General features: G+C 37.6%; 1 protein-coding gene across 22 annotated transcripts; it reads left to right on the top strand.

Moving 5' to 3' along the window:
- The first annotated feature begins 27,154 nt into the window (after positions 1–27,154).
- Positions 27,155–67,203, top strand: CAPRIN2 (caprin family member 2). Of its 22 annotated transcripts, none has more exons than XM_074325848.2 (19): positions 27,155–27,297; positions 28,674–28,939; positions 31,022–31,084; positions 37,597–37,683; positions 41,731–41,969; positions 43,319–43,401; positions 45,651–45,818; positions 46,923–46,966; positions 47,918–48,595; positions 50,883–51,005; positions 52,266–52,347; positions 53,421–53,476; positions 56,886–56,990; positions 58,284–58,430; positions 61,128–61,296; positions 62,697–62,876; positions 63,627–63,727; positions 64,982–65,045; positions 66,284–67,203. In XM_074325848.2, exons 2-19 carry the CDS (start codon positions 28,688–28,690, stop codon positions 66,850–66,852), a joined length of 3,210 nt encoding a protein of 1,069 aa, XP_074181949.2. In that variant the 5' UTR covers positions 27,155–27,297; positions 28,674–28,687; the 3' UTR covers positions 66,853–67,203. The 22 variants fall into 22 exon arrangements, with proteins under 22 accessions (XP_074181949.2, XP_019592566.3, XP_074181956.2 ...); XM_019737007.3 differs by having other exon boundaries at positions 27,160–27,297; positions 62,694–62,876; positions 66,284–66,988; XM_074325855.2 differs by having other exon boundaries at positions 27,294–27,550; positions 63,643–63,727.
- The last annotated feature ends 454 nt before the right edge of the window (positions 67,204–67,657 follow it).

Raw genomic sequence — 67,657 nt, 5'->3', positions numbered from 1 at the left:
CCAGAGCTCTGAAGGCCAGGGTTGCTGATAGGAGATGCTGTTACCGACTGGGCTCACAGAGAACAATGGGGAGGACAGGGTCTTGAAATAACAGAGGCCAGGTGGTGGAGCTCAATTGCCATAGGCAAGGTGGGTGCAATTATCGTAAAGAGCAGCTGAGAGCCCATTGGCTGTAAACAGAATGGCAGGATACCAGAGTCAGGAACGGCTTTCCCCCTCACTCCAGAATCAACCACGTTGGCTCAGCGAGGCCTGAAATTCCACCAGGTGAGATCTCCGTTTTTGTTTTACATGTTAGGCTCTAATTCTTTTTTTCTGTTATTGTCGCTGTGTTTCTTTCAAACACGTCTTTGCCTGCTGCTGGCCTTTCTCAACCGGGATTCCAAGAGCAGTTAAGGCCCAGGGCCCTATGGCATCCACTGCATGGAACTCATTAACTGTCCCCCATGCAGCCAGCACAGAGCCACCCACCCTGGATTCTAGGTTTACTATGCTCGTGAGAATCTTGGCACAGTCACTCAGGTCCTATTCTGTTCTGAGGTTCAGATGAGGAATTCCAGTTGAGAAAGCTGTAGTCTACCTACATCCTTAATTTTTTCTTAACCTTTTCAAACAATGATTAATTCACCTTCTTTCCTCTGAAGACCCAATTTCCCTCTAAATCTCCTCAGGGAGGTTTTGGCCCTTCTCACAAACCTGCTTCTCAAGCTTTGAATTGGGCTCTTAAGCCTTTTAGTAGCTTTCATTTCTCTGTTCTCTCACCCTGAAGCAAGACGTTTTTCCTTCATTTAGGATCACTACTGTGTTTCCCCGAAAATAAGACCTAACCGGAAAATAAACCCTAGCATGATTTTTAATAAGACATCCCCTGAACATAAGCCCCAATGCATCTTTTGGAGCAAAACTTAATATTTAAGACTTGGTCTTATTTTCGGGGAAACACCTTAGAACTCACTCTTTTGAATTGTCTTCTCTTTGTGAAGGCTTCTCAGAGAGGCGTTCCCTATAGTCAACCGCCTTCTCATTCTCTTTCCTAGTCTTTTCTTTGCCTTCAGAGCACAAATTATTTTGTAATATTTATATAAACACATATAAATAACATAGTTAATTATGTAAATATATAACTGTAATTATTTTATCGCTTGGGAGTATGACTCTTACTTACCAAACTCAGGTATACAAGAAGTATAATTAAACATTTTTTTCTATGACAGGAAAATTCCTGACTCCAAGCCCTCATTTGGCCCAGGTATGAAACTTAATCCAGTCATCTCTAGGGCTCTCCACTGCCCTCACCCCATCACCCCATGGGGATCTATTCAAGTTCAGTTCCTTGGGTGGGTGTTATTCATCTGACTTCTCAGCTTCCTTTCCTGGCCCCTCCCCTTCTGCTAGACCCCTACATTTTGGGGTAGCCCAGAGCTCAGGGAAACCAGAATGTGCCACCCCAAAAGATGCCTCGTTGACATAAGAATTATTTTGAACTAAAGGCAATTAAGAATTGGCAAATGCAGGAAAAACTCTCTATCCCCCTCCTTGCAGCCTAAAGGTAGGATATAAATTTTCCTTTACTGGAGATGATTCTAGACTTAGTTCAGAGACAGCATCTGAGGAATCTGCAAACAAACCTTACTCCGTTAGTTTCCTCCCATATGTTCACTTTTCCATAGTTTGACACTCTTGGAAACCTAAAACTGCTTTTCTTTGTCCTGTCATTTCTCTACAGATGTTTTGTTCTTTGTTGAAGAGGCCCAATAAGTCAGAGTTCTAGCTGCGTCTTTGAGTTACTCTTGCCATTTGTCTCTCTCATGTATACATGAGATATACGTGTTAATATGTTAATAAACTCCTGTTAATCTGCATTTTGTCACAAAGCACCCAGCTGAGAATTTAGAAGGGAAGAATGAAAAGGATTGTTTCCTCTCCTACAATACTAAGTATCATCTTTATACAACTGATTTATATCATTTTCCCCCCAACCTCCAGAGAAAACATCTCCCCAGAACTCCAGATGGGTATATCCATCTGCCCACTTGACATTTCTACCTACATGTCTAATTTCATCTCAGGCTTACCTGTTCAAAAGAGAAATCTTGATTTCTAACCTTAGACATCCCCCCCCCCCCAATCTTTCCCAGTGGCTTAAGCTAACCCCCTCAGTACCTCTGTTTTCGTCACCCAATTATTCAGTAGATTCTATTGGCCTACCTGCAAAATATATCCTTGTCCATACACTTCTCTTCATCATCAGTGCTTTCATAACCGTCTACAGTGTTACATCCCTCACCTAGAACACTAGATTATTTCCTTAATTTGGCTTTCGGCTTCACTCCTGTCTTCTCATAACCGTTATTCCACACAGCTGCCAAAGGGTTCTTCTAGGACCAGGACTGAAATGGTGAGACCATGTCATTGCTCTGTCTAAACCCTCTACCCAAGCCCCTGACGGCCTTCGGTTCCCTAAGTGATCTGGCCACTTGCTTGCCTCTCTAATTCTGTATTATATCATTCTCCCCGTTGCTGGTAGTTCTGGCCACATAGGTTTTCTCATCTCCCTGCTCCCTTGTTTTAAAACAATACAAGTTTATTTTTGTCTTAAGACCCTTTAACTTTCTATTCGTGAAATGCTCTTATTCAGCTAGTCATAAAACTAGAGTATTTAGAGGAGGAGGAGTTGAGAAAAAGAGAAGAATTAAGGATGATTTTTTTGGGTAGGTTTTTGGTTTGATCAGCTTGCATGGACCATCGTCCCATTTACTGAGATGTGAGTCCTGGGGAAGGAGAGATGAAATTTGAGATGTCTATTATTAGCTTACCTTTATAGAGTGCTTGAGTTTTGCATTAGTTATCTATTGCTGCATAACACTTTATTCCCAAACACAGTGACTTAAGATAATGTTTATTTTCTCACAGCATCTGTAGCTCCGGAACCTGGTTGTGGTTTCGCTGGGTTCTCTAGCTCTGGGGTTCTCACGTGGCTATGGGGGTCTCAGGGCTCACCTGTGAAGCATCCTTCTCTCCAGCTCACTCTGGTGGTTGTTGGCAAAATTCATTTTCTTGCAGGTTACTGGACTGAGGCTTTATTTCCTTATGAACCCTTAGCCAGCGGCTTCCCTCAGTTCCTTGCCACATGGGTTTCTCCACGGTGCATCTCACAACACGAGAGCTGACTTCATCCGAGAGAGTGCCAGCAGAGAGTGCTGGCAAGACAGAAGTTAATCTTTTGTAACCTAATCACAGAAGGAATATTGCATCACTTTGGCCATATTTTACTTTTTTCTAGAAGCAAGTCCTTAAGCCCAGCCTACACTCAAGGGGGGAGGAATTACCACCAGAGCTGATAGCAAGAGTGGGGAATCATGGACCTCTCTCAGAAGCTGTGTACTACACACATGTAGACACTATTCTGAATGCTGTACACATTTTAATTAATTTAGTCCTTACAACACACCTGGAGATAGATATGCTATTCTCTCCATTTCACAGATGAGGGTCAAGAAGTAAGATAACTTGCCTGAGGTCACACAGCTAAAATCAGTGGGGTATAGAGATTTGAATCTAGACTCTCTGATTTCAGCATCTGTATTAACTACGGAGTTGGCTGCACTGCCAGAAGTAGAGGTATCAAGTAAGAGCTGGAGTCCAGACTTTTTGGGAGAGGATTTGGGCTGGCAAAAGAGACTGGAAGATGAATTAACTAATCCTAAAATAACTACCACATCTGATTTCCAGTTTGTTTCTCTCAAGCACCCAGAGTCCCAGTGCCAAGGAAATAAGAAGAAATTGCTTTAAAGCTTTTCTACTGGTATTCATTTCTTCCTCCATCCTACCCTCCCTTCAACAAATACAGACTGACAACAATGTGCTGGGGAAACTACTAGATCCTGGGGAATGTATTTTTAGCTCTTTGAATACAAAAGATGTCTCATTTTGAGACATTTTAAACAAGTGTAATTTTCCCTGAAATCATCCACTTAACTGTCATCTATTTCAACTTGACCTGTCTTTCTATTAAATGTACCACTATTATAATAAATGTTGTGACAGTACTAGAAAATAAGCAATTTGTAAAGCACTTTCACAAATGCTAACTGGGCTTACCACTTTGGCTTTCTCTATTAACTACTTAGCAGTCAAAGCAACTCCTTAATTTAACATGATGTTGAAAATAATTTTACAATATTTCCAATTAAGTTAATTTTCGCATTGCTGTTTTGTTCTTTGTCATCACATGTAGAATGGTAAAATTCTGTTTTGTGTATTATTAATGACTATGGGGTGTGTTTTTCCATTTGGGTCATTAATAGCTCACTATTTTCTAATTTCAGAAGGAAGCTCAATACTCAATCTACAAATTATAACGTAACCAACTTCTCCAAATGAACCATAATTCAGAGGTACACTCACTAGAGAATTTTTCTACATTTGTGTCAATCTGTAACAAGCCAAATCTTGATGATCTACTTCAGCTAAATAGGTTGGACAGAATTTAGAAGTTCACTAGTAAGAAGTTTGACCCAGAACTTAAGACAGGCCATCACAGAAATAACGAAAATATTAAATTACACGGCTGAGACCAACATTATGCAATCTCTAATTTATGGTTGGGGAAGATCATTGATATGACAACCCTGCTTCTTTTTTAATAAAAGACTTAAAAACAATGGGAATAACAATTGTACTGCTTTCAAGTTCTGCTGAATATTTGGACTATTATCGAATATATATATACATACATATATATATATATATATATATATATATATATATATATATATATATAGTGAAAACCAGTCTATGGCAAATATCAAGAAAGAATAGTGCTGTCCAGGAAAAGCTAACCCACTACAATTTTGATGAGCATATGAGCTGCCAATTTGATCATACTGCTAAGCTCTTCTGATAAAAAAGAACTATTTCTAAGGGATAAATCTGAGAGAATTTCACAATAGCTCCATTTGGCCATTAAAAAAGTGTGTTGTCATGTTGTTGCCGTGGAAATATTCTCCTGATTTACATGGCAGTGCCAGAGCTTTTTTATTATTTGGTTATTCGAATTGTGAGAACTTCCTTTATAGAAGTGCTCATTTCTATGTGGTTGAGAGGCCAATACAGATTATTTTTCAAAGAATATCTTTCTCACCAGTCAAATAAAATTAGCACACGAAAAGATTCACTTTTAGCTGATGAAATTGCTCTCTGGGTCTAAACCAGTCTATCAGTTAAGGCTTTATTAAACACTGACGACGGGTTTCTGGGTGTCACCGGGCTGTGGACTGGCCACATGTGCTCATCACCAAGATCTTGTGGGGAGCTTTATGGCATAAACAGGTTCCTGTGGTCCCTCTTGTGAAGATTCTCACTGGTCGGTTCTGGCATGAGACTCCCAGGAATCTGTGTCTTTGTGTTTTATGTGTTTGATTTTGTTTATTTGTTTGCTTACCTTCCCAGGTGATTCTGATGATTAGTTGGGACCGGGAACCATTTGTGCAGTGGTTGTTCTAGTCTGGTCCCCGGCCTCGGCCTGCGTCATCAGCATAACCTGGGAACTTGTTAGACATGCAAATTCTCAGGCCCCACCTAGCCCCACTACATCAGAGACTCTGGTGATAACAATCTGTCTTTTAACAAGCTCTCCAGATGATTGTGATGCTTGATATATTTAGAGAATGCCAAGTTCTTCTTTCTTCACTGCAGAGCTAAGGGATAGGACTGACTTTTTCTCCTTCGGTAAGTAGCCAGCCACTCTACCCTTCTCTTCACCCTTAGAATGCCTGCAGAAGGCTGGAGAGGAAATAAGTTGCCTTAACTTCCCACTTTCTTGCTGCCTGGGAAGACGAAATATAGAGAGAGGCCCTTTGTTTTCCAGGAAAACAGGAAAGGGATAACAAATAATAACTGATCTAGGAAATGGCACAAGTTCTAGAATTCAAAATAGCCCTCCTGTCCTGGTCCCTGGTCCTTTATCCTCCGTTTTTATTCCTCAGTGTGGAGGTCACTTTCTCCCCATTTTCTCTCACTCCACCTTCAGCAAGGCCATATGACTCTTCACAGAAACCCAAGGCCTAAAAATAAAATATAGCCAAGCAATAGATGTCTCCTTTCAGCATAAAACTTTTCTTTTTACTTTTTGATGGAAATCACCCAAACACACATTTTGTATAGTACATTCTGGATTTTTCTTGATCGTCTAGTGTTATTATAATAAACATTAACTGTTATATCTTACAACAAATAATGATACATGGACTACTAAAGATTGAATACATTAAATAATCCCGGATGTCTAGGATAATTTTTTTTTCCTGTATTTTTCTCTTTTTTCTCACCCTCAAGCTACTAGCAAACATGTCCAAGTATCTTTTTCAATATCTTCACCTTGCTTCTAACTTTTTGCTTTTGATTTGAAAGGGCTGGGAAACCATAAAACAAGTTTGTTAGAACTATGTTTAGAATGAGTACAATACATTTGCAAATTTTATTTTTTTACTGATAATCTCAATGCTAGTGAGGTTGTATTGAAGTTAATACTTCCTGATATTGCTCATGCAAGTGTTAATGTAATTCTTTGGGGAAGCCATTTGGTAATACATGCCAAGATCCTTGCCGTATTCATACTCTTTAATATACATTTTTACTTCTAGAACTGATATAAGAAAATAATTTATTATAAAAAAATTTATCCACAATGAATTTTGTTGTTTTATCATTTATATTAGGGGAAAACTGAAAATGATCTAAATATTTAATAATAGAAGACTTTTAAGGTAAATTACAGAACCTTATCGATGAAATTATAGCCATTAAAACTGAAAGATACAAAGATTTTGAAATAATTTTATCATATGTGCATATAATATAGCACTAAATGAAGAAGGCAATCCCTCCATCCACTGCAGAGGTTAGAAATACATTATGTAATAACAAATATTTTATATAATAATTAAACTTTACAAAAAACCCTGTTAAGTAAGTACTATTATAATCTTCATCTAATAGATGAGGAAACTGTTACTAAGAGTTTAATGTAAATAGTCATCAGAGTTGGTATTCAAATCTAAGTAAGGTGGATCCAGGAGGCTGTGCTTTTAACCCCTGGGTTTTTAAATAAGGGCATCCCAGTTTATGCTTGCTGTACTAACATAGTGATTCCTGGTGCCCCATTTCATGCTCAGAAGTCCCAAATTAGATGAGAAATGTGGTTACACTAGCTCTAGGTGAACACGACCATGCTCATAAATAAAGACATTCTCAGTGGATCAGAAGCTGGGAGGATTTTCTGGGACTGAATGCATGTTGAATCAGACGGGAGAGGGAACTAGTAACCCACAACATGACTGATGTAAGGACGTGTATGATCACAAAGGATCAGTAACCAAGTGGGCCGCATGCCTGGAGGCTGGCAAAGCCAGGAGGGGGCCCAGGGACAACCAGTATGGGGGTGCTAGGTGACTAGAGCAGGAATAGTGACTTCAGTTGTAATAGATAGCAAAAATGGTCACAATACATCTCATACCAAGATGTGGTATCTATTTCCCACCTTTTGAATCTGGGCTGGTCTTATGACCCTCTTTGATGAAAAAGATGGGATGAAAGTGATGCTATATGAGTTCTGAACACTGCTACCATGTGAACAAGCCTGGTGGAAGATGAGAAACCATTTGGAGAGGGACCCAGGTGCCCTAGCTGACAGCCAGCTGCCTAGCAGACATGCAAGTGAGGCCACTTAGGACAAGCCAAACCCCAGCAGACCAGCTAACTGGCTGCATTTCCAGCAGCTGACTACAAATGCATGAATAGGGCCATAGAAGAACTGCCCACTGAGTCCAAATTGCTGACTCACAGAATTGTGAGCTGAATAACTGGGTATTAATTTAAGCCACTGAGTTTTGGGGTGGTTTGGGATACAGCAAAAGCTAACTAAAACACCTTGCAAATATTTCCAACTTCCACTCCTCAAAGGTCTAGGCAGTGTTTCTTTGGGGGTGTCTGTACCAGAAAAGAGCAATGCTGGGGACAGAAGGGAAGTCACTGTGTCTAAAGTCAACTGGGAAAAAAGGAAGATTACTGAACCCGGAAAAATCAGTAAGATGTGTGTGGTTCATTCTTCCAGAAGATAAAGCATGCACACTACAAAATGCGATCACAGCAAAGTACATGTTGCCAAATATTTAAGAGAAATCTTTTTCCAGAAATTGTTCTTTTTTGTTATTTATTGTTGCTGTTAAAGAAGAGCCTCTGTGAACTCAAGTACTAGAATTACAACTGAATGTTACCACAGCCCATAATGTTTGCCCCAAGAGAGGTTATAAAGAGTTAGAACACTTTCCCTCTTTGAAGCAGACACTTGATCATGCCACAACTTTGGTTGTAAATTGCAGACAAACCCCCATTTCATTGCTAGGATAAATAAATGAGCTCAGAACTGCTTACCAGTTGGCAAAAAGTAATTGATTTCACAAGCAGAAGGCAATATATAGCATTGTTTTATGTATTTATTTTTTTATTGAGGAATTTCACCTCAATGATTGAGGTGAAATAATAATTTCACATTATAATGATTCACAGAATTAATCATAAAGTATAAAATTCAGTGGCATTTAGTGTATTCACAATGTCCTATAACTACCACCTCTCTCTAGTTTCAATACTTTTTCATCACCTCAGAAAAACACTCCTGATTAAGTAATCACTGCCCCCTCCCCTCATCTCCCAGCAACCATGAGTGTGCTTTCTGTCTCTGTGGATTTGTCTAATCTGGACATATCATATAAAAGGATTCAGTCATTCAGTATGTGACATTTGGTGTCTGTTTCTTTCTCAGTATGTTGTCAATTTTCACCCAAGTTGTAGCATGTATCAGTATTCCCTCACTTTTTATGACTAAATTATATTCCATTAAATGTATATACCACAATTTGTTTCTGCATGTATTCATTGATGGTCATTTGGGTTGCTTCTGCCTTTTGGCTGTTATAAATAATGCTGCCATAAACATTTGTATGCAAATTACTATGTAGACATAGGTTTTCATTTCTCTTGTGTAGGAATTAAATTGCCAGGTCATATGGTAATCCTTTCTATAACTTTTTGAGGAATCTCGTTTAAGATAGAGAATAAAGGAAAAAACAGAAATACCTGTGATTGGTTTCTGTCTCTTGGTGCCCTGAAATTTCGGTGCCCTAAAACTTTTCTTACTGCCTATTATAAATACTTGAAAATAAGCCTAAGAATAAAAAGATTAGTGCTATTTTCAAATGATCCACAAAGGTTAGAAAAAGAGATATTTAAAAATGTATCAGGCAAATAAAATAGTATTACAGGTGAAAAACATTAAGAGATAAAGAAAAACATTTCATAACAAGGAATGTTTACCCAAGAAGATATAATAGTTATGATATTATATGGAACCAATCACAGGTCTTCAATATATGTGGATTAAAAGAATCCAATATACAGGTCTTCAATATACGTGGATTATAGCTATAAGGAGAAATAGACAAATTTATAATTATAGAATGAGAATTTGAACATACTCTTAGAGACTGACAGATCATATTTGCTAAAAATACATAATTTTTTGAGAATTCAATGAACACTATTACCAGGCTTTATCTAGTAGATATATATAAGAAGCTGAGCCAAACACTTTGCTTTCTAACAGGTAGTTTCTGAGCAGTTGTTTGGCACACTCATGCCGCTGAAGTCAGGTTGCTCAGCTAGTGTTGCAGGAGTGCTGGCTGCTGGGGCCAAAGTATTGGGCTTTATTTCTGACTCAGTCAACTTGCTGAATGACTTTCACCACTCAGGCCCTTGACCTCAGATTCCTCATCAACACAAAATTCATAGTTTCACTGGATTCAATTAATGAGGCAGAATATATTGAGTGTCTAGGATGAGTCAGGCACTGAGCCAACACTGGGGAATAAATGTTGACCCAGACACGGTCTTTACTTTCAACGAGCTCAGTTTGGAGAGGCAGACAGACAGGGAAAAGGGACATTTTCATGCAGTAGGTTGAGATAAGAGCAGGGTGAAGTCAGGGTGCTTTGGAACCCTTCTGGGAAGCCACAGAGCCATTATGGAGTGAGTGAGTGATGCCTCAGCTGACACTTAAGCTTGAATGTGAGTGAATCAGATAAAAAGGGAGTAGGAGAAGGCCTTCAGACCAGGGGTCCAATGTGTGCAAAGGTGCCCAGATGAGGCAGAGCTTGGCCAGCCCAGGGAATGTTGTTCAGCATGGCTGGAAGGCTTCCTTCTAGAGGGAGAAATGGAGCAGCAAGGCTGCAGAGGGCTGCCCTCTGAAGAGCGTATGCATTTTCTCATGAATTTGGGCCTTATGGTAAAAGCAGTGGGGAGTCTTTGTAAGATTGTAAATGAGGGACAGGGCAAGAATGAGGTATGAAAACCAGTTCAAGAGTGTTGCCATAAACTAGGTGAGAGGTGATGAATTGAATTATATGAAAGAGACAGGTTTTGGGGATGTACCGTGTGTGTGCCAGAGGGGGCAGCTGATCAAGAGAAAGTCAAGAATGACTGTCAGGCTTCTTCTCTTTGAGATAGAAAATGAGAAAAACAGTGTTGAGTGTCTGCAGAAGTCAAGTTCGAGTGTTGAGTTTTGGGGGTCCTGTGGTAGCTGTTTAATAGGCATTTGGATTTATGGTTCTGAAGTCAGGTGAGAGATCTGTTCCTTGTAGGTTTTGGGAATCATCCCCATATAGACGCTTATTGACCCCACCGGTTTGGATAGTGGCTTAGGTCCTTCCCTTCCTCTTCTGAAAACCTGTCAAAATGACAGGAAGAGGGGATCCCTTTTTTCTACAATTACCCTGTATTCTCTCCTCCATACTTCCTCTACGGCTGCCTCAGGTGACAGGAGCATCTTCTGAGAAGCATAGCATGTTTACCTTTGTGGGCAAACCAACACCCACGATCTGGGGCCCAAGAGGTCTCAGGAGGGATACAATAGTGGGCACAGCTCCTCCCAACAGAAGCGTGCCAGACTTCCTCTCCTGGAGGTCATCTCAGCAGTCCCTAGAATGACCAAGTCTTCCGCCACCTGTGACTGTTACAAGAGTGAGCAGTGAGGTGTAGGCTACTCTCCCGGAGCAGAAGGGACGGCCTGTGCGGAGGTTGCGCGTGAGGCCAGGAGCGTGGAGTGGGGCGCATGGCTTTCAGGGTGGGGAGGCATGGGAGCATCGGGCCCAGGTTCCTGGTGCTTCCCTGGGGAAGGGCCGCCACCCCGGAGGAGCAAGGACCTGTGGCTCCAACAAAGGGAGAGCAGGAAGGAAGGTCTAGAAAATCCAGGAAGAGCAGGTCCGAAGGGCTGCGCTACAGAATCTGTGGCTGGAGCGCTGTCTTAGCCTCCCCACTCTCGGCGGCAACACGGAGAATGGGGCTGGTCCCCTGAGCTTTTCAGGTTTCTTTTGCAGATGGGACAACATGTTGCCTCTTCTCTTCTACCTCTAAGCCTGCAGTCCTGTTTTTCATCCCTGGAAGAAACTTCTGCTGCACCTTGTCAGGGATCCTAGATGCAAGGAAATGCTGATGCTCAGAAAAGTGTGAAGTTTGGAAGATCACATATTCTCTCTGTTACTTGGACAACCTTTAACCCTGCAATAAATTCAGTTCCATATAGGGTATTTTTTTGTATATCTGTTACAATCAGTCCTGCTACTGTAAATGTGATCTCGGTTGAGGGAAGATTCCCCCTTCCTTTTTTAATCTAGGATAAAAAAACATAGTTGAAAATACAATACAGTAAAACAAAACAATACGAACAAAACCCACTTATTGGCACGTCCTCCTCCTTGTTTAGATTACATACAGTTAACCATATTGAATCAAAGGTGGCTTCTGGAGGTCGATGCTTCTATCCCTCATATCTTAGGTACCTATACATTCATAGACCTGCTTTGTGCCTTGCCACAGGGCTAATATTTCAGTCCCTTTTCTTTCAGACACAGTTGCCCTGCCACCTTTCCTTATCTGCCCGCTGAGTCACTCCCATGTCAGACAGGTGGTAGTTGCTGAGGTCTGTCAAAGGAAAAGACTACCACTCACTGTTGAAACAAAAAGCCGAATTTAATACTGAAGCACAGTCTCTTCCAGCAAACCAAGGAGGTGATTTTATATAGAGTTTGAGAAGTGTGGAGTTGAGGGAGTGGTGGTCTTTCCGAGGCAGTAGTGGGTTGATGCCAGCTGTGGAAACTTGGTTGTTTAGATGAGAATGGTGTGGGTTGGCTGGCTTTTGAAAGCCTGGGGCCATTTCTGGCTGACTTTCAGAAGTGTGTTCACTTAGGCAAGCTGCCATTGATTCATTAAACTGAGGCAAGCTGTCATTGATCCATTAAACCAGTTTAGAACTGGGTCTGGTGGTTACTTGTCATAACTACAGAATATTTCATCTTTTTCTAGGAGTGTGGGAACTTTTAAATTTCATTTTATTTTCTTAGGAGTGTGGGAATTTCAAGAAAATCATAATCTATGTGGAGGAGAGATGCTTAGCTTATACACAGAGGCAGCATAACAGAGGCCAAAAGCACAGGATTCTTGCTAAACCTGGAAGATTGGATACTTGCATTTAACTCTTCTCCTTCCAGAATGTTCACCCAGATGATAATTAAGGGATTAAAAAGAGGAAGAAGAGAACATGAGGGGAGACAACAGAAGGAAGCAGAAGAACAGTTGAGAGATGTCAATCAAACTTTGGAAGCCAAATAGCAGATGGGCAATTGCTAATTGACCTACCAGACTAGAGAAACCTGAAACCATACTGCCCACAGAGAGGGAAGCCAAGAAGTAACACCCTGCTTTAGAGCTCTGGAAAAATCTCAGGAATTGTGGTAATAGTGATCTCCGAAGGTAGGGGTGAAGGGTAGGGCTGACATCAATCAGAAAGGTGGGTTGAAATTCTGTAAATGAAGCAGTTAGGTCCTTCTATGTCTTTCCATACCACAGGCAACAAAGCAACCCACTCAAGAAAAAAAAAAAGGAAGGGTATTGAATTGAGGGACTCCCGAGTTTAAGCATAGTTCTGCCGAAAGCAGTGGGATTAAGTGGAAATCGATATCTTGCAAAGTAAGATCCTAAAGCCTCTTGACCACCAGAATGCTGGCAGTCAGGTTGCCACCTGTAAGGATGTAATATAAGGAACTGGACGCAGAATTTCTCCCTGGGGAAAATGACCACGCCAGGAAAAAAGACCTGGAGATGCTGACACATGTGGGGAGTGTTCCCTAGGAAATGCATGGCCCTGCCTAATCATTCTGCAATGGAGCCTGCCACTCAGTATGTCCCGTTTCCCCACTCGGAGTTTCCTACTATGTTTTAGTGCCTCGTTCTTAAATATAAATGGAGGGTAGGAATCCCCAGACATTTGAGGGAAGTCTCCAGCATGAAAAAGTAGAGATAAAAACAAACAGGAAAGCATTTGGAGGAAACTGAGATAATAGAGAAATCAGAAAAAAATAAGACCTACACGTTGTGGTCCGAGTGATAAAAGAAGCTATTGTATTCATAAAGAAAGAAAGAGATGTTTTTAAAAAGCTGTGTGGACAGGATAAAAAAGATCTCTTGAAAAGAAAAATCATGATATAAATAGAAAATCAATAGATAGAAATTTAAAAAATTAGTAGGTGTCATATAGTAGTTGTATGACTTTAAGGATGGTATTTAACCTCTCTGTCCTAATTTCTTTTTCTATAAAATGGGAATAACAACAGGAACTAACTCACAGGGTTGTCATGAGTATTAAATGATTTAATACATGAAATGAGCACATAGTTACTGCTCCATTCGTTTTTCACTTGCTATTTTACCATATTATAGCAGAGTAGATATCATTTTGTTGCTTAGTTTTAGCATGTCAATAACCTTATTTGAATCATTGCTACTTTTTAATTTATTGCCTTCTTAGAAAGGAAAAAATTAGTCCATGTAAACAACATGGAAAAGCATATAATTCAAAAATACTTTCATAACTAAACAAGTAGTAATTATTTCTAAGAAAAATAGGACAATGGAAAGGTCATGTAGCCTATTGTCTGCTGTTTTGTTTTTTATGAATTTAAACAATTGCAATACAGTTCAAATCAGCATGACTGATTCATTTCAGCTCCTTCCCTGCCAAATCTGGGGGCAGGGACTGCTTCAGTTCCTCTTCCTTCTCTTTGTCTGTGATGACCAAGGTATAAAAGTGCACAGAATTTCAAACTTCACATTTTATTATTTTTCTTGATCTTGACAGAGTTGGCGTCCTTTCACCTGGCTGTGAGCAGGAAGTCCTTGATTTCCTCAATTTTGCGAGAAATGGCTATGAGGGGTGCAGGTGAACTCTATGTTCACCACCCAGAGTCAGTTCTCCTTCCAACACCATATATTTGATATCAAAATTCTGAGACAAAAAAATATTATCAACCTGGGATTAGAGTAGGAACTCTATCATAATTACAGTTGGGGACAGAGGAAGTTTTAATCTCTAATAGTTCACCTTTCATTTTCCTTTTTCCAAAAAATTATAGACAAGAAACTCAAGAAAAGGGATCACATAAGATCCAGAAAATAGGAAACACACTCTTTTCACACACACATGAAAAGAGGCAAAGGAACTCCCCAGATGATGGTAATGGTAAACCTCAGGCAGCGTCACCAGTTCAGGTTGGGGCAGGTTAGAAAGCTCTGAGAGAAATATCTCTGGGAAAGTGAAATCTCGTAGGACTGATACGTACTGAGACAACAGAGTGATGCCATGATTGAAAATGAAATGAAGTCACCAAAGAAAAAGTAAAACTCATATATTTCTTTTGTTTGCCTAGAAAACTAGACAAACAAAAACATTAGGCATTCTTAAATGCCAGAGCAAACACACAGGTGCATAAGAAGAGAAATATAATAAAATTATAGTACGTTACATATAATTAGTCTACTCTGTGGCTCAGCTGTGCCTGGCACGTGGTAAGTACTTAATAAGTTGAAGCTATGAATAGTGTTAAGTGATGCAGAGGAATGTACCAAGTTGTATAAAAACATAATTGAAAGTAGAACTTAATTCTGTCAGGAGCACATAGGAAAGGCCTCATGGTGGTAGAACGCCACCACTGGGCCCAGATGGCTGAAGGGAGCTTGACAGGTGACAGGTGGGAAGCTCATTCCAGGTGGAGAAATGTATACGCTGAAACACAGAGCTCTGAAAGTTCATCTTGTATCAAGTGAAGAAAATGGGAGCCAAAAATTCACATTCTGTCAAGTTGACTGTAAGTACAAAAGAAACCATTATGAATACTTAAAACACAGAAAATATTGTCCTTATGAACTTTTCCTGAGGACAATACTAGAAAATTAGCCTCACATAATCAAAATGACTACAGAGACCTTGACATAAAGACTCTAGCATTGATCACTGCTAGCTCTAACATCACATGTAGAGAGGTAATGAGACCTTATGTACTTCCTAACGGAGGAACATGGCACCACCTGTGAAGCAGCAGTGTCAAGAAAATTGAACTTAAGTCTAATCATGATGAAGACCCAAGAGAAGTAGAGACTCATTTGAGAAAAAATTTGAGAGAAAACTCGGATGCGCTCAGATGCCTCGTTCCATAAGGAGAGAGAGAAAAAGGTAGGAGTCAAGAATGACAGTGAGATTTCTAGTGCAGGTCACCTTTTAGTATTTAATCCAACGCTTCTTTAGGCTTTAGGTTGGTGACACTGTGATGTTTCCTATGATCTGTGAACCACTCAGTTTTGTTTGGCCTTAATTTTGGCTCCCGGATGCAGACTGAATTAATCATACAGCCCAATTTCTAGCACATTATCATCATTAGTCTGTGCAAGTTCTTTCTCTTGTTTTATTTATGCCCTGTTAACCTCATTTCCCACTCATATTCCCTTCCTTAGGGAAGCATTCTAATTTATTTAATGTGGTTTTATCTGTTTGTATTGTCCGTGCAAAGTATGTATTTTTGTGTGTTCATGTATTTTTATCTACAAAAAATGAGCACCTTATATATCCTAGTCTTGGGTCCTGTGCTTTCAGTCCAGCCATGTTTCAATATGTACATCTCATAGGTTGCTTCTAATTGCTCCCCACATGTGCATCGACCACATTTGACTAATCTACTCTCCCAGTGATGGACACCCAGGTTACCTCCCACTCTTTGCACCACAACTATTGTCACAGTAAACACCTTTGCATATGTCCCTTTGTGGACCTGAGATAATTTTAGCACTCGGTGGAGCATAAATGTTACCTAATGCTCATTTAATGATAATTCACAAGTATTTACTGAGTGTTACTGTAGTAATGAGCACTGTTTTGGGTTCTAGGCATACAATGGGAAATAAGATAGACAAGGTCCTTGCTCTCAAACAGCTCACATTCTAGTGTAAGGAAACTGAACAAACACATTTTTACGGGTAGTAAAAAGCTCTGTGCAGAAACTTAAAACAGTAGAATGTACTCATGTGAGGGTGGCTACTTAGGTAGGTAAGAATGAACATTGGAGCTAAGAGCTGAATGATAAGAAAAAGTCAGCAAAGTGAAGAGTTGGGTTAAGAGCCTTTTAGGCAAAGGGCATGGCAAGTGTCAGGGCCCCGAGGAGGGAATAACCTTGACACATGAGGACAGCAGTAAGAACGACCAGTGTAGGTAGACCATAGAGGATGAGGAGTGTGGTGGAAGATAAGAATTAAGTATTGCTGTGTTAACAATATTACCACAAATTTAGCAGTTTGAAGTGACGCAGATGCTGTCGATCAGGAAGCCAGGCACAGCCTTGCTGGGTCCTTTACAAAGGTGCAATCGAGGCATTGGCCAGGGCTGGGTTCTCATCTGAGCCTCCTCTGAGGATCTACCTCCAAGCTCATGAAGTTGTTGGCGGAACTCAGTTCCTTTCTGTCTGTTGGATGGAGGGCCTCCATTTCTTGCTGGTTGTCAGCTGGAAGCTGCCTCAGTGCCTTGCTTACTTCCTCAAAGCCTGCAAGGAGACAGTCTCCCAGCAGGACGGGTAATAATCTTATATAATGTTATCAGGGAAGTGACAACCCATAACCTTAGCTCTATTCTTTTGGTTAAAAACATGTCCTGGTCCCACCCACTCAAGGGGAGAGGATGACACAAGGCATGAATACCAGGAGGTGGGGGCCATGGGGCCACCTTGGAGTCCGCTAGCCATAATAAGGTAAGAGGGGTTGGGCGGTGGTTTAATACCATGAGAGCCATCATAAGTAGGATGGATGTTTTTCTAAATGGGGTAGAGAACCATTAGGAGTTTTCAACAGATTTAAAATTCTTAAATATTCCTATTTCAGTGTCTAGGATAAATTATAATGGGGCCAGCACAGAAGCAAGACATCCAGAGAAGATTGTTGCTATATCCTAGACTGGAGATAATAGTGGCCTGGCTTAAGTGGTAGAATATATAGAAAGAAGTGGATAGAATTGAAATATACCTTGGATGTAGAGTTGACAGCACTTGCTGATGATTTATTACGTGGCTGTTCATAGACAAACTAGGTAGTTTGCCCAAGTTCACAAACTCTGTCATTGAAAGAGCCAGAATTAGAACTCTGCATGCCTGGTTCTTAGTCTAGTTCTCTATTTACTATATTATTATGCCATTATAGATACAACACTATATAAACTACATACTCTCTTTACTACAATTTCCTACCCTCTACCTCTCGCCCCCAAATAGCACAGCTGCTTTGAAGGAGAAGCAGTAGTGCTGCAACTCTAAAAGATATTTTTGGACTTGGTAACATTAGTGTTGCTAATGGTAGGCAGGGGTAGCAAAAGCAGCAGGCTCAGAGAGGAGAATATGCCTACTCCAGTATTGGCAAGAGGCCCTATCCATTCCTACTTGTAGCGTCTCACATTTATATCCCGTTCTATGCATTTATAATAGAAATCTGGACAGCCTGAGCAACGCAAAGTATGGGAAGGGAGACTGTGCTGTCTTCTTCATTTGCACTCTCCTGAGATAGCGGGTTTCTGTCTTCTGAACATTATATCTAATGCCCTGCTTCCTTTCCCCAGGCTGTCCTCATGGTCAAGAACTCTCAGGGGATGTGTTCTTCCGACTCCTTACGAGTCTTCTAGAGTAGATGATGGCATTAGAGTGGAGACTGTTTTCGTAGGAACGACTACTAATTATTGAGTCTTTACTATAGGCCGGACAATGAGCTAAGTACTTAATATCTATTAGCTCATTTAATCATCAAACAATCCTCTAAATTATTATCCATTTTAGAGGTAATAAAACTAAAGTTCTAAGAACCTGACTTACACTGAGCTAGTGCTCTTACCTACCTGTGTATGAAAGTAAATCTCTTTCCTAGGAAAATAAATTTCATATCCATGGAGAAACATTTAAGTGAAGTGTGTTTTGTCTCCCCTGCCATGTTGTTTAACTTGTTAGTTTTTAGGCACTTTGAAAAAACTATTAGGAAGGTTTTAAAAGTCTTCATCTTTTTATTTCCTATTAAAGGTAACGTTTTATTTCCCTTCCTTCTTCATGCCCCAAGAATCATTTCATTGTCAACCTACAGGAAGATAATATACTTCCTATCAGGATTTTTCTTGAGATTAAGGTAAATAGTCTTATTTAAAAAATAACTTTATTATTGCACAGACATCTGCTTTAAAACTTTAATTAAAGCAGCATGGCTTTAAAGAGATGAGTTTCCAATAGACTTAAAAATATCAACATTGTGTTGAGTGTAAAACAGATGCAGGAACATTCAGATCAAATAACAAGAAGTAGCTCAATTATCTTTGGGGAGGTACAACTTGCTCACCCCACTTTTGCCTGATTTGAATTCCAAGCAAACAAACAAAAAACTTGGGAAGCTGGGAGGGGACACTGGAAAGAGAAGTAGGGCAGCGACATAGAAAAGTAAGGCAGCCAATGAAAGGTACATTATTAAGCCAGCTACCTTGTGTAAAAACTGTGGGAGATAATTCAGTATACAAATCTTAGAATTATGCTACCTGTGGGATGAAGGAGCTGAAGAGTCATGGGTGAGGGCTGCCGTGTGTGTGTGTGTGTGTGTGTGTGTGTGTGTGTGTGTGTGTGTGTGTGTGTTTGGTGGTACTGGTGGTGCTGGTGGTGCTGGTGGTAGTGATAATTTTCTGTGCTTTTGACCTCCCCCACAATCTTACAGAATATTGTTTGCAATTGGGCATGGGGAAGGTTCGGTCTCAGGCACAAGGAGGCAGACACTAACAGTTGGAAGTCACAGGAACACACTGACAGGCCTGTGGAATGTGAGCTGGGCCCAGGTGGGAATGGCTACACATGTTGTTGAGGGTGAGGATAAACAGGCCTAATCATATGCTGCTGATGGGGTCTAAATGTTACTGCTTCTATCCAGGGTGATTTGGAAACATTTGTCAAAAATCACAGTGAATTCAGTACTTTTTCTAGGGATTTTCCCTCCAACTATAATTGCAAATGTGCAAAATGATAGCTAAATAAGACTGTCCATTGCAAAATTGTTCACAATGGCAAAAGATTGGAAATATCCTTAGTATTCTTCACTAGAGGATTGTTCAAATAAATTGATACTATGATACATTTAAACAATGCAATGCTATGCTGGATTGAAAGAATGAGGAAGCCCTTTGTATAATTATATAATTATATGGGGTGACTGCAGATATACTGTTAGGAGAAAAAAGCAAAGTGTAGCAGTGTTTGTATGTGAAATTTTGGCTAAAAAAGATGGTGGTGGTGGGAGAATATATATGTAGATTTGTTGTATGTGCATAAAAATCAGTGGAAAGACACACAAGAAACAGTTACCACTGGTTACCTTGGAGGAAAGGAACTGAGGAGAAGAGTGAAAGGAGATTTTTCCTTCTGTAGAGTGGCTGTATTGCATTAGCTATAGAAAAATAAAACTTAAATAATATATAGGATGTTTTATCTTGAGGGCTGTAGGGAACTACTAAAATTTTGTTTTGGTTTTTCATTGATAATAGAGGAGTGACATGATCAGACCTGTTAGGACAGACTGGCAGTTAGGAGGGATGCAGGGTTTCAGGGAGCCTAAAGGGAGAGGGGGTGACTGGATAAAGAAGGAACAATAATTTAGTTCCCAGGCTAAGGCTCCAAACAATCAGGGAGTATTATTTAGCCATTAACCTCCCAGCTAATGTACTTGAGTAGACAGAGGACTCAGTCTGAAGGTAAAAAAGAACAGGGTATCTGTTCTGTGTTTTCTTAGATTCTGTATATCTATTTGGCATTCGTTAATCACGTCCAAACATTTACCTGTGCCCTACGTGTCAGCTTGTCTGGAACTCACACATCTTCTTATCTAACTCACACACACCAAGCCAATATTGCCCCTCCCCTAAATCATCCCACAGCAACTAGAGACCACCCCCATAGCCCCAAGCCCACTGAAATTATTCAAACGAGCTGATGCTAAACTGTTGACTCCGTCCTGCCTTGCCTGTCCTGAAGACACCGCAGTTAAGGCTCTGGCCTAGCATGCCTTCCCTTAGATCCTGTGTCTGCCTCCTTACCTAATGCTGATGCTTCCCATGTGGCCCTGTGAGGTGTCAGGTTCCCTCTTCTCGGGAAACGGAAGTAATAAAAATATGCTTTCAATGGCATTGACCTCTCCTTGATGTCACTCAGTCACCTCCATAAATTAAAATACCATGGGTACAAATGAGACAGTGTCTAATTTTGGATAATAAACATTACTTGGGGGAAATTTGTGTGTGTAGGAGAATGCAAAGTCTCTTAGACTGTCTTCTAGTCCAGTCTATTCCCAGGAAATCTGAGAATCTGTAACGAGTGAGAATATAAGTGACGTAAGAAAATGGAGAGAACAAGATTGCTTTGTTTGTGACCCAGTTACAGAATTAAACACAGGTGGGAGAAGAAGGGTTCCTGAGATGATAAAGAATAAAAGACCCAGGAACCACTGAAGTATACTTGCCTGGCAGCTAAGACGGTTACCTATGCATAAAACATAAGTTCACATTCCCCAAGGAGAAATCTGCATAGGTAAGGCCTTCTTTTGTCTTCTAGACTTCTAATGTTCTCTGCCATGAGAGTATATGAATTTCTACTTATGACAAAATTAAACCCAGAGCCCTCAAAAAAACAAAAATAAAACACAAGCAAAATGGCTTTGTTAGAATATAATTCACATACCACATGTTTAGTTTCTCAGGACTGCCATAACAAATTACCACAAACTGGGTGGCTTAAAACAACAGAAATTTATTCTCTCACAGTTCCGGAGACTAGAAATCTGAAATCAAGGTGTCAGAAGGACCGTGGTCCCTCCAAAGGCTCTGAGGAAGAATCCTTCCTGGCCTCTTCCTAATTTCTAGTAACGGTCAATAATCCTTGGTGTTCTTTGGCTTGTAGCTCCATGGTTTCGATTTCCGTGTCTGTCTTCACATGGCTTTCTTTCCTGTTTCTCCGCTGTCTTCAGATGTCTCTCTTACAAGGACACCAGCCATTGGATTTAGGGCTCACTCTCCTTCAGCAACTTGATTATATCTGCAAAGGCCCTCTTTCCAAATATGGTTACAAATATGGTACTGGGGGTTAGGACTCCAGCATATCTTTTTGACGGACACAAATCAACCCACAACACCATACAATTTACTCATTTAAAGTGTACAATTCAGTGGTTTTTAGTATATTCACAGAATTGCGCAACCATCACCACTATCGACTTTAGAACATTTTCATTACCCAATAAAGAAACCCTGTGCACATTAGCAGTTATTCTCCCTTTCCCCTTTACACTTCCCCCCAGCCCTAGGTAACCACTAATCTACTTTCTGTCTCTCTAGATTTGCCTATTCTGGACATTTTACAGAAATGGAATAATACAGTGTGTGGCCTTCTGGGTCTGGCTTTTTTCATGTAGAATACTGTTTTCAAGGTTCATCCATGCATGTATCAGTATTTCATTCCTTTTTTATGGTTGAATCGTATTCATTCGTATGGGTATACAACATTTTATTTATCCACTCATCAGTTGATGGACATTTGGGTTGCTCCTACTTTTGGTTATTTGAATAATGCTTCTATCAAACATTGTGTTCAAATTTTTGAGTGGAGATATGCTTTAATCTATCTCAAGTGCATACCCAGGGGAATATACCATGTTTCCCCCAAAATAAGACCTAACTGGAAAAATAAGCCCTAGCATGATTATTCAGGATGACATCCCTTGAACATAAGCCCTAATGTGTCTTTTGGAGCAAACCTTAATATAAGACCCGGTCTTATTTTTGGGGAAACATGGTACTTGGAGTTGCTGGGTCATATGGAAACTGTGTATTTAACTGTTTGAGCAACTGCGAGACTATTTTCCAAAGTGGCTACAACATTTTACATTCTCACCAGCAGTGTATGCAAGTTCTAAACAATTTCTCTACATCTTCACCAATATTTATTATTATCTGATTTTTTTGGTTATAGTCATCCTAGTTAGGTGTGAAGTGGAATACCACTGTGTTTTGATTTGTGTTTCCCTAATGACTGGTGATGTTGAGTATTTTTTCATGCACTTACTGGCTATTTGTGTATCTTCTTTGGAGAAATGCCTAATTAGATTCTATATCCATTTTTAAATTGGTTTGTCTTTTATTATTTAGTTGTGAGAGTTCTTTATATATTCTTATAACATATAAAAATGTATAACATATTGTATATATTATACTATACTATTGTTATTGATGATACAAGTACCTTATTAGGTAGGTGACTTGCAAATATTTTCTCTAATTCTGCGGACTGTTTTAATTTTCTTGATGGTGTCCTTTGAAGCACAAAAAGTTTTTCATTTTGATGAAGTCCAATTTAACTATTTTTTCTTTTTTTTTGTTGTGCTCTTGTCACATCTAAGAAACAGAACTGTAAGATGCATTGCTTATTAAAAATGCGTGAATAGTTTATGTGAGAAATTCTGGGATAACAAGGTAATAGTGGATAAGAAGTATTTTCTCAAATGACAAAATAACATACTACTTAGGCTTTCCTTTAAGGTAGCTTTTTAATGTTTCATTTAGGATTCTTGTCCTTTTATGTGAGGAGGAATTATGCAGGTTACTATTTATTCAAATATTTACTATGATATATTATTGTTGTGGCTCCCATTTGGACGATTAACATTTCTGTCAAATAATGAGCTATTATTTAAGCATTATTTATTATTTTTCTAATTTCTGACTTGTTCATGGGAAAGTAAAAAGAAAGTAATTAAAATCAGATGAAATTCCACCTCCCAAATCTAACTTAAAGTTAATATTTCATCTTACTAGGAAGATCATTACATTTTAAATAAAAACAGCAGAATTACCAAATATGTTTAGTATATTCCCATTAAAAAAAAGGAATTATATCGATATTTGCTTGAAAATAAGTCTGGAAGGATGTAAGCAAAAAATTAATAGTGGTGATCTCAGGAGAGAGTAGTTTTCATATTTTGGGGTAAAGTTTTAGTCTCCTTTGATATCTAAAATAAACATGTACTAGAAAAAATAGAGGATATCTTCTAGTCTTTTCTGTGCATATTTAAAATTCAATATTTTACAAAAATTTCAACAGTATTAAATAATGTTTTATATCATGCTATTATCCTACCTTTTTTTTTCCATATGAAATATGCCATTCAATATTCTTAAAAAAGATTGCTTTTACTGGCTGAATTATAATGGGTTAGAGTCACCTTATTTAGTTATTTCTCTATGGCTGAATGCTTGGGGTTGTTGTTTACAATTTTTCATCACTTAAAAAAAATGCTGTGATTAGCATTTTTATAAATAAGTTATTATCTTCATCTCTGATTATTTGCATAGAGGAGATTCCTAAAATAAGCACTATTGGGTCAAAAGATATGACTAGTTTAAGATGTCTCAGTGAATGAGTTTCTTTGAAGATACAGTAACACTGAATTGCTATTCTTTTTGGTTTCAGTCCTGCCAGTGTCATTGTCTATTCCTACACTTTATTCTCTGTGGAAGCAGCAACAAAAAAAGAGTGGAAGCAACTTGGAATGCCCACTGCACTAGTGGGCAGGAGACCTAGATTCTTTAGATCCTAGGAAAACTCCTAAATGTCCAGAAGCTTTACTTACCTTAACTTTACAATTAGTTCTCAGGCTATGAGGAGACATGCTGGGCTCCACATTGTGGGAAACGAAGCAAATGAAGATACCTCAGTGGAGAGACGTTTTCATAGCCCATCATCCAGAGAGACGCTTTTTCATAAATGAAATGAAATCCTTAACACTGTTAAGCAGGTATTGTGATCTCTGGAGGAACTGAAGCCCAGAGTACTTAGGTAAATTGCCCAAGACCACGCAACGAGTAAAGGGCAGAAGAATCTAATACCAGGTATGTGTGGCTCCAAAGTCTGTGCTGTTGATACTTCACCATATTTCAAAGTTGGAGAGAAATCGTATTTTTATGGGCTTGAAATTATAAACACACACGCATCACAAGCTCTACATTGATCATTTCTCTCCTAAGAACTTTTATTTCAAAGACATTTGATGGAGAAACACTATTAATGCGTTAACTCCAATACCAGAAAAACAGTATAAACAAACTCATTAGGAATATGGTACCATAATTTTATGAAAAATCTAAGCTCACAAAAATATTAATCTTAGAAACTACAGTAATTCTCTCAAAAACTCTTCAAAACTGTTACGGCAACTTTTTGTTTTTTCGACCTGAACTCTATATTGGTCAGTCCTTTACTTCTAGAAATTTCTCTCCTCAAATATATGAAGAGACCCTATGAATCTAAAAGCATGTAAAAGTGCAGTGCAATATTTTAAAACAACTTTATTATGTTATCTGTTCCCTGGGAATCTCTATTGTTCACAGCCTTCTTGATAGTTTTCTTGGTCCCCTCTCGTTTTTGTGTGGCAACACTCCAAAAGCCTTGTAGAGCCACTGAGAAGCAGATTTCTATCACCTATAACAAAATATCTAAGATAATTTCTCATAGCTCCACTCATGCTGCCGGCTTCAACATCCTTTGGTGAATTAATCTTTCCAGTTTTAACAACATTGAAGTTGCATTATCTTTAAGTGATGACAGCATAACCATCCCTGCAGGAACCATAAGTTTGCCAGACAATACTATTTAAAACATTCACATTTTCAAGGGATGTAAAGTTTGGCTGTTTTTACAGAAATCAAACCATCTATTTTACGTCTCTAGTTTTTTTATTTTCCTATTTTATTGAATTGTTTGTTTTTGCTATTTATTCCTGCAGCTCTTACTGAATTCCCACTCAGCTCCATTGGGCAGGGCCTGTATTTGTCTCCCCATTACATCCCTATCACTCAACACATAGCAGGTACCCAATAAATATTTGTGTTTTTTTGCCCTCCGCTTTGTTGAGATATAAATGACATATAACAACAAATATATGTTGAATGAATGAATGTATTCTTACCACATTGATTTGAAACAACACTTTTTATCATATTTTAAATATAGTAATTTCTTGCTAAACTGGGAAGTGGCTTTCCCCAAATACTGCTTCACAGTTGACAAGATAAATCAAGGTGTTGTAGAAAATAGGGAGTGGGGAGAGGAAATAAACAAAACCTCTGACACATTTAAATTGGGGGGGGGGGGGGGGCATGTGTTTTCAAAATAAGCCAGATCATTGGCTTTAAAGATCTTCTCTAGTAGGAAGAGATTTTTTTTCTGAACCACCTTTTTTGTAAGATATCAGGGCAACATTATCTACTAAGGTACAATCTCCTGCAAATGTTTTGCTTATACAGACTGTACCTTACTGGACTTGAAATATAATTATTTTTGCTTTTGCATTTTTTTCTTGATTCATTTTCTGAATCCATGATGGGAAATAAATCTATAAATTTATTCAGAATTATTCCTTTTAGTGGAATAGTTAGCATTCATCTATGGCCAGATCTATAGAACCCAAGGGATAGTGTTTTTCCTTTGTCATTTAGAAGGCAAACATTTCATGGCTAATGTGACAAATACCATTCTTAGATTCATTATTAGCTCAGCTTACAACAGGCATAACCTGTGCCGCAACCTGTACTGTAACTTTGTGCCTACTCATTGATGTAAAAGTGTGTTCTTTACATTTTTTTAAACCTATGTCTGCCGTTTTTGTTCCATCAAGGGTGAAGGTATAGTCTTCCTCCCGTTATTCACCCACTTCTGTTCTTTCTCTAGTTATAAGCAATAAAACAAATGGACGATCTAATATTTATCTGACCCTCAAGAATACATGTGGGATTCAGAGAATCAAAGCAAAAGTGCAACATTAAGGTACATTATGCCACCAGGGAATGAAAAGAACACAGATAATAACTGAAAAATATGTATCAAGAGATGATAAAAATCATGGTAATTTTTGTGTGGGCTGGGCTAACACTTTTTAAACTGTACCTTTGTTTCCTTGATTATATTTGAGTTTATTCTTCTCTTGCTAGTCTAATTTTTTTACCAGTCTTAGGGACAGGACCTAAGAACAATTCTACCTGGTGTAATGGCTGGACACAGGGGCCCGGGGTATTGCTGTTTTTTTGTTTTTGTTTTGTTTTTTGAACTCGATTCATTTGGTCTGAGAATCCCCTTCTTCAGAAACATTTACGTATTTCTAGCCTTCTACGCAACCTTACCAAGATTTTTCTCAGCTTTTTTTCTCTGAGTGCCAACGGATCCGTCTGTTTCAAAGCTACAACAAATGAAACGGTCTAAATAAACACAAGCTTATCTAAGTTTGCGGAGTCACCCTTCCGTTTATATGGAAACTTTGGGGCAGTCTGCTCTCACAGGCTGAGTCCTTTCTGGGGAAACGTGGATTTTCCCCATCCTACTGTGAAGGATGGAATAACGGGGGGACGGGGAGTACAGGGTGTAGAGACAGACCCTACATTTCAAGGATGCCCACCTAAACCACCAGAGGCTCAAGCTCGGTTTAACTGGCAATTCCACAAAGGGCGCGCGGCCCTTTTCGAGTGATCGAAATCACCTGTTCAAGGTCGCACATGCAATTATTATTACAGTTTGCAATCAGCAACGTTCCACAGGGCCTCGGGGGTGGTCTACGAGGAATCGGCTCTCGGCGTCACACGGGCGCCACCTGGTGCCCAGCGGTCCGCGCAATCGCGGGGAGAACGCGCCCTCTCGTGACCGATTTCCCGCTGCAGCTGGGCCTGGAACAAACGCCCCCTGGGCCGAGCCCCGCTGCAGCCCGGCCGGGGGCACCGGAAGGAGGCGGTGTCCAGCGGCACAAAGCTGCGCGCGCGGACGGGTGAGGGGGACGGGATACGGGCGCGCCTATATAAGCCACGCGCGGCTGCCAGACCTGGCCTGGGCTGCAGCAGCTGAGTCGGCGGAGCGCGGGGCGCCGCAGACGCCGCCCGCGAGGATCGGAGGGGTGAGGGAGGAGGAGGAGCAGCGAGTGCAGGGTGGCGCCGGAACACCCTCGCAGCTCTCCTGGCTCCCGCCGGGTTTCGGAGGCGAGCCCGGGCTGCGGCAGCCGCAGCGCCTCGGCGGCCTCGGAGGTGACGCCGGGCTGCGGCGGCGTGGGGAGGCGGCTGGCTCGGCGAGGGTGGGAGAGGCTGGCGACCGACGCCGTGGTGAGGTGAAAGGGCGTCTCGGCATCCTCCGAGCAGTGCTCCCGAGGCAGTAGCTCGTGCGTTTTCCTCCAGGTCGGCCTCCCCAGAGGCACCTGCAGAAGTGGCCCCGGCAGGTGCCTTGGCGTGGGAGGGCTGTGGGCAGGGCGGGGGTCGGTGCCCTCGGGATGCTGAGTGACCGCTCCGTGGAGGCGCCTCTCGCGTGGGTCCCTGCGGGGATTTGGGATCCGCGCTGGCGTGCATGGGACCGGTTATGCCCTCGCTTTGGGGGTGCTGTTAAGGGGAGTGGGATGGATACCTCCGTCGCGCGGGGGTGAAGGAGGTGCGAGGGTCACTGACTTAGGGCTGTGCCTGGCTCGCCAGGATGATCCCTTAAACCGGCTGGGTGTGAGTGGTGATGGGTTAGTGTAAACAAAACATAACCAACTTGGGGCGCTCGCAGCTTGAGAGAGTACCTCGCTACAAATGTCCAGTAGTGATGGACTTCGTTTGTAGGCCCCAGAGCAATCCGAGGGAAGTTAACATTCTTGTTCAAGAAGCTACTCTTCAGTTAGTGAATGAGAACGCTGAAAAAATCGTGTTCGGGATTTTTTTTTTAAATGTTGTTAGTGATTGGGGTGCGGGCTGGCGGTGAGGGACAAGGTAAAGGGGATCCAGTGGCTGCCTTGAGGTCCCAATGGGGAGAGCTTTTTTATGTGTGTCATTTCTTGACCACAGAAATTATTCAGAATGCGGATTACTGTCCCGAGAAGAGAGGCGCTCAGAAGCCATTGCTTGATTAGCAGTTCTCCCTCCGTATGTGGAAAATTGAGTTTCTGGAAACATTCCCCATCTTGTAGATCTTGCCTGCGCAAAGGCGCTAGTGCTTGGCACTGATTGCCTTAAAAGTAGTGAGATGAAGCGCGGTATCTAAAGCACCATTAAGTTTTGAGCTCACTTCTGTGGAAGAGAATTTTGAGGGAATGGGTCTAGACTTTGCAGGGACGGTAAAGCCTGGCTGTCCCTCTAGTCCTAATTTACTTAACGTTTTATTTTTTCTTCCCTCCTTCAGCCTCATCTGTTTCAATGGTGCAACTCTCTTCATCTCCTTCTGGTTACCAGTCACCTTCAGGCCATTCAGAGGAGGGAAGAGAGGGCAGCATGAAGTCAGCCAAGCCCCAAGTGAACCACAGTCAGCATGGGGAAAGCCAGTGGGCTGTGAGCCCCTTACAGTCCACTCTCAGTTCCGCTGCTTCTCCTTCCCAAGCATATGAGACCTATATTGACAATGGACTCATATGCCTTAAACACAAAATTAGAAACATCGAGAAAAAGAAGGTAACTTTTTTGGTTTTAAATCCACCTGGGTATATATATGCACCGTCTTAAATAAGGGTTAAGGAACTGATATCTTGGCTTTCAATCAGGGCTCATAGGTATTACTTCTTAAAGATTTAACTAACCTTGGGATTTAGCTGGCTGAAAACATATAAGCAAGCTAAATATTGAGTATATTAAACTTTCTGTGTTTGATTTGTCAGCATAACTGAATAAAAATATTCTTCTTGGTAAAATTATGCATGTTACTATTGAAATACTTGAAGAGCTAGCCACTTTAAACCAGATTAATTCCTTGAGTGTAGTATTAATGTTTCTTTTCATAGATCGCCTGTTTTTTTTTTTTTTTTTAACTTATTTTGCTTGTGACTTTCTGCAGCAGTTGATTTTGCAGTATAGCTGCTGCAGTCATTGGAAGCGTTAACGATGGTAAAGCCAGAACATGTTTTAACACTGATTTTTGTATTGCTAGGTGATCATTTAAGATTAGTCGGTGAAAGCATTGTAGAGAGCCTTGCAAGAGACTCAGGGTATAATCAGCTTAACGTGACAGTAAATGCTGATGTAAAGATCCAAATCATTCCTCTCATTTCCTGAGTCATGTAGCCTGTGAAAGAGTACTGCACGTTGCTTTGTTGTGTCGTGATTCTCTTTGCTTGTGATAATAAGGCAGGTGATTAACTACTCTGCATCTAGGAACTCTTAAATACTTTTTTGACAAGACCTAGTTAAACCTTAGGAAAGTTGCTTTTAATGGAGGAGCGTAAAGAGACTTTAAGAGTTTGATTGACTGTTTCTTTTCCTTTTTTTAAAAAAATTTGAAAAATACACATAGGAAGGCAGTGAAGGTAGAAGAAGGGCCAGTAACTAGTAGCTTCTCTGTAGCCCTAGCTCTCACCAGTTGTTTTTTGAATGCATGTAGTTGATCACAAATGTGATAAGGGGAGCGTGCCTGGGTCAGCACAAATTCCCTGCCACTATGGGAAACTAGTCAAAGCAGGATCTATTGATGGTGAATCATTAATATCTTCCCCCAGCGGGAGGAACTACATATACACAGGGTGCCAAACAAATGTGTACAAATTTTAAGAAAGGAAAAAACTGTATTAAAATTGTAATACTTAATATATACTGATAACAAAAGATGAATGCAAGTCATGTGTATACATTTTTTTGGCACCACTGGTATATGTATACTTATACTCTCTAGCTTAATTTAATACTACCTCTTTGAATACCTGTCTGACAATACCAATGCTTTTGTTTCAAACTTCTGGGAATGCATTTTAAAGTTATAAAGCCAAATGGGAGGCACCTAAACATTGCTTTGAGAATACCATGGTGGGTCATGCCATTTTTATGGGGACAATAAATGCAATTTATTTGTCATGTATTAAATATCAAATTTAATATGAAAAATAGCTTCAAGTTGAGGCTACTACAATGCTAGAAAAGAAATTGTTTACGTTTCCGTACTTCCATTAGGAAGTTTCCTATAGGACAAATGCCACATAATTCAACAGGTAATTAATAGTTTGAGCATGGCATTAGAGCAGGATTTATCAGCCTCGGCACTATTGACATTTTGTGCCAGTTAATGCTTTGTTGTGTGGGCCTGGCCTGTGCATTGTGGGATGTTTAGCAACACCCTGGTCTCTACACACAAGATGCCAATAGCATTCTCATCTCCTTCCCATCCCCCAAGCTGTGATAACCCAAAGTATCTCCAAATGTTGACAGATATCCCTGGGGGACAAAATTGCCCCTGATTGAGCACCACTGGGTTAGGGGCTTATGATTGACTACTTAAGTCTTTATCATCTAAATATACATGGAGACTATTAAGAGAGAAGGGTTTTATTACTGCTTGACTTTTATAATTCCAGACTAATGTAATTGTATGTAATGTTTTTTCCCCTGAATGGAACTCACTTGCAATTACTTCCTGCCTTGTGGTAAAATGGTATTTTTGAAGACTGATAGCTTACTTCAAGAACTTTGTTTTCATAAGAAACAAAGTCTAGTATTTGTTTCGGAATTTTATATCAGGCTAGATAACAGATACACGTTTCTCTTTTGTAGCTCAAACTGGAAGATTACAAGGATCGCCTGAAAAATGGAGAACAACTTAATCCAGACCAGTTGGTAAGTGATTTATGATCCTTTGGTCAGACTTGCTGGTTTTCTTTTCTTAATAAAACTCTAGGTGGATTTGGTGAGATCAAAGATTTGATAAGCCAAAAAAGATAAGTGACAGCTGGCCTTTATTTCTTTCTAACTTAACTATAAATATTAGCCTTTAAAACTTTTAAAAACATTGTTTAACTTGTCCATGGTATACCTGGTAATTGCAAATTTTATCTGATTTGGTGGAGGAGCGTATTAGCAATATGGAAATTAAAAAAATAATGTTTCATTTATGTTTGCCATTTTTGACCTGATCACATCTCCTGGCTAAGAAGGGACAAAATTAATCTAAAAGTTATTTGATCTAGCTTGTACATCTATTGTCTTTTATCTTTTTCAACTAAGATTTTAGGTTGTGTATCATAGATACTGGCATTCAAGGATTTTTCCCTTGCCATATTGACTCTTCTTCACTGGCCCAGAATTTTTGTAATGTAGTAAATTACAATTTTGCTGAGGTGCAGATTTGAATTGTGTGAGCTCTGAGAATAATGTGCTTACATAGCTGGTGAGAGAACTTAGCTGAACTTTCAGCATTTCAACATGGCTTTGTTTTCAAGTAGTCATCGTATGTTCAATAACTTTTAAAGTGATAAAACTTTTCTTTGTGTAAATATCCTTGAAAGAAGTGTTCTGTTACAAGTAGTATTGTTGATTTTTGGAAAGTATGGTGTGGTGGGTGGATAGGTTGGTCGTAGCTCAGGTAGCTCTCTAAGAAATGCCAAGGATGTGCTATATTTCAGAGCTCCAGACTTTAATCTCAATATTTCATTACCATCTTCATAACCATAGTATTAACTTTGATTTCTCTTTTGAGAAATATGCTGATAACTGCCAAGTTTACATTATCAATAGATTAGTTCTCTGAACTCTAGATTCCTATGTCCAGTTGCCTATTTGATATCTGATGTCATCCTGTCCCTCCCGCCCCAAACCTGTACCCGCTTTAATTTTAGTTATGTCAGTTAATGGCTTGATGGGCTAGAAAATGGAGTTGCCAAAAACCCTGGAGAATTTCTCATCTTGCTCTTCGTACCTTCCATCTAGTCCATCAGCAAGTTTGATAAGTTCAACTTTCAAAATAAATCTAGAAACTGATTATTTTTCATAAATTTCACTTCTGCCATCCTGATCCCAGCCCATCATCTTTCATGTGCATTACTGTAATAGCTCCCATCCTGGCTGTGCTGTTCTTTCTCTCCAAGTCGATTCTCCATATAGTAGCCTCAGTAATCCTATTCAAATGCAAGTCAGATGGTCATTCCTCTGTTCGAAAGTCCCCACTGGTTCCCATCAGGGTGGCAGAATGTCCTTACTATGGCCTAGAAAGCCCTACCAGATATGTTCCCACTTCCTTTTAAATCTTTATTGCGTTTCCTATACTTCTCTCCCTTGTTAGCTTCAAGCCAGTTACACTGGCCTTCTTGTTGTTCTTCAGACGTCCCATGCACACACCTACTTCAGGGCTTGTGCACATGTTGTTTCTACTGCCTGGGATGCTTTTCCCCAGATGTCTAATAGCTCAATTCCCACCTTCCTTCAGCTTTTAATTTGAAGGTCATCTCAGTAAGGCTTGTCCTGACAACATGATACCTCCATTTCCCCATTTACACTCCTTAGTTCTTTTCCTTGCTTTAATTTTCTTTATAGAAGACTTCTCTGACAAACTGTAAAGTTTTACGCTGTCTCTCCTTCCCTTACAATGGAAGTTCTATTAGAACATTTGTTCAATGCTGTTTTCCTAGTGCCTAGAATAGTGTATAGCATATAGTAAACATATAGATTATTACATATAGATTTGCTAAATATAAAATGATGGAATATTAGGTTTTTAAATGTGATTAAGTGTCTAGTTTGTGGCACTGGTGAGAAATAACATTTCCTCATACAAGCAGGATATATTTAAGGTAGAAATTTAGAAAAGGCAGATAAATCAGAAGAAGAAAAATCTATAATCTGCCCTCTCAGGGAACTGCCATCAGTAGTGTAGTATTTAATTAAGGAACTCTAATTTTAGTTTTTAAAATTGATAATAATTTACATAGTTCAGAAATTAAGAAATATTACAAAAGATGCAGTATTTTTTCACCCTGTCCTTCCTCTGTTCAGTTCTTATCTTACAGAATAATTGATTGCCAATAGATTCTTATATATATCTGTCCAGTTTCTTTAAGCCTATGTAAACAAATATTCTTCTCCCTGCCTTCTCTTTCCATTTTCAATAAAATTTAGCTTAATATAGATACTATTGGGGCTTTTATTTTTGCTTCTTCCTTTTTTTTTAAAAAAAAAGCATAGACTTTAGTTTTGGGCAGTTATAGGTTCACAGCAAAACTGAGCAGAAAGTATAGAGAGTTCCCATATATCCCTTGACTCCATATACGCATGGCTGCCTCCACTACCAACATTCCTTACCACAGTGGTGCATTTATTATAATCAAACCTACATTATCACATCATCACCCAAAGTCCATAGCTTACATTAGGGTTCATTCTTGGTATTGAACATTTTATGGCTTTGGACAAATGTATGATGACATCTATCTGCCATTATAGTAACATACAAAGTATTTTCACTGCCCTAAAACTCCTCTGTGCTCTGCCTAGTCATCCACCCCCTCCTTTTTAAACATTGTGTCAGTGTTTCAGTGTTTCCATAATGCATGGTCTTTGCAGTTTGGTTGAATTGTACTGTGAAACTATCTGGGCCTGTTTGTTTTTTGGTGTGGGGGGGTGGGAGTTCTTTGAAAATATTCTCTTTTTTTTCCCCTTTGGATATTTATATATTTAGGTTTCTTTTTAATTTTTTTTGGAGTCAACTTTTCAAAACTTTTCCTTGAAATTCACTTATTTCATTCTGTTTTAAAAATGTATTTGCCCATAATGGGGCAAAGTAATTTTTTAAACGTCTGTCTCTGTGTTACTTTCTGTTTATTTCTAATTTTGTATGGTGTATTTCCTGAGTTTACTCTTAAGTTAGCTAATGGTTTGGTTTTTTTTTTTTCTTTAAATTTAAGCCAGCTTTTGGATTTATTTTATTTTTTCTGTTTTTCTGCTTTTCTTTGATCTATTTGCTTCATTTTCAAACTTTGAGCTGAGTGCTCAATTCATTTGTTTCCTTTTTCCCCCACTGATATGTATTTAAGGCTGTGAATTTTCCTTCAGGCATTGCTTTAAGTGTATTCTATAGGTTTGATATTGAATTTTCAATATTTTTGGCTAGAAATTTTGTAATTTCAGTTTGTAATTACTCTTTAACCCAATAGATATTCGTAATATTGTAAATAAAGCTTTCTATGATCTGCATGGTTATTGTAACCTCTTTTAGTAGCAACTGTTAAGTAATCTATCAAGGCAAAGCTATAGAGTAATAAGATTTCACTAAGACTGCAAACGTAAATCTAGATTTCTCCTTTTAAATAGTAAGGAGAATGTCTTAATGATGTTTTTTAGAGTTCCATTTGTAACTTTAATATCTATTTTGGTTCTTATCTGGATTTGAAATGGAGAACCGAGATTTCAAGTGAGTGCTTGAGCAAAAGGCAAGGGGCACTGATGCTTTCGGCTCCACTGAAGTTCTTATTGTTACAGAATGAGGATTTGGTGCCCATGTTGCTAAACTCTGACAGATTTGTAGTTTAAAAAAAAAAAATCACAGTTTTGTATGAAGACTGTTTGGAGATGGTAAGTGTGGATGTAAGGAGACTAGATAAGGGTTGTAGTCTAGGTCAGAGATGATGGGAGCTGGTACTTAGGGAGTGGTAGAGGGGTTTGAATAAAGTAGGGGGATTGGAGAGGTAAAATCAACGTAGCTTGGTAACTGGATGTAGGATTAGAGGGAAGAACCAAGAGAGGTTTCCAGGTTTCTGGCTTGAACAGTTGGATAGATGGCAAAACGCTTTATTGGGCTTGGAAACACTGGGGGTGAAGAAAGTTTTGTGAGGGTGGGATACAGAGCTCAATTTTGGATTTTAATGTGTCTGTGAAACATTAAGTGGTGATGTTGAGTAAGTATTTAAGATCCCCGTCTGGAGTATACAGAAGTGTGGTCTACAGAGAAGTTTTACATCCCTCCGAGAACGGGTCTTCGAATAACAGTGTTTCATTCAGTGTTGTTTCATTATAACGTTGGTGAGGAAAAAAAATTAATTCCTGGCCAGGGCCACTGCCTGGAGTTTGCATGTTCTCCCTGTGTCTGTGTGGGTTTTCTCTGGTATTCCAGTTTCCTCTCACATCCCAGAAATGTGCACGTGAGGTGAACTGGCATGTCTCCACTGTCCCAGTCTGAGTGTGGGTGTGGATGTGAGTCTGCCCTGCAGTGGAAGGGCATCTGGCCGGGGTTGCTTCCTGCCTGGCACCCTGAGCTTCCAGGATACGCTCCAGCTTCCTGGACCCTGAACTGGAATAAGCAGGTTGCAACATCATTCTCTTACTTGTTTTTATTGATCTTTCTTAAATGTATGTGTAGTTCACATTTACTTCAGTATTTAATGTTAAAGTAGTTATTTAGAAGTTTGGTTATGTTTTCGTGATCAGAAATATGCTGTAGGAACTTGTTTATGTCAATTAGTCTTTGGGAAAGTTCATTTTATTATATGTTGTTTCACTTAAAGTTGCAGTTTCCAAGGATCTATTGATGATGATAAGTGAAGACTTACTGTACTATGGCTGTGTTACCTGTGCATTCTTGGTTCTGTAGTTGGAAGACCTCTCTACCTTTTTATTGTGAAATATATATTCCAAACAAAATGTTGCATATAAGTTATAACGCATAATAAAGGCAGCATCAGAACCCACCACGGAAGTAGTACATTACCAACGCCGTTGAAGCTCCTTCCCACTACTTTCTCTTTCCTATAACTTGACGGTGAATTTTACCCCCCTCATTCCCTTGCTTTTATTTTAATAACACTTGTTTGTTGCTCTTAAATCTGTTAGAGTTGCTCTTTTGTACCTTAGAGTAAAGGTATCGTACTATATATTCTGTAGTTTGCCTTGTTTTTACTCACATTTAGGATTTTTATGTTGATGCAAGTAGCTATATTTCATTTGCTTTTCTCTACTTAGTAATCTGTAAATGGATGTTTCAGTTGCTTGATATTTTTTTTTTTTTTTTTTTGGTATTCTACTTTGAGCAATCTTATAGGTGTTATTGAGACACAGGTACTAGATTTTTTTCAGGTTATACACTTACCATAGTGAACATAGGTAAAAATGCCAATCTGTTTTCCAAAATTATTGTACCAATTTTGGCTAATACTGTTAGTACATTGGAGTTCCTATTGCTCTATACCTTTGTAAAGACTTAGTATCATCAGGCTGTTTTTTTAAAACAGCTTTATAGAGGTAGCATATACATATAAAAAAATTAACCCACTATAAGTGTAGCATTCAATGCATTGTAGTAAATTTGTAGAGTTGTGCAACTATCATGACAATCTAGTTTTAGAACATTTCCATAACCCCTCCCAGTTACCTTTTGTGCCCTTGCTTGCTTTCTATCTCTATAACTTTGTCTTTTGTGGATATTTCACGTAAAATAGTCTTCTCGTGTCTGGCTTCTTTGACTTGGCGTTTTGTTTTTGAGGTTTGCTCATGTGATAGCATGTCTCAGTAATTTCATTTCTTTTTATTGCTGACTACTATTTCTTTGTATGGATCTACCACATTTTGTTTCTCCGTTTACTGGTTGCTGGATATTTGGATTGTTTTTATTTTGGGCTATAATGAATAATGCTGCTATAAAAATTTTCATACAAGTCTTTATGTGGACATAATATTTTCATTTCCTTTGGGCAGATATCTAGAAGTGGAGACCTATACTATTCTAATTATGGAGGCTTTATAATACATCTTTATCGGATTGGATATGTTCCCCACCTTGTTCTGTTTCATATTAGCCCTTTGTTCTTCCATATGGATTTGAATTAATTTAAGTCCCATAAAAAATGTAATCCTTCTCTAATCATCAACTTTGTTCATCTGTGAAATCTTAAAAAAAAATTTGTCCCTTTAAATTTATAATATTTCTGTTAAAATTTTAATTACTTTTGTCTGTTATAGGTCATTGTTTACCTATAACATAGTATAAATGTCTTGAAGTTGCTTCTTCATCTGTGTGATCCTCATGTTGCTGCTTGTGTAACATATTTGAGTAGTAAATGAATGTTGACAAAAATCCTATTGGCTCAGTGCTCTTAAAACTCACAAGCCTCTCTGACTTTACACTTTATAGACAGGGACTCAGCCCTGTTGTTGTTATTGTCCAGATTGTTAGTATAAAAATTGAATTTTTAAATTCAACTTTATATAACTTGTACTAAATACTCTTCCTACTTTATTGAGTATGTATAGTAAATGGCTAGCTCATAAAGTCTTAAATCTCGTCTTCTGTTTCTTAAGGAGCGCTGTTTTGACATATTTATACTTAGAAGTTCATACAACTGATGTTTTCTTCTCCTGTTTGATAGGAAGCAGTAGAGAAATATGAAGAAGTGCTACATAACTTAGAATTTGCCAAGGAGCTTCAGAAAACCTTTTCAGGACTGAGCCAAGATGTGAGTATGTTTTCTTTGTTTTTTTTCCTGAAACCAGTTTAACCACTGATCTTGAAGAAATTGTCAGGATCTAATATTGGTGTTGGGTTACCATCCATCTGATTCCTGCTCATATTTTGTTGTGGATGGGGGTTGACGATAGCTACTCCAGAACTAGTTTTTTCTAATTTCTGGAGCCTCAAGAGAACACAAATGGTATCTGAATATGAGACATTGTGAATAAAGTATTAGTTATCTAATGTGTATTATTTCAGTATGGAATTATAGAAAAATCACTGAGAAGGGAATAAAAACTGTTTTTATAGATGCATTTATTAAAGATATTTTGGGATATAGGCCTGTAAATTTACATACTGCAGGTGTGTAAGTTTATCATTGTTTAACATATTAGGAAACAGAATTGGTAGAATCTTGTTGAGACCATGGCAGTTATTACATTGTTTTTGTACACCTGAAACTAAAAATAAATAAATAAATAAAAAATTTATGATTCATGTTAGAGTTAGTCTGACCTCACTGCTTGTTAGGTTCTCTATGTTGGCAATTCAAACTTTTATCTCTGACAAATTTAATCAATAATTAATATGAAGTCTTTTTTTAAAAAAAAAATTTTTTATTGGGGAATGTGTGTTTCTCCAGGGCCCATCATCAGCTCCAAGTCATTGTCCTTTAATCTAGTTGTGGAGGGCACAGCTCAGCTCCAAGTCCAGTTGCCATTTTCAATCTTAGTTGCAGGGGGGCGCAGCCCACCATCCCATGCAGGAATTGAACCGGCAGCCTGAAACCCTGTTGTTGAGAGCTCGCGCTCTAACCAACAGAGCCATCTGGCTGCCCAATATGAAGTCTTAAGCATTCGTTAATGAAATATCCTTCACTGTTCCAGAATCTTAGTTAGAAGGCCCTTTAAAGGTCATGTTCTAACAACTAAGGAAATTTTTTTATAAATTCATTTGTGGCATGGGGAGCATGTCTCACAAGATAGTCTCTTCTATGTTTTGGATATTTTCTTCTTGTATGGTGAACTGAAATTCTCTTCTCTGGCATCCTCTCCTTACCTACCCTCCCAGCAAGCCAAAGCATCATTTCTAGGCTGAAGATATCTACCATCTAAATCCTTGTAATTACAGTCCTGAGTTACTCTCTTCTGGATGTCTACCTTAATTAACTCTTAAAGGTAGTGTGTAAATCTAAAATAGCCTGGTATAGAGCCACTACCTTCTGTTAACGTAAATCTGAGATGGTATAAGCTCTTTTTTGTCAACCATAGCATATTTTAACTCACGTTCACTCATATATCACTTAATTTTCATACTTTCTGTTAATTCCACAGTTATTAAATATTTCTAGGCTATTTTAGATAATACCTTTAAGTCAATTTTTTTCTTGTATGATTGATTCTCCACAACACCGCCCACCCCAATATGTTAAGTTTATTTAGTTTTGGTCCATTTCACTATAAAAAGATTTTTCATATCTTCCCTCTGTTTGGATGATTGTAAGTATACTTTTATAATACTTAAAAAATTTTCCATTAACATTTCTTACTCAGTTACCCTATCAAATTTTAGTTTTCCATTCACACGTTTATTTTTTCAATGTATGATGTTTTTTCTTTAAAAAAACCCCCCAAAAATCTTTTCACGTGCCATGCACCTATGAAAATCTACTTGATTTTTACAGTAATCTAAGGATTAGATATAAATAGCTCCACTTTTTTCAGAGAAGGAATCTGAGTCTCAGAACAAAATGAACTTTTTTAAAGTCACATGGCCAATAAGTAGTAGAATTAAGGTAGTGCCCTTACTATTGATACTTTTCACTCCTAAAAATTGTGTTCTTTACTGTATACCATAGACATGGTATCTCTTTACATAGTCTTCTACTGTTATAATCCAGAGGTAGCTCACAACCCCACCAAATTTTGTTATCTATGAGATTATTTTTTCTTATTTGTACTGTGGATTTAGTTTCACTTTAGGCAAGGTGCTAAAGTATTTTGGAGGGTGCCTTAATGAGTCAAGACCCCAAAAGTCTCTCTTCTTCTATGATAGCCAGTTTTGCAAATTATGAAACATTTTCTTCTTTCCTTTCAAACTGAAGTTGGAAGCCTGCCTATTCAGCTCAGCCACATCTCTCATTTTCATGATATGAGTGCTGTCCCTGGTGGAGATTTATCATCCTACATCATGGTTCAGAAAATAAATGTTATTCTTTAATACTATTGGTTGATAATAGTCTATATGTCATAACTTCTTCTTTCCAAACCAGCCCTCAACTGGAAAAAGAAAAGAAACTGTAACCTGACTTCTCAGTTTCCACATGCTTTCTTACTTGATACTTGATTGATTCAACCAATATTTGAGGTCCTGTCATGTGGCAGGCTCTGTGTTGGGCACTAATGATATATTGGGAACAACAGAGATATAGTCCCTGTCATCACGGATTTGAAGCTGAAGGGGGAGGTGCGAATAAATAAAACGATAACCATTTAATGTAATAGATACTTTGCTAGGGGAAGTTCAGGGTGGCATGAGCCCATAAGAACATCTAATCCAACTTTGGGAGGTCGCTAAAGAGAGATCTGAGGTAATCATGTGCTATAGTCCTGAAGGTGCCCTTAGCATCAATTGCCTTTCCATATTAATATCATGAAACTGCCCAAGAGTGTCCCATGGAATTGGATAACTAGAATTGCCACCCTTTACTCTTTCCTCCTTTCAAGCAGAAACTAAGAATCCTGTAGTTTTAGTAAGTGTTATTGGTGTAAGTCCATATTGAGGTCTTGGAAAAGATTTTCTGAGCCATTGCCATCCTGAAGAAAATATCCTTTCTCACATAACCCTTCACCATTCACCAGTCCATTCCTCATTCTCAAAATTTTTATCTTCACGCATTTTCTCTTGTTGCTGGTAATAGCACAAGTCAAATTTATTAAGTTGCTTTCATACCTGCTAGAAAGGAATTAAAAATGCCATAATGAATCTTTTTCCTGAGTTCCTCCCCCCCAGTCTTCATCTATTAGGTTCTATGAATATACACATCTCTTTTGTAGAGTTTTAAATACTGGCGCTATATCAAAGTAATTTAACCCATCTATAGGGAAAAAAATCTTCTTTTAGATTTTTTTTTCATTAATCTTCATACCTTGGAAGATATCCACTAAGATGGAAACATTACAATCAGAATAACAACTATAGGAAGAAACCTTTTAGGTTTCTTAGTGGAAATAAATGGTAATTTTTATTGTTTTTTTTTTAAAATGGGAAGCCACCTCTGGGACCCAAGTATTATGTCAGACTTTAAGGTATTAGAGTTCTGAGCTTTAGAGTAGACTCAAGGCTGCTTAGTCTACACACACATTTATTTGAAGAAAAATTTATGTTTCACTAATTTTCCATAAATGTTTTGTCAGTTAAACACTGGAAGATACAGCTCTATCCAGACTGACAGACAATTATGAAAATATCTCTTAATTTTACTTCTAAAACAAATATGTTTGCTATGGTTGTTTTTGGGCACTACATTTGTAAGACATTTTATTTTTGTTTGGTTTTTAATTCCTTAGGTTTTAATCACTCTTTGGTTAGTTGAAAACTGACCATTTTAGTTTAAATATTCTTGCCTTGGAACATGAAATTAAAAAACAAAAAATAAAATGAAACTGAAGCATTTTCTTACTGAAATATTACAAAGGCTTGTTCTAAAAAGGCTTGATATACATAAATATAGAAAAGTAAACCCTTGGGGTTAATACGGACATCAGTGATAGCTAGGTACTTTGCCTCTTCATCATGGTGATATAAGAGGTATTAGATACAGCCTGGAGTTGCGTGTCAGATATTTGGGCTCCATTGGCCAAGTTTATTATTCAGTGACTTCATTAGCTGAAAAAGGAAGCGGGCTTAAATGAATTTGTCAGTTTCACAGTCAGTGTTATGTATATGAGATTTATCATTTCAACTCTTTGGCATTAGACTTTTTTAGACTACGAATTGCTAATCGGGGTGGTGGAGAGTTGTCATCCCTAATTAGCATTTGTTTTAACAGCTACTTAAAGCTCAGAAGAAGGCCCAGAGAAGGGAGAACATGATAAAACTTGAGGCTGAGAAGAAAAAACTTCGCACTATCCTTCAAGTTCAGTATGTATTACAGAACCTGACACAGGAACATGTACAGAAAGACTTGAAAGAGGGCTTGAATGGTGCAGTGTATTTGCCTTTAAAAGAACTTGACTACCTCATTAAATTTTCAAAACTGACCTGCCCTGAAAGAAATGAAAGCCTGAGGTAAGCTAATGAAAATATTTTCCTGAACTAGAACACACAACACTTTAGCTTTTTTGGTTATATATAGGTATATACACACACACGTGTGTATATGTATATACACACACGTATGTGTGTATACATGTATATGTGTGTATATATGTATGTATACATGTGTTTGTGTGTGTGTGTGTGTATATATTTAGTAATTAAGAAAACATTAGTTTGATTCAGCATGGGAAATGTTGGCCAGCCTAGATTCTGACTGGGTTGGTAGCCTATCTAGGAGGAAAGTGAATTTGCATAACCTCATTAACATACTTCTGTGTTGTAATGCTTATTTTAAAAAATAATGTCTGATCATCAAGTTTTAACCTTATACAAGTATAAACCATAATACTAATTATGTATGTTGTTAAATTTTTTTTGTAATTATCTCAGGATATTGTATTACCTGAGTCTTTGCCTTCTTAGCTACTGCTGTACTTAAGTGGAGGTAAATAAAATTTAACTTGGCCAATTTCATCCAAATTTCAAAGTGAGAATTATTTGGTGTTCTTCTTGTGCTTTGAATAAATACTGAGAAATAAATCTAATTTAAAAGACAAAACCAGCAAATTGAGGCTACTCAATTCCCCCCCCTCCCCAAAGTTATCTACTTGCTCTTTTTGTTTTGATGGACTAAATCAGCTACCGAGCAGATCTCTATGCTTTTGCTGTGTTTAGATATAGGTTGTTAGTGTTTTGTCTGTTAGCCATGCTAAAGCAGGGTGAGATTTCAACTATTAGAAATCAGCCTTGTATCAGGAAGAAACCTCGTAAAACTATTAATTACCTACATATTGAGATATATTTATTCCTTCCTATCCTGATAACCTACTTCATCATCATTACTTATTTCGTGTCTTCCTTCTCCTACTTCACTTGGGCGGACTCAGGGAATGTCGCTCACTTTAATATGTAAAATGTAAGTGAAGCATAACTAGAAAAATAAGCTGCTCTCTTTAAAGTCGAATGCAGCTCTTCATATTTTCATTCCACTGTCTTTCCTCTAGGACATATGCTTGATAATGACTGATACTGCGTTTACAGCTTTAAGCTCTGTTTGGTCTATTCCTTAATGGCTGTTTTTTGGTAAAATATTTATTTTAGTTGTTTTGAGGAAAAATGCTTGCATTTGCATTTGAAATCCATAAATGGGTAGTCATCTTTTATAAAATTTCAATGTTTCATTTCCAAAGCATAAAAAGACAATTAACATTGAGTGTCTTAACTGTTGATGGGTTATATTGTGTAAATTGTACTGCTCCATATATATGGATGCCTCTAAGCCATTTTGTTCTGCTGTTGCTTTTCCTTTTCCTCGTCAGTGTGGAAGACCAGATGGAGCAGTCATCCTTGTACTTTTGGGACCTTTTGGAAGGTAGTGAGAAAGCAGTTGTAGGAACGACATGTGAGTTTTCTCTACTCTGAGCTTATGCAGTAAATACTAAACTTTATGTCTTTAGAATGATCCTGAGGACCGAAACTGTGTTAGTCCATCAGAACTCACATGTCTGACAATACTATTCATACATTCATTGAGAGAGTGATCTCTGTTTAGTTCTATTAAAAGCAGCTGTTATAGAACTGCACTCATTAAAATGGAACCTAGGGAGAGTTTTGAAGTGGAAAGTCACTATGCTTTAGGAACCAGAGCTAAGGACTACTGGGTTTCCCCGAAAATAGGAACTAGCCAGACAATCAGCTCTAATGCGTCTTCTGGAGCAAAAATTAATATAAGACCCAGTCTTATTTTACTATAACATAATATAATCATGTCTTATATTAATTTTTGCTCCAAAAGACGTATTAGAGCTGATTGTCTGGCTAGGTCTTATTTTTGGGGAAACAGGGTTAAAGCTAGCTTCAACACCGGCTCGACCATTTTGGGGTTCAGTTCTCTATTCTGCATAGTTGTACCTGTCCTATTTAAGAATCTTAAATCCACATATTGCTAATATCAAGACTTATCTACCAGATCTGCCTAAGAAAATGTAAATGGCTTGGCTACATAGTCTATTGAAGCATTGTTGTCAATTGATCTGGAAAATGAACTGGAGAGAAAGCGTTCTTTTGGCTTCCTTAATAGACTTTCATCAAATAACCAAGTACAAATGGCCAGGCATAATTTTGTGTACTAGCTTAGGATAATAAAAACTCACTTAAAGCTACATTTGGTAATACTGATTGCTTCCTTTTAAAAAATAAGTATGTGTAGCAATCTCAAAATTTCTATGTCCTTTCAAGTTTAAATCACAGAAATTTATTTCTTGGTTAGAATGCAAAATGATAACAAATATTTTGGAAAATAGCTTGTCAGTTTCTTATAAAACCAAGAAATAAATATAGTAAGTGTACACTTACTATATGACCACGCAATTATACTTCTAGTATCCAAGAGAATGGAAAAGGTATGTTCACATAAGTGTTTGTACACGAATGTTCATACCAGCGTTATTCCTAATAGCCCCAAACTGAATATGGCCCAGATGTACATCAACTGATACCTGAAAAACAAAATGTGGTATATACATACAGCGGAATCTATTCAGCAGTTAAAATAAAGGAATGACGTATTCATACATGCACCAACATGGATGAATCTCAGAATAATTATGCTGAGTGAAAGAAACCAGATTAAAAAATGAGGACATATGTATGACACATGTATGATTCCATTTATATGAAATTATAGGAAAGACATAATCACAATGAAGGGACATGAGGGAACTTTTTGAGGTGATGAAAATGTTCTGTATCATTGTGCTGGTGGGAGTAACACCAGAAACAACACAACTGTGCTGTGCACTTAAAATGGGTGAATTTTGTTGTTTGTAAGTTATACCTCTAAGTTCATTTTCTTTAAAAAGGCAAACTCTATGTTCTCTATGAAAGGAGTAATAGACGCAAGTTAAGTATGGGAACTCTGCTTAATTGGGGAATTATGTTTTTAGTGGATATTAAAAATGAAATAGATTTTAGACCGGATTATGGAACACTGACTTTAATATCCTTTTAAGATTTTTCTTGATCATCAAAGGGTGGTGTGCTAGGAGTGACATAAAGCATAACTTAAGAGTAAAGTCTTTTTTTTTGTTTTTATTACCTAGCAAATTTTTTTTCTAAATTAGTTTCAGGCGAAGAGTAAAGTCTTAATTATGGATTTTATAGTTTAAAAATCCTTGAGATTATCCTACATAGGGTTTCCTAATGGCTGTATTAGGGGAACTTTGATTTCTCTAAAGCCTTAATTACTTGGGGAAGATAGATTAATTGCTAGTTGTGATGTCTTGGGAGCAGATGGGAGATAATGCCGTTTCTCTCAGCTCAGGGAATAATATGTGCTTTTGTAGCATATTAGAGTCCTTGATTTTTAGTCATGTTTTTAAATAGTGGAAATGGGGGCCCAGAGAAATTTAGGTGACTTGATAAACTCTGGGGTTCTGACCTTGAAAGATTATATTGGTTCAGTATGATGTAAAAGATGGACCGCATATTTACTTTTCATGGTTCTGACTGGTTCTTTGAATCCTCTCTAATATAGAATGTTATAAAGACATACTATAATTAGGCTAAAATTATATTAGGATTTCTATTCCAAATAATTTTCCATTAACTATTAGATTATATGATAACTACGTCTTAATCACTCTTGCTTAGACAAACACGTGAAGGATCTGCTGTCTAAATTGCTGAACTCAGGCTATTTTGAAAGTATCCCAGTTCCAAAAAATGCTAAGGAAAAAGAATCATCATTGGAGGAAGAAATTCTAATAAAACCAGAGAAGAAAAAACAGTTATTGAAGACTGAATCTGTCAAAGAGTCAGGTTTGTTGTGATCTCTGAAATTCTTTACAATGGTTACATTTTTAACACTTACCCAAAATGAGTCAAATCATTGTGAAATGATTGCCTTATTTTAATTTGTTAGTTTCTGCATGCATGGAAATCTTAGTTTGCTGCAGGATAAGCCTATGTTTAAAAAACATCTGTAGGCTTTATTACCATGATTTACCGTCAATTAAGGGTGAACCTTAATAGAAACATTAGGTTATGCTTTGTTACAAGAGCGTAACTTGTAACAATGTACTGTACACTGTTAAAATGAGACATTTATGGAGTTTGAATGAGCCTCTTTGTTAAACTATTAGTAGGATAATTATATTTAAAATCGTTTAAAATGTAAGTTATAGTAGCATCCAATACTGTAGTAGAACAAGAATGTCAATAAGGTTAATATATTGATTCAGGAAAAAAAAAAGTTGCTAAAGTAACTATGTTTCCAGTAAAGGAAATATACTCTTCAAAATTCCACTTTTCTTGGGGAAGAAATACTTTTGAGTAAATGGCACTTTTACTTTTGTTTGTTGAGGCCAGATTTATTTAAGAAATGTCACTTGTAAAGAGATAATCCAGGCTGGGTCCCGTAGTCCCATGGTCGCAGTTGCTCAAGTCACATCTCATGTTTACTTCCTCTGCGTTTTTAATACTAAGTCCAGTGCTTCAGTATCTTCATTCCTTTAACCTCTTCCCAACTTTAAACTGGCTTGTCGGAGGCCTGGAAGGGCTGTATTTCAAGCGGACATGACTAATTTTTACCCCGTGGGACTGAAACTGGAATTCCATTTTGAAAGAAGCTGTGTTTGTGGGTAAGAAGAGATAGGCTTATTTTCAATCAGAAATCAGTTTTTAACTGCAACTTGCCTTCACAAAAGTATCTTATATGAAGAGAGCTAGTGGGTTCAACTAGTCTCAGGTGACATGCTTTTGACCAACAAGCAACAGTGAGAATGACTCCTGCTACGCATATAATTGTACATTCTTTTTCTGTTATTCTTCTGAAATACGTTGCCAGAATAAATTATAGTTGTAATCAGTCTGAAAACTTACAGTTTGCCTAGTGTTTATTCGATATTCCATTTCTCTTCCCAGAGTCTCTTATGGAACTTGCGCAGCCAGAGATACAACCACAAGAGGTAAGGTTACTGAAAGGTAATTTGCCGATTTTGTGTTTTGAGACTTGTGTATAGTGTTGTGGTTAGGAGTCGATGCCCTGGAGTTAGACCACTTGAGCTTGAATCCTGGCTCTGCAGCTGACTAGCTTAGCAACTTGGGGCAAAATATGTAGCCCAGCTGTGTCTGTTATCCTGACACCTAAGGTGGGGTTAATAATGCCTGCCTCCTGTGGTTATTGTGGGGCGTAATGGAGTTAAATTCTGAATCGCTTAGAATCTGGCCTGGCACACAAGCAGTGCTCACATTAGATGTTACTGTTGTTTTGGGCCCTTGTGTTAGAATTTAAAGATGGGTTGGATTTTGCTCTCTCCAAAATTTACTCCCATTAGTAACAGAAGAGGGTATTTGTTCTCTTTCTGAAGTGACATTGAAATTCATAGAAGCTGAAAAGAATGGAAGAGGCAAAAATCACAGTATGTTGATATAATATAATGGCAGTAAAGAAAAAGCTGCTAATTCAGGAAACGTGGGCTTAAGGTTCAACAGTTTAACTTTGTGTAGTTGAACGGTTGAACCTTAAGCCCATGTTTAATTGAGTCAGGTGGGTAGTCGGAAATACAAACTTTGATACTTCATGTAGCAATCTATACTTGACTCACCTAAGACTGCTAAGAACTGCACATTACGGTGTCACATTTGCTTGATTCAGGCTCTTTTATCAAGATGATTCTGCCTCTGCCAGTCAAATATAGATTGCTACTTTTGAAGTATCAAAGTTTGTGTTTCTGTTAATTGAGGGAAGAGGAATGGACAAAAAAGTTGGACAGTCCTTTCAAGTAGTATAAGGACAGAAGTTTTCTGTTAGCTCGATGGCTCAGACCAGTGGACGTAAGAATACTAGTACAGGTCAGTATTCCCTTCAAGGTCTTGTACAAATTTTGTGACTCAAGCACACTTTTTCTGTGGCCTAGTTTCTTAACAGACGATACGTGACAGAAGTAGATTATTCAAGCAAAAAAGAGGAAGAACAATCTTGGGAAGCAGATTATGCAAGAAAACTGAATCTCCCCAAACGTTGGGATATGCTTACTGAACCAGATGGCGAGGAGAAGAAACAGGAATCCTTCAAGTCCTGGGAGTCTCCTGCTAAGCAGCAAGAGCTAGCAAAGCCTTCAGTTTCCTTAGAACACAGGAAGCAAGAGATTCCAAAACTCAGGTGCCCTCTGCAGGAAGAACACAAGAAGCAGGATGTCTCCAAACCCAAGCCAACTCCTAGCCAGTGGAAGCAAGAAACTCCTAAATCCAAAGTAGGATACATTCAAGAGGAACAGAAGAAGCAGGAGACACCAAAGCCGTGGCCAGTTCAGCGGCAGAAAGAACAGGACCCAAAGAAGCCACCTCCAAAGTCTTGGAACTCTTCTCTGCAGAGTGAACAGAATGTCACTGTATCATGGACCACTCCCCTGTGTAAAGAACAGGATTCAAGACATCCAGATGCTTCTAAATCCTGGGAAAACAATGCTGAGAATCATAAACACCCTGTAACACCACAGTCACAGATTCCTCCAAAGTCCTGGGGGGTGGCTGCAGGAAGCCTCATGCCAAATGACCAGCTGCTGCCCAGGAAGTTTAACACAGAACCCAAAGATGTGAGTTGATCTGTATCAGTCTGCTTCTGCCTGTGTAGGCATAAATAAGGAGTTGCGGTAACGATAACTTTTTAGTTTTCTTTAAAAAAAAAAAAAAAATCAACAAAACCCATGTTAAATTAATGTAGACAGTATTTCACTTACCTCTTCAATGTATAATATACTGTTTTCCCTTGAAAATTGAAAATTGTCTTTTGAGACTAATCTGAGATGCAGGTTCCACAATAAGAAAATATTGTTTTAATGCCAAAACTAGAATGACACATATGACATCAAAATAGTAGGTAGTTGAGACAAGACGACAGTGTGAACAAGTGAGAAATGTACATGCATGTCACAGGGTAGCAGACTTGTTATACTATATTTCACTTGTTTTCTTCCACCTGGCACGTGGGTGACTTTTTCTGACAAGTTACATTTTTCTGTATTCTCTTCTTTTTCACTCATTTGTAGTCACTCAGATTAGCCTGTAGTCTTTGAAGAAGACATGGTTGCAAATATTCCAGTAGCTGGGGGAGGATCTGAAGTAGTTCTCCATTTCTGTTTCAAAATAAGAATTTTCTGGAGATGGAAGCTATAAGCATTAAATATTCTGGAATTAGGTTTTGAAGTATGATATTTAGTTCAATTGTAAGGCCTCCTTCTGTTAATGATAACCTATTTCAGGAAGATAAGAAGGCTTATAATGAATAATGCTTGGATACAATGCTAGTTAGTTAGTGTTGCCTTTTATTGAATTATACTCCATTTACCACTGTTTAAATGCAAATTTGTTACCACGTTGTTTGCTAAGAAAGGTGAACCTTTTATACTCCCAGGATTCTCCATCTCTATGTAGTAGTGTTCCTGGCACTTCCATGCCATTTTAGCACAAGGTTTTCTGATAAACCTTTAGTCCTCTAACAGCGTGAAAAACATTTTGCTTGGGGAAAGCGAAGCATTGCATTTTATAAATAAATCACCCCTACCTCAGTCTACCTAATGGGAAGAGAATTTTAGAGTTACTTGTCTCCTTTTGCTGTCCTTTCTTCCTCTTTTTAAGTGCTAATATTAATTTTAGCTTCTTCCTGACCCTGTGGAAGATTGATAGCTTTATTTCATCAACCAGATATCACACAAAAGTAATTGTACTATATCAACTATTTTGAGAAACTTACATTTTAAAAACCTCAATTTTATACCTCAATAAAGCTGTAAAAAAAACCCAATTTAAAATTCCACTAGGTATAGCAATGCCAAGCCTTTACCATACCAGAATATTGATACCCTGCTATTTGCTGAATAATTTAAAATCTGCGGTGCTTAGTTGGAAAAGTCGGAACTCATATTTAATTTGCTTTTATGGCACAGACAGCATTATGTTGAAGATGCAAGGTCTTTCAGTGACTGAGAGAAGACTTCTCTATATAATACAATATTTGTCTCTCTGTCTTGCAATCTCAGCTGTCTAGAATATGAGTAAGTACAGTCAAGGGCAAAATAGAGTTCAAAGCCAAAATACTAGGTTAATCACTAAAGCTCGTACTTTTCTCCTAAAAGAGCCTTTCATGTATTTACAGTCTGTTAACTCTTATATGACACTTTAGACAAACTTAGTTGTGTGATTTCCAAATGAATTACATGGTGGAGAAGAAGAACTGGTAGGGAGAGGCATGCTGACAGCTATAAGTAACTATACCCGTTAGGTCTAACTCAGGGTGTGCAGCAATCTGAAGCAATTTAGCATGAGTGCTAACCAACTTATAAACACCAATAGCCCCTTAAAGTATACTTACTTTATAAGAAAATACAATAGTGTGTTTCCTTAATTCTAGGGTGTATTTGTATACATTCTTACATCTGAATGTTTCTGAAATCAGATGCATCTTTAAAATGGGATGTGGTATTTAATGTGGTAGTAGTAATTTTTTTCCGTAGAAAAATAAATCATTGGTGTGTCTTCTAGTCAATGGCATCTTATCTTAGAGGATATATGATAACTGATATCCATAATGAAAGAACTTCCTATCAAAGAAGTCCTGTTATTCTGGGTCTTCCCTTAAAAAAGAGGATATTTTAGAAAGATTTCCATTAAAGTTGTTCTGAAGGGGAAAAAAGTATTTAAAGTTTGCTTAAATTATTTAGAAAAAAATACATTTATGTGGAAATTCTTTACCTGAGATAAATATGATAAATAAGCATTGCTGTGTGTTTTGACTTCATTAAGAGGTAGCGATAAGCTAAGTGTCCTGAGTTAGGCTACTGAATTTGAATTTTACTCTTAATATATTGTGGGCTTATCTTGTAGGTGCCTAAGCCTATGCATCAGCCTGTAGGTTCTTTCTCTACCCTTCCAAAGGATCCAGTATTGAGGAAAGAAAAACTGCAGGATTTGATGACCCAGATTCAAGGAACTTGTAACTTTATGCAAGTATGAGTCATTATTAAATAAATCTTAAATGATATTTATGGGATTACTAGCTTCTGATCTGAAGCATTATAATGAAGTTGTTAAGAGCAAAGATTCTGATGTTCAGAATGAGTATGAATCCTGGCTCTGCCAATTCCTAGTTCTGAGAGTGTAGGCAAGTTACTTAACTCTGCCTTAGTTTCTTTTGAAAAATGAAGATAGTAGTTCCCAGTCCTGTTTATTGTAATAAAATGACCCCTATCTCAGTCTACCTAATGGGAAGAGAATTTTAGAGTTACTTGTCTCCTTTTGCTGTCCTTTCATGTAAAAAGCTTAAAATGCTCAAGTATTATTGCTGCTATAGCTCATCAGTCATTTCCACTCAGATTGTGAGAACCTACTCTGCTTGACATTCTGCTGGTAGGTGCCATTGTGTACAGACGATCATAAGACACTCATCGTCTTTAAGGAGTTTATATTCCAGTTGTATAAGACTGTGAACTTGTGTTAAGTCAGTAGTTAAATGTTAAATTGTGTCACATGGACTCTTACAGAATTTTAGAATCGTGTGATATTACTGAGGGATGAATTAGACAAATACGATATTTTTGTGTAGTGAAGAGATCTTGAGCTTCAGAATTAGCTCACATTTGAATCCCACTTCTACCATTTACCAGCTGTATAATCTATGGCAAGTTATGTAGCCTCCAGCCCTCCTTTTAAAATGAGGGAATTGCTTACCCCTACAGATTATTTGAAGATAAATAAAAACTAAAATGATCACAACAAGTGTGTCGCTTAAGTACTCAAAATGTTGGAAACAGTTCTGGGAGAACCAAGGTAGGCAGATGGGAGAAGAGAATGGCTTCTCATCATGAAAGTGTTTAATAGCACGGGCTAGTTTAGTGGTTGAGATAAAGTAATTAGACCCTCTCATTGGTTGGGTATAATAAAAATTAGGGTTCAGTCTACACTAGGATTAATGTTTATGTTTAAGACCTCAAGTCAGGAGTTTCCTTTTGTAAGTTACACTTTAGGATTTCTATTAGTATTGTAGTTTTTAACACTTGACACAATCTTAAGATATGACTGTTACTTTAGTTTTTATTTTTAACTCTTAATTTCTGCTTCTTTAAAGACTAAGTTATTACCCTCTTGGGATAGTTTTTAGCTAGATTTCTATCACTAATAAGCCATGGAAAACATCATAAATAATTTAATGGTAATAGTTTTGAAATGAATAACCTTTTTTCTATTCATTATTTAAAATCTTGGCTTTAGGAATCTATTCTGGAATTTGACAAACCTTCAAGTGCAATTCCATCATCACAGCCGCCTTCAGTCCCTCCAGGTAGCCCAGCAGGTACGGAATCCTTCTTAAGATGTGGAACAAACAGCTATCTATTTAGCAATTATTTCTTTTTCAAATAATTTGATTCTAGATATCTTAAGGGTTAAACTATGTCTATGTGTTAATTTATTCTACATGTATCCATATGTTATCAGAGTTAAATATGGGTAAATTATCATTAGGCTATATTAGTGTACTGAACTGACTTGTTTGCATTTTAGAGGAAGTCTCCATATGGGTGAATGATTTTGCAATTTTTATGTTCCTGGAGTAAATTCTGGCTAGAACTTGCTTGACTCCTTTCTATAAATCTAGTGTTGAGGCTTTTGATTCCTGTCTATGAGTGAAATTACCTCAGTGATACTTAGCATAATGAGTGGCATAGTAGTTAACGACTGAGCCTGGATTTGAATCTAATCTGATACTTCAAACTTAGGCTTTTAGCTCTATACTAGTTTATCTCAGAGGTGGGGTGATATAATGAGTCGTAGTCCAGCTGCATAAGCAGTATACACCAACTAGAAGACTATGCAGTAATTCCTGGGTGAAGTAAGGAGAATAATTAACAAAAGCAATAGACATTAAGAAGAAGAAACCAAAATGAAACTATGTAATTGAGAAGTATATTAATACACATGTTCAAAGAGGGAAAAAAAGAAAAAGAAAACTGGAGACAGAGGACCCAGCTATGATTTACTCTGAAACTGGAAATTTAAGTGTATCAGTTAATTACTATTCATGATAGCTCAGATTTTATCTACCAGATGACTATTACCAGTTATTTTTAGAAGTTCTATTTCTGTTCTTTTGGAAGCCTTGAAATGCTGCTTTTGCCCGTTTAACCTTAAAACGTTATTAGGTATTACAGATGGAACCGGTATCCTGTTCTACAATTCTCTCTGACTCTTTCTTGAGCTCTAATCGAAAGTTCTTGATGGACTTGAGACTTAGTCCTTGCAGCTGCTGCTTTTTTTTTTTTTTTTTTTTTTTTTTTTTGTAAAGTGTAATCTTTAGTTTCCACCTAGTTGATAGGCATAATCTTTTTTCCTCTTTTAGTCGCTTACTGTTGATTTCACTCTCTGCAGCATCTACAGAACAAAACCTATCCAGTCAAAGTGATTTTCTTCAAGAGTCATTACAGGTAACTTCTCCAAATTAATCTTTCACTCACATTTCTTTGCTATTCAGGGAAGGAACTCTTGGCTTTGGCAAGAATGATCAGACTTCATGATTCTAATACACCTAAGTTATTGAAAATGTTCTAAATGTCTAGTTTTTTTTAGATTAAGTACAATCAGTGCTCAAAACATTCCCTAAGGACCATGCGGCGATATCTCTTATAATAGAGAAGGCTAGTTGACTTTAGTAAGGAAAGAGCAAACCTGAAGAATTCTGAGGTATCTTGTCTGGGAATCTTACTTTGCTACTGAGCTACCTAAGTCACTTAGTATATCAGTATAGTAAAGGGTCTAAAGAAAGAAACTAATTTAACCCATGGTTAGCCAGCTCCCTCCCGCCCCCCCCAACACACACGCATACACAGAATAGTTGACATTCTGAGGAACTAATTTTCACAGACCATACTTAGAGATATAAAGGGAACCAAATCATTGAGCTCTCTAAATGCCGCATTGCATTTCCATTAAAAGTTCAAGGTTCTCTAGTTTTCTAGTTATTACCTTTTAAAAAAATTTCTTAAGATCCCTCTGAAAGACTTAATGGCAATTTTCTTGACAGTAGCTGCTTTGACAGTAGGTTAAATATTTTGACCAGGTGGTTCAACAGTTGTTGCCTTCCCTTCCAAAAACTTCTCAGTAAATACTATTTGTTTACTGGTTTATATTTAGTTTTGATAAGGTGTGGCTCAATTTTCAAAATGTATTTGTTGAGCAAGGTCCCTCACCCCACTCACTGTTGTAACTAAAGAGTTCCGTTTTATCTGTTCTAGCTATTAGGGTTCTATGTGAGATTTTCAATTGACAAATTAAAAATTTTTTAAAAAAACCACTGGTCTGATCTAGTTTATTAGTTCTCAGGGGCAGGCTTGTGGAACATCTGCATCAGAATCATTTTAATAAAAATACATATTCCTAGATAGCCCCTTAGACCTATTGGATCAGAATTTCTAGGGGTGTTACCTAGTCAACTATATTTTTAATAAACTCCCTGGGTGAATTTGCACATCTGTTTTTTGGGAACCATTGGTCCCTAGCATCATGTTTACTCCCCAATACTTAAAAGTATCTCTGGCTGGTTTACTTAAAGAGCAATAATTTGGAATCAAGAACCGCCATAATTTCTAAAGAAATACTAGTGTAAAAAATGTGTCTTTATCTTTTTTAACCTTTTACCTAAAATTCAAGTCTTCTAAAGCTTAACTACCAAGTGACCTGAGTTGCCTTAACTTAGCATCTGTGAATCTTTCTGTGGCTAGAGAATTAGTTATGTCCCCACAACAGCCAGTCCCATTTATTTTGGGCATTGTCTCATTATTTTAATGAGAAGGCCAGAAGAAAGACCTAGTTTTAGAAACACTCCAATCTCATAATAGTTTCAATATTTTGGTCAGATCTAAATTATACCTATATATTTAGTTATATAAAATGTTCTAAATGATATCAAAAAATTTTTTCCACCAGACTTTTTTTAAACTTGGTCCCCATCTCCTTCCCAAGAAGTGGTATATATCATAATGACCCCTTCTAGATGGTCACTGAAACATAACTGCTCTGATAGTTGATTACCATTAATTAGTTTCTGATTCACCTATTTTATTACTTGGGCTGCTGAGAACCACATCAAAGCATTTGAATAAAGGAGTGGATTCACTGATACTTCAGACCTTGTGACTGCTAGATTTTTATGGGTCTTTCTACATTATAGCTAATACCTGTTGTACCGGAAAATTCTGACCCACTCTTTGTTTTTTATTGGTTGTCACAGTTGTCACAGCTTTAGTTCCTACTGTGCTTTCTCCAGGTTTTTATTTTATAAGTATTATTAGCTTTACATTTTTGTGAAGAGTTTTGGTGCCATTGTGATATATAGAGCTTATACTTTCTTTTTATAACTCTACCTACCTCTTTAAGATACTCAGCACACTTAGAGTGAAAGCATAGTATGTACTGTGATCCCAGCAGAGCTGTGCTTACAGTGTTAAATGTGCCCAGAGCTCATCTTCCAGGGAACTGCTGTTGAGTGCCAGATTGAAAATCAAGCCCCAGCTTTCCAGGGCCAAGAATCTTGATAAGTGAAGATGGGATTAGATGTGCAGCTTTGGTGACTCTGCCTGGAAAGATATTATAGCTGACTGCTTGGGTTTGAATCTCAGCTCGGCCACTGAATTTTTGTGTGATCTCGGGTAAATAACTTACCCTTTCTTTGCCTCTGCCTGATTGTCAGTAAAATGGGGGATAGTCGTACCTACCTCACAGGGTTCTTGTTAGGATTAAATATGTTAATATGTGTGATGTGTTTAGCATAGTGTTTGTTACTTGTGAGTGCTCAATAAGAGTAACATATTAGCTCATAGCCCAAGAAACATAAAGTGAACAAAAGGTGACTTTCACAATGTTTTTTTTTTTACAATGTAAATACGTAGTTTAGGAATGTTAGTAGTACAACTGATAATAATACACTTAAAACATTGCCATTACCCCCACGAGCTTTATTCAAATCCAATAACTGAGACACCATAAATTATAGCAACAATTGGATTGCCATGTCCTGCAGTTCAGGGATTGTTTCTCTCCTGTGTTTGATATTTTTTGGTGGGAGGTACTCTAAACTTTAATTTAATAGTGCTGAGTAAAATAGATTTCCTCCTTAATATGACCAGGACTGTCCTAATTACATATTCCAGTCCAAAAAGAAAACTGCTAATGGCCCACTGTAAACATTACCTGGTTAAAGGCACTTTAATGTCAAAGTTAAGGTTAAGGTTATAGATTTTCAGCTAAATATGGATTTCTGTCCCATCTCTGCTATCTCCTATCTGTGCGAACCCAAGAAACATTTTTAACCTTCTTAGGCTTCAATTTTCTCAACTGTAAAACAGATATGCTAATAATTATTTTATTGAATAGTAAGAGAATGGAATGAGATAACACACATAAGTCATTTCTCACTGTGTAGTACACAGACACTACTTGTTCAGTGTGGGTTGAGAGGACGTGCTTCACGTTTGTTTCTCAGCTATGATTCTCTGTCAATCCAAAACTCCTGGTAGAAGAAAACCCCTAGAGCCATTCTGAACACACACACACACACACGGCGCCAAAAACATGTATACACATTTTAAGAAAGGAAAAAACTTAAAATTGTAAAACTCAGTATATACCAATAACAAAAGATGAATGCAAATCACGTTTGACTTCTGCAATTACAAGAGGTGCTCAAAGTGGTTACCATCAGCATCCAGACATTCCTGAATATGGCGAACTACTGCTTGAGCAATGTTGACCAAAGTGTCCACTTGTATACATTTTTTTTTGGCACCCCTGGTATGTGTGTGTGGCCTTTCACAATGTTTTATATCTTCCTGTGTCTAGGCTCCTGCTTCTCCAGTTACTTGTAGCTCAAATGCTTGCTTGGTTACTACCGATCAGCCTTCTTCAGGATCTGAGACAGAGTTTATGACCTCAGAGACTCCTGAGGTAATAAGAGACCATTTGTCTTAATTTCTTTTCATCTTAAAGGATAGCAGAACCAGCTTATCTTATGAATTACAGGCATGATCAGTTGAATGATTTAATATTGATACTTTACTAATTAATGCGTTGCTTTCTGTAGATGTGATCCTGGAACTCATACATGTAACTTTATTGTGACTTTGCTACAATAAGTAGACTTCATAGTATATTGCTTCATCAGATACAATAAATATGTCCAAATTGCTAATGGCAAAAAAGATGAAAAGTTCTAGGTAGGATTAGATCAAGTTTCTCAATATATGAATCCCTGGGAGAAAAATCTTTTTAGTCATATAACTGAAGACTCAACAACGCTATAGTGTTACTGTTAGCATTCACTCAAATGGGAATGATTTACATTCTCTTTTTGACTAACTTTGTCAAAAGTATTTTACAGTATTATGTTTGTACTTTCAATTCTAAAGTGATAGTTTTTGCTAAGTTTGAGCCAATCCTTGAGGTAGGTATAGCAAGATAAGATGATTTTTTGGATTAATATAACAACTCTTAGGTTTTATTGATTTTATTTTTGGTTAACTTATACAAGAATATGTATTCCTTATAGAATATGAGAAAATATAGATGAGCATTAGTTTTTATGGTACTAACTTGGTCTAAATTGAAATTACTTGGTTCCTCATTTTAAGAAGAGGCAATATTTGTTACCAAATCAGTCACAGCTGTCTGCTTCATAATCTGATTGGGGCTGAATTTGGGTATCTTTTTAAACCTTTGGAGTTGTAATCTGTTAAGTGAAGGACTTGCTTATTCCTTTAATGAGGATTATTCAAATTAGATCAAGTTTGGTTCTCTTTCTTAGGCAGCTGACTTAGAAATCCATTCATAAGATTTTAAAATAGGGAAAAATTAACACTGACTAAGCAACTAACCCAAGGTTTTTTGTAAGCCCAATTCTGCTGTATAAGTTTGAAATAATGTTAGATTCTTAACCTAATGGAAAATACCATCTCAGGGTTTGAAAAGGACTAGATACTCATAAAAAGTTCAGTCCCTCATCTGTTAGACTGATTATTAGTAAGACTTTTTCACTTCGTCAGCAAGCTGTGGAAAGCACATGCTATTGTGCATGCTCAGCAATTGAGATTTTAAATTGTAAGCAAAAGCTATTCTTTTGCATTCCCATGTCCAAATGTCATCCTACAGAGCCTGCTGACTTATGCTGGTCTGGGGGGTAGTGTAAGTTAACTGCTTGCTAAACGGTAGGTGACTGGCTGATCCTGCATTTCTCCTCCCCAGGCAGCAGTTCCCCCAAGCAAGCAACCGTCTTCACTCGCTTCTCCAAACCCACCCATGTCAAAGGGCTCTGAACAGGGCTTCCAGTCACCTCCAGCAAGTAGCAATTCAGTAGCTATTAACACAGCACCCTTCCAAGCCATGCAGACAGTGAGTATGAAACGTGAATGATGATTGCAGTTTGTTATTCCTGGTAAAAAGCCATTGTTTCTCTTACGTCTGTGATCAGGGACTATGCGGGAAAAAAATTTGCTTTTTGTATTACTCCTATTTTGGGGCCGGTAGAATTTACACTGGTCCAGTGGAAATACTGTTTGTGGTGGAAGAGTATGAAATCCAAAGCCTCAAGAATTTTGAATCGGTATTTTATCAGAGCATTTTATCCTCGCTGAAAATTAGTAGCAGGCAAAGCTGAGGACCCCTATTGAATGAAACATGTGGGTCAGAAACAGCTTAGTAATACTAACCGTTGCTAATGTCACACTGGGGATGTTCCATAGCGTTACTAACCGGATGTACAGGACACATGCGTACCTGGGTGTTCTCTCATTGTTGAAACTTTCATTTGATTTCATCTTGATCTCATTGCTAGTTTTTGGATTACATATTCCTCTACAAATTGTAGTGTAAATTTTTTAAAGGTAATATGACAACTAGGTTTGTATGTTTATTCTCTAAACACAAAATAGTAATAAATGGTTCTTTAGGGAAAAAAAAAAAGTCTCAGCCTATAAGTACCTTTCCTGATGGTGCTTAATGTCCCACTTCAGGTACTTTTGAGTGACAGTGATGGGGTGGGGCGAGTGGACAAGGAAAGCAGGCACAATGCGGGGAGATAGGCTGGTGAATTACCTGAATTCACTAATCTTATCACTTCCTGCTTGGCCACTCAGAACAGCTTAGTTTCTTTGCTTCTTTCCCTGTCTGCCCATCCCTGCCCACTATTGCTACATTGGTTTTAACTTTTTCCTATTCCTAATTAAAAGCAAACAGTGGTCCATTATGGAATGAAATTGAAAGTCCTTTGTCTGACACTCAATAACTTCTGAAGTGTGACATAACCTGCCAGACTTGTCCTCTTGCCTGTACATTCTTGTCACAGTACCTTTTTCACTCATGCCTATCTGACTTATCCACCTGTTTGAATTCTCTGCAGTACAAATTGGTTCTTGTTCGTTCGTTTGTTCATTCACTCATTCATTCATTCATCTAGTCATTCAACAAACAGGTAGTTATGAAGCTATACACTATTCTTAAATCCCTGGGGTTGTAACAATAAAAAAGGGACTAGTCTCTATGCTCAAGAAACTTACATTGTATTATGGAGGTGGGGGACGGGAAAGAAAAATATTCATATAGGTATATAATACGTCAGGTGCTATGTGTTGTGAGGAAAAACGGGGCAGGATCAGGAGGCTAGAGAGTAATAGAAGTGCTATTTTATACACGGTGGCTGGAGTCTGGACAAATTATTGCCTGCCACATGGTAGAAATTCAGTAAATAGTCAAATTTTTTCATTCATCTTTAGTTTTTGAAAAAGTACCCTGTTCTATCTAGCTTTCATTCTCAGTGAGCATTATTGTTGCAGCGTAATAGTAGGAAGATTAACTTTTGTACTTGGGTTTAAATTCTGTCAGGAATCAGACAGAAGGTTTTTTTTTTTTTACTATGGTAAAATATGCATAACATAAAATATACTGTTTCCACCATTTTTAAGTGTATAATTCAGTGGCATTAAGTACATCCACAGTGTTGTACAACCATTACTACTGTCTCTTTCCAAAACGTTTTCATCATCCCAAACAGAAACTACCCATTATACAATAACTCCGTATTCCTCCCTCTTTGAAGCCCCTGGTAACCTATATTCTACTTTCTGTCTCTATGAATTTACCTGTTCTAGGCACCTCATATACCGTGTTTCCCCGAAAATAAGACCTAGCCCAACAATCAGCTCTAATGTGTCTTTTGGAGCAAAAATTAATATAAGACCCAGTCTTATTTTACTATAATATAAGACCGGGTCACATATAATATAACATAATATAATATAAGGCTGGGTCTTATATTAATTTTTGCTTCAAAAGACGCATTAGAGCTAATTGTCTGGCTAGGTCTTATTTTCGGGGAAACAGGGTAAGTGGAATCACAATATTTGTCTTTTTGTATCTGGCTTATTTCACTTAGTGTAATAGTTTCAAAGTTCATACATATTGTAGCATGAATCAGAATTTCATTCTTTTATTATGGCTAAATAATATTCCATTGTATGTATTATATACTACATTTTGTTTATCCATAAATCTGTTGATAAACACTTGAGTTGTTCCCACCTTTTGGCTGTTATGAATAATGCTGCTATGAACATTGGTGTACAAATATCTGCTTGAATCTCTGCTTTCAATATTTTTGAGCATATGCCTAGAAGTGGAATTGCTGGATCATATGGTAGTTCTATATTTAACTTTTTGAGAAACTACCATACTGTTTTCTACAGTGACTGTACCTGTTTACATTCTTACCAGCAACACATGAGGGTTCTAATTTGACCACAACCTTGCCAGCACTTAAGTTTTCTGTTTCTGTCTTTTAAATTTTTTTAAAAATAATACTTAATGGATATTATGAAGCAGTATCTCAGTGTAGTTTTGATGTCTATTTCCCTAATACCTAATGGTGTTGAGTATATTTTCATGTGGCTATTTATTTTCTTTAAAGAAATGTTAAGTCAAGTCCTTTACCCATCAAATAGACACGTTTAAATGTTGCAGAGTTTTGCTGGATGTCACCCTTAATCATTTTCTATGAAACTCCACAAATGATGCAGTACACCTTTGTCTTTTAAGGTATTTAATGTTAACGCACCTCTGCCTCCGCGGAAGGAACAAGAAATAAAAGAAGCCCCTTACTCACCTGGCTACAATCAAAATTTTACTACAGCAAGTACACAAACACCACCCCAGTGCCAACTGCCAACTATACACATAGAACAAACTGTTCTTTCTCAAGAGACTGGTAAGATCTTTGCATATGCTGTTTTGAAAACTTAGATGGCAGCTAACTGAATGGAAAGCAATTCTGTGGTGATGCTTTAGAGGTTTTTTCCTGAGTAGTAAGCAGTTTCTCTTTACACATCCAAGTGTTGACAAACACTTAATGCCTTTTCCTCTGTTTAGTGAAGTTCACCATTAATTCTAACTTTTGTAGAGGTAGAACTTACTAGACGGTTGATTTATATGAATATGTAGGCTCGTTTTTAAACCTGATTACTGTGATTGCCATAGGCAGTGATAGAGGTAGATTGGGCATTGTCTAGCTGCTTTTATGAAGGGTTCAAAACCATTCTGTTAACTCTTTTAGCACAGGCAGATGGCTATTTGGCCTTTTTTCTTTCCTCTTATAACAAAAGCATTGATTAGTGTGAAGATATAATTTAGTATGCTTATTCCACTGTTTGCTTAGAGATGGGAGACTATTTTGATCTCTTATGCTAAGTAATAAAAGAAATAAGCAACTTTGTAGTGATTTCCTAATTTAAGAAGCACTTGTAGATTTTTAGTGTTGGTATTTGAGACTCCTATTGAGTCTTCTAAAACTTAAGCCTGAGCAGATGATTTGTGCACTCTGGGTACTTGGTTAATCACAGCAGGTAGTAAATATAAATCCCTGGACCTAGCCACAAGTGACTGCATTCTCTTCTCATCTGTTCTGTGAAAACATAGGGCAGGTGATTTACTTGAAGAATATTTTTGTCATATGCCTTCTCAATTACAGTATTAATGGAAATTCATTTTATTTTCTCTTTGATCTGAACTACTTAGCCTGTTTTTTCTCCTGTAATTGTGGCAAAAAATATATATAGCAGAAAATGTACCATTTTTAACCAATTTTAAGTATACCAGTTATAAGTTCTGTGGCATTAAGTACATCCAGATTGTTGTGCAGCCATACTATCAACCATCTCTAGGACTCTTTTATCTTCCCCAAGTGAAATTCTATGCCCTTTAACACCAACTCCCCTTCCCCATTTCCCCCCAAACCCTGGTAATCACCATTCTACTCTGTCTCTTTGAATTGAACCACTCTAGGTACTTACCTCATATGAGTGGAATCATACAATATTTTGTGACTGTCTTATTTCACTCAGCATAATGTCGCTAAGGTTCCTCCATGTTGTAGCATGTGTCAGAATGTCCTTATTTTTTTAAGGCTGTATAATGTTCTATTATTTAAATATATGACTTAAATAAAGATATGTAACCTCTCTCTATATACATACATATACACAGCACCAGCTTTATTTTTAAGGAGAAATTATGTTAAAGGTTTTGATATACAGTGATTTTTAAGTATAAAGAATCTTGAATCATTATTACCAGTTAACTCTTGGACTCTAAAACTATTTCCTTAAGCAGCAAGTTATCCTGATGGAACTGTTCAAGTAAACAATGGTAGCCTTGCCTTTTACCCAGCACAGACGAATGTGTTTCCCAGACCCTCTCAACCATTTGTCAATAGCCGGGGATCCGTTAGAGGATGTACTCGTGGTGGGAGATTACTAACCAATATGTATCGGTCCCCTGGTGGGTATAAAGGTATGCTCAATAAAATTTAATTATACTAAATTATTTTATCTGTATACTTACTTGACTCAAACTATTTTTACTTTACCTTGTTCCTTTTTGTAGTTTCCATATATAATGCAGTAGAGAATTTCTTATTTCTGCAAAATACTGTATTTCTAATATACTTATTCCATATAACAGAGGAACTTTTTGTATGAAAAGCAGATTGATCCTGTTATTACCAAAGAGAAATGTTGAGCAGCGTTTTTTTCTGAGGGGTGAATTTTAGTTTTCATATTTGAATAATTTCTTTTATTAATCGACTTGACTGCTCAAAATGTGTCATAATTAGACAATGCCCATTTTCTAGTTATTTGTGTACCAGAGTATACCAGAGATAAAAACATAAACTTTGAGACTATAATAGTGATATCCTCTTTCGTTTTAAATGTGGTTCCAAGTATTCCAGTCATTGCTTGGTGTTAGCAAAGTACCTCTACACAGAAACCTTAACTACCTGCTTATTCTACCACCATTTCCCAACGCCACCTGCATCCCAGCAATAGTAAATTTCTATAGTTGGCTTATTTGAAGTAAGAGATATTTTATAAATGTGCGGTTTATTGTGTAAACAATATTAGTAGAGTTTGCTTAAAGAAGGCGTAAATCTAATGATGGCATTATAGGATCAATTGAAGTTTTAAAATGGTATGGAAGTAGGCTATTTAAACGTTTAGTGTAATTTTGCTTATAATTTTATGTAAGTTGTTTATTTACTAGGTTTTGATACTTATAGAGGACCTCCTTCAATTTCCAATGGAAATTATAGCCAGCTACAATTCCAAGCTAGAGAGTATCCCGGAACACCTTATTCCCAAAGGGTAAGAAGAGTTGTCATAGTTGAATAGTAGTAGTACAGTTGGATGTTAAGCTGGTGATTAAACTATAGCAGACTCATAATTTGTTATACGGCGCTCTTAGTTTTCACTTGTAAGTACTGTGGAGAGTTAGTTGGAAGCTTTTCTAATAATCCATGGAGGATAAATGACAACTTAGAAGGTCTTAAGGACATTATTAATCACACTGTTTGCATTAACTCCTTTACTTCTCCACCCTATAAGAGAAATGGGTTCAGAAACAAGTTCAATAACTCGTCTAAGGTCACTCAGCAAGCAAATGGTAGAACTAAGATTAGAATGCAAGTTGCTTAACTCCGGAGCCGATGATCTTCACTTGACTATATTGCCTTCAATTTAACTTCTAGATGTCAAGGATAACAAAGTCTGTTTTTTTTTCTTTTTTTTTTTTTCTTTATAAGTTTAAATTTATTTTTTTCTGATTTGAATAGCTCCACAGATTTTCTTTACTACATATGACCAAAGACTGTAAGATCCTGATAATAGTGGCTGCTGTTGGAAACAGGACTAGGAGTCTGGTTAGGAGACTTCCTTATTATTTTCATTTTCATACCTTCTTGTACTGTTTAAATTTTTTATTACATGCATTAATCTAATTACACCACCAATTATTCTTTCCATGGGTTGTATGGAGGCGGACTCTTACTGGACTTGGGAGTCAGTTTGAAATGTCGCCTCTTGAACATTTTTTTTTCTTGACGGTAATAGATTACATTTCCAGGCAATAATACATTCATACAATGTAGTTCTCATCAATTCCCTTGTCAAGACAAAACAAAGCCTAGCATAGTTTGTAATGGTCTTTACAGTTTGATTTATAAATAGAGCAAGATTTAAATAGTCTGTGTTCTTGCTTTATTATCTCCTTTTATATTGAGATGCGGGACAGAGGACCATGCCTTATTTCTGAATTTCTCCCATTACCTAGCATTGTATCTTTTACATAGTGTTCTCTAGGTGCCGATTGTTTTTGCAAGTATTAACCTATCTAATTGGTCAGGTTAATTAGCAGATGAAGCAAGTATCACTACTGTTGTCCTTGTGTGATTTGTTTTTCTTGGTGTTTGGAGACATCTGAGACTCTGGTTGCTGGAGAAGCCCAGATAAAGGGCTAAGAGGACCTCAGTCTTACAGATTGACCAGCCAATGATCCTGAGTAATAACTAATTATTGTCTTACATATTTGGTATGGAGGTAAATATTATGTGTTTATTTTAGGATAATTTCCAGCAGTGTTACAAGCGAGGAGGCACATCTGGTGGTCCTCGGGCAAATTCAAGAGGTAAGGATAATGAACTGAGAAGTTATGTATCTAATACACACCTCTAGGTCTTTCTTCATCCTCTGCAAGTTCTCCCCAAAGCATTTGTCTTGTTGAGGTTTTCAGTTTGCTTAATTTGTAGTTCTGAGACCTGAGGAAGATATTAGACTACTTAGAAAGGCTGTGGAAATCAGTTTTCCGTCAGGGAGACAGAGAGAGAGAGAGACAGACAGAGAGACAGAGATTGATTCAGTTCTCTTGACACCAGAGCATAATTTAACCTTAGAATATATATATATATATATATATATATATATATATATATATATATATATATATATATATATATATATATATATATTCACAATGATGACTTCAGATAGTTTCATGTGATGTTTCAGGATGATGGGTTTTGTAATAGTGGGCACTTCCAGATACTCTAATATCACTACTGTGATCGATAGGGATAAGCTACAATTAAGAAACAATTAAACTTGAAACAAAAGCAGGATACTTGTAATATTTTTAAAAATGTGAAGGTACTATTAAAAGATTCAGTGTAACTGAGAAAATCAAGAATTACTGAAGATTAACTTTGTCACAGGAAAATAATCTTTTCCTTTTAAGAAAGTAGCCAATGTTCCCATGTCCTTTGCCTCATATCTGAGCAGTGTTTTATGTGCAGTACTTAAAGCATTAGCATTTCGTGATATCACACTAACTTGGAAATAAAGAACAAGCCTTCATCATGGGGCTTAGTACCATGACAAAATGTCTTTGAATGCCTAGTAGTTCTAAAAGTTGGTTCTTTTATGTAATCTCAGTTTCCTGGAGTCCTTCTATATTATTATACCTTGAGTAGGTTTATCACTGAGGAGTTAGGAACAGAGTGAGAATTATGGGAAAAAGATAAAGAAGTAAAAAAAAATGTGCAAACCTGGCTTTTAGACTTTGCTAACTAACCTTCACTAGTGGTAAGTTATCCAATCTTTTGGGGGCCTTATTTTCTTAATCTTAAAAAAAAAATGATGCTCCTAGATAAGGTCATCTTAGGTCCTTTCTGCCTCTTGAATAGTGATATCAAAGCCTGTTGCCAGAAAAATCTAGAAAAGTGTACTGTAGCGATACTTTATTTCTTTTGTTTTGGAATTTACTATAAAATGTATCTTTATGTGTGTTTCAGTAGCCAACTAATGTTAAATATTGTGTTCAAAGCTAACTGCTTCATTATGAGAAACTCACTGTTGCTAATAAAACAGCAGGGTGGAGTGATTCTTCTCAGGTGAGCAGCCCAGAAAGAGACAACGAAACTTTTAACAGTGGTGATTCTGGACAAGGAGACTCCCGTAGCGTGACCCCTGTGGATGTGCCAGTGACAAATGCAGCCGCCACCATACTGCCAGTGCATGTCTATCCCTTGCCTCAGCAGATGCGAGTTGCCTTTTCAGCAGCCAGAACCTCTAATCTCGCCCCTGGAACTTTAGACCAACCTATCGTGTTTGATCTTCTTCTGAACAACCTGGGAGAAACTTTTGATCTTCAGCTTGGTAGATTTAATTGCCCCGTGAATGGCACTTACGTTTTCATTTTTCATATGCTAAAGCTGGCAGTAAATGTGCCCCTGTATGTCAACCTCATGAAGAATGAAGAGGTCTTGGTGTCTGCCTATGCCAATGATGGAGCTCCAGACCATGAAACTGCCAGCAATCATGCGATTCTTCAGCTCTTCCAGGGAGACCAGATATGGTTACGTTTGCACAGGGGAGCCATTTATGGAAGTAGCTGGAAATATTCTACGTTTTCAGGCTATCTTCTTTATCAAGATTGAAAGTCAGTACAGAATTAACAGAAGGATGGAGTTCTAACTAGTGGGATTAAAGGAAAAGTAGTCCTGGACCTTGTGACTGATTGGTTTAGGAAAATGTTTTCATTCCTAGAGGAAGGAGGAGGTCCTTACTTTTTTGTTTTCCTCTCCAAGGTGAAAAATTCCAAGCTGATGACAACTAGCACTAATCTGGCACTTTATAAATTGTGATGTAGCCTTGCTAGTCAAGCTGTGAATGTATATTGTTTGCACTTAATCCTTAACTGTAGTAATGTTCAGCTTACTAAACTGACTGCCTCAAGTTCAGGCAAGTTATAATGCCTTGTTGTGCCTCAATAAAAAAAGTTACACGCACCTTCATTGTTCTTATTTGATTAAACATTTAGTTGAGAGGTAAAATATTTAATTTTTAGTATTCATGACTGATAACTCTTGAATAAGGATATTTATGGGTTCATACTATGATGTGAAAATACAAAGCCTTTTATATATAACAGCTCCTTTTAGAGTTACTTTTCTCTATTACACATTTTCTCTATCATTAGGTTGGTGCAAAAGTAATTGTGGTGTTTGCAATTATTTTTAACCTTTTAAAGCACAGTTACTTTTGCTCCAACCTAATGTTACTATTATACATGTCATTCATCAAGATTTCATCTATTTTCCTTTGGCCCAATCACAGACTTGCTGTCCTGGTTAGCTATTAAGTACCTACCACATGTATAATAATACAAGTAAAATAGGAGATACCTAGGTGATACCACTGGTCCACCATCAGTAATGCTTACGCTTTCTAGTGGATTCACAA

This window comes from Rhinolophus sinicus, chromosome 1, assembly GCF_057876585.1.
Source record: "Rhinolophus sinicus isolate RSI-liver-muscle chromosome 1, RSI-T2T, whole genome shotgun sequence".
In the NCBI taxonomy this organism is placed as follows: domain Eukaryota; kingdom Metazoa; phylum Chordata; class Mammalia; order Chiroptera; family Rhinolophidae; genus Rhinolophus; species Rhinolophus sinicus.
The sequence above is the reverse complement of the archived record's forward strand: the minus strand, read 5'-3'. Positions and strand labels throughout refer to the sequence as shown.

Coding starts and splice junctions, on each gene's coding strand:
- CAPRIN2 (XM_019737015.3), top strand. CDS start 28,688: ATGGTGCAACTCTCTTCATCTCCTTCTGGTTACCAGTCACCTTCAGGC. Junction 37,684..41,730: donor TTTCAGGACTGAGCCAAGAT/GTGAGTATGTTT, acceptor TTGTTTTAACAG/CTACTTAAAGCTCAGAAGAA. Junction 62,877..63,626: donor GTCCCCTGGTGGGTATAAAG/GTATGCTCAATA, acceptor TTTATTTACTAG/GTTTTGATACTTATAGAGGA.